The sequence below is a fragment of the Epinephelus moara genome, chromosome 2, assembly GCF_006386435.1.
Source record: "Epinephelus moara isolate mb chromosome 2, YSFRI_EMoa_1.0, whole genome shotgun sequence".
Classification (NCBI taxonomy): domain Eukaryota; kingdom Metazoa; phylum Chordata; class Actinopteri; order Perciformes; family Serranidae; genus Epinephelus; species Epinephelus moara.
The window spans coordinates 18,574,414-18,635,361 of record NC_065507.1 but is presented as its reverse complement, the minus strand read 5'-3'; the positions used below and the strand labels follow the sequence as shown (position 1 = coordinate 18,635,361).

Sequence of the window (60,948 nt, the reverse complement as noted above, 5' to 3'; positions counted from 1 at the left end):
GATCTCTAAATTTCTTAATCAGAAGTTGCCGCACCACAGATCTGTGATATCTGTGATACTCAGATCCAGGATAGAAGCAAGATTCTGCAGTTGCCACACAGCAACACTGACCTAGGGTTTTATTAGCTTGCTCAATTATGAAACAAATACAGTGCTATTTCTTGGATGGGCGTGGTGACTGTTCTTATCTAACTCTCTGCAAGAAATGAATGAGCACACGTCCCAAAATGACTTCTTTAATCTTGAGTTTTCACCTACAATGCTAAACATATACTCCAATAACCTGCCTTTTACAGTTTTGTCTGCAACTGCTAAAACATTCCTTACATATGCTGAATTCACTTATTAAATATTGTTTAGACCATTCTCTTACCGCCATGCAACTCAGCAGATCAGTTAATCTCTCATCCAAAATGCACTACAGCAAATGAAACACTGCTCAGAATCAACTCTTGTACCTGAACAGACAACAGCTGGCTCCCAAAAGCAACACTTTGTCCCCTGTTACACAATGACCCTAAAACATTAACAACAGACAGAGCTTTAGACAGTGTCATGATTGTCTTATTTATTTAGCATAAACCAAGATTCAATTACAACAAAAAGATCTTTGCTGTTATTATTGCATGGATTGTACTAGCCTACAGTATATGTCATGGAAATGAATCAGAAATGTTGCACTGTGCTTCAGTAGGCTTGATTTTTTTTTTTGCCATCATTGCAAAGAGTAACTTCAAGTGCACAAAATAAAACTTAAGTATTCCAGTAATTCAATTCAAAACCAGAGGGGCACTCAGAGAGCACAGACCTTGGCCAAGGCCAAATACCCTATCTTGCACTGTTAACGAAAGTAAAAAATAATTTGTGTGTCCGCCCTGCAATTCTGATCCTCTCCAAAATTTAATGGGCTCCTTCTTGGCCTGTGCTTCACCCCTCCACCAAGTTTCATGTAAATCTGGCCAGTAGTTTTTCTGTAATACTGCTGGCAAACAAACAGACTGGACTGGAAACATAACCTCCTTAGTGGAGCTAATTATGCATATTTACTATACATGTATAGGATGCTACAGATACAGAAATACAACAGTGGTAGTCAACACTGCCTTCTGTGTCCTCATCCACATCACACCTTTTTGCAATCTTCTGCAGATAGGTTCAGACATCCAGCAGTCATTCGTCCAAGATGGACATCTGAGCATGTGGCAGGTGGGCCTAAACTTTTGACCTCCATTAGGGAAAGTAAAGTGACACTGTCCTGGGAAGGCCTATATACCGCTCTGTCACTGGAAGAGAACGGTGACACGCCACATCATTCCATATGACTACAAAACGTTCTCGATTACACCTCATTTGCTCCCATTCCTCACCTGGCTCAAGTCATCAAGGACTGAAGAGAGCTAATGTGTTTAATATCCAGATTTTTCCGTGTTTCGTTTTAGATGTAGATGTAGCAGAATGGTGCAAACTGCGGTTTGATTTACAGTAATTTTGTGTTATTTATGTTGTGAACATACACTCACCGGCCACTTTATTAGGTACACGTAATCAGCCAATCACGTGGCAGCAACTCAATGCATTTATGCATGTAGACATGGTCAAGACAACCTGCTGAAGTTCAAACTGAGCATCAGAATGAGGAAGAAAGGTGATTTAAATGACTTTGACCGTGGCATGGTTCTTGGTGCCAGACGGGCTGGTCTGAGTACTTCAGAAACTGCTGATCTACTGGGATTTTCACACATAACCATCTCTAGGGTTTACAGAGGCTGGTCCCAAAAAGAGAAAATATCCAGTGAGCAGCAGTTCTCTGGGTGAAAATGCCTTGTTGATGCCAGAGGTCAGAGGAGAATGGCCAGACTGGTTCAAGATGATAGAAAGGCAACAGTAACTGTGTGATGCTATCATGTCGATACGGAGCAAAATCTCTGAGGAATGCTTTCTGCACCTTGTTGAATCTATGCCTCAAAGAATTAAGGCAGTTCTGAAGGTAAGAGGGGTCCAACCGTGTACCAGCAAGATGTACAGCAGTTTAGTTCACATTGACCTCTGTTGCGCTGACCAGGGCTGGGTATCCGTAACAAATATTTTTTAAGTTAATGCCCGAAATAACTCCGGTACCATGTAGCATTGAAACATCTCCAGCCAAACGATACCTGCATTCGATCCTTTTTGCACCCAGATCTGGTAAAAAAAAGACCATTTGTATGGTTTTGCTTGCAACCAATTCCCGCAGGCATTCTTCAGTTTAAATATATGTATGATTGGCCCACTACCACAGCAGCTACAGCACATACAGTCTGTGGTGAAGTGAAGTTGAGCGTGGTGCATTTGACTGTCAAACTCAGCAAGCCGAGATGCCACCATGAAAGTATGGGAGCATTTTACGCAACTGAATGATTCCATTCACATAATGGTCATCGAATGAAGTGGGAAAGAAAAGATATCAAATGAAGGACTGTAGTAGTATCTGTATCACTTTAAGGGTCATGGTTTTGTAATATTTCAAATGATCCCCAGCCTTAGTGCTGACTGTGAAGAGCTGTGAAAAAGTTAAGTCAAGTTAAGACATGCACGCTACCATTTCTAGAAAAAAATAATTAATAATGTGAGCCTCAGTGGAAAAGAGTAGCAGAACAATGTGTCTGTTTATAAGTGAATGTGCCCACAGTGTGCACACGCGTGTATTACAAGCTGAACTGTATCCAAAAAAGAGCCAATGTTTGCTGTTCCTCTCCAAGTGCTAATAAGCAACAGTAGCTTGGAAATCCTAGACGGCCCTGCGCTCACCAGCCTCCCTCTGCCTCTCTCTCTCTTACAAGGGATTAAGTTGTCAGGTTACATTGAACTGTGAGCGCCCTCCACCCAGACAAAACCGTCTTAAGGTGCAGGCCGTCCAGTTATTTTTAACTCTGTTGGGTAAGCCTCCACTCTCCACAGCCCACTCCAGCGCATAGACATGTATGGGCCTCTGTGTTCTGCTTTATTATGTGGACTCAAGGAGAAGTCATCACAGTGGGTGTGTTTATATCCACACTGTATTGTGAATTGGTTTGATACTGTATCTACATGTTGCACTCTGTGTGTGTGTGTGTGTGTGTGTGGCCATCACAGCCATTTAACAAGACTGTCTGGCTACTACTGGTCAGATTTTCTGAAGAATTACATAATGGACCTTCACTGAAGAGCACCAGACTGACAAGATCACCTTTACTGACGTCACCACACACACAGACACTCAGACACACACGCACACACACAAAAAACGTGAATTAGGAGCGCAGGGTGCAGGCAGCAGATTGCAGACACACAATACCGTTCCTCTTTCCTTTTGTTACACTACCCTGCGTCCCACTCTCTCTGCCTTTCCCACTTTCTCTCTCTTTCGCCTCACATCCCACCTATCTGGAACTACCGTCTATTTTGGGAGCTCTGTGCCGGCCAAGTATCGGCTGCAATGTGTAGAACACATCACGGGTAGGGGCCCCTTTGAGACACGAAGTGTTCTGGCTTAAGCACTGTGGTAAGTGGGTGTATAGGCTACTTTGTATAATCTCCCAATCCCTGGTCTTTATTTGTTTCAGATCAGATTTTAAACCTTTTTGTGACACAATGAATGAAAATTTCAACTTTTATTTAGCAGTAGAATACTATATTAAATGTGTAGGGTTAAAAAACAGATTTTCGGTGCAAAACTCAGTCTAGTTGCTGATTGGATCTTCACCTGGATTTCCACACTTAAAACATTCATGAAAAATAGAAAATTTTGGCTTAAGTTTATAAAAAGGCTGAGTATTTTTTGAGGAGATGGAGGCCTGTAACGTGCTGCTCATACCATAGGTCCTCATATGATTTATGGTCATGTCCATTATGCGGTAAATATGACAAAAAGCCCAGACAGTTATTGACTGTTTCAATATATTGCTTTATTCCTTGTTCATTTATCAAAGCCAGGGAGCCCCCCATAAATCAGCTGAATGAGACAAAACAGAAGACCACGGTGACAGATTCCCTACGTTTAAACTACGACTGTACAACCCTGAAGAAAGCCAGCATGAGAAAAACCAGACCTCACCACATTTCAGCTGCTGACATTTCTACAATTACTCTTCAGTTCTCATGAGTGAGCTGCTGACATTTTTGTGCAGTTCACAAATTTTGCTATATCATCAAGTGAATACTCGCATTAAATCAATACGGTTATTTGTACTTTTTTTTTTCTCTTACAGAAAACAGGAAACCCTCTGGAGTGTGTCTATTTATAGTGAATAGAATTTCTAGTAATATAACTTCATATATCATGTGAACACCAGCTGAGATGAGTGCTCATGTGGTTTCACACAGTTTCTCATTCATGCCACTAACATTGTTTTCTATAATAATTATCTGAGTGATTATCACTGTGGATTTGTAAGTTTTATGGGTGCCTGTATTTTGGATTCCCAGCAGGTTTACACTTCATTAAATTGACAAAATGATGACTCAGACTTACAGCTGAGTATAGCTGAGTTTGTGGTGAAAAAAGGATGCAGAGTTAGGACCATAGACTGTATAAAAGGTAATGGATGTAGCCTCCATGACATCACCCATTGGCTTGTGGACTCCCGTTTTGAAGCCTTGAGTCATCTTGGACTTTTGGAGCCAGAAGTGACCATATTCAGATGGGAGGGTGGAGCTGTGGAGCACAGAGGTGTGGATCTTGCTCATAGACTGTAGCGCAGCCCCTGTGAGGGGGTGGGGACCCGCAGTCCTGTCAACAACAAACAAGAATTGAGCATAGCGTTAGTTCAGGCAGGGCACAATGTCAAGCTCAGCTCACATCTCAGCTACATCAGCTGATCCCAAACAGAACAGTCAACTGATGGAGCATCTGATAGATGAAGGGAGTCAGCTGATAGATCACATGATTCTTCTCTATGCAACCAATTGGCGAATCTCATTCAGGGCACCCTATTTAAACTGCTCTGGCCTGCCTACTGTTGCTGCTTCCTCTGCAAGCTGCTTTGCTCTTTGAGACTCCAGCTCCTCCTCTTCATGCTGTGTCTGACTTATCAATGTCATTTCTGTTTGTCATTGATGCTGGCTGTGTTCTGTTCCTGGGGGGTCTTTGCTGCTGCTCTCCCTGACTTAGGCTTCCCACGTAGATGCATGGAAGGGGAGAGCGGTGTGCTCTCTCTGCTTTAAGGTCTTCCACAAAAGCACAAGGAAGGGCAGGGAGGTTTGCTCTGTCTGCCTTAATCTTTGCATGTTGGCGCATGGAAGGGCGGAGAGGTGTGCTCTCTCTGCTTTAGGCTTTTCATGTAAGTGCATGGAAGGGCAGAGAGGTGTGCTCTCTCCACCTTAGGCTTTCCACAGAAGCTCTCTGCATAGACCCGAGGAAAGGCAGAGAGGCCCCAGAACACAGCCATACTGCAAAATATAATACTGCAAATGGAAATAAAGTTTTCTTTGACTAAAGTGGTCCTGACTGAAGTAAAAACAAAAAGTTTTTATAATTTCTAAAAATTATAATTACATAGGATGCGCATCATGTTGAAATGCATTTTCAAACCAATATTGGTATGAAATAAAATAAATATTAAAAAGAATCTTTGCTGGTCCAAAGTCTTCTTTGTTATATATGTCAGAGCCAATCAGGAAGATTTAGAAAGCAATAGCGAGGTCAACGAGGATGAAACAGGCCTACCTGATTGCAAAGACCTTGATTGACAGGAAAAGTCATATAGATAGAATGTCATTCTATTTTCATGTAAAGAATACATCATAAATGTTGGAGACAGCCCAACAGTGAGTCCACCATGCGCCCTGCAGCTTCAACATTATTGCCTCCGACAGCTTGACAGCGGTTGTAACACTTTATAGTTTCTAATGTTAAAAAAAGCTTCAACAGTTAGTCAGTACAATAAATTGTGTCCAGTGTCCTCAAGTGCTCAGTCAATTCTGTTGTGCATTTAAAATGCTAAGTATTCTCACTATTTCATTTGCATGCTCTGTGGTGTAGGAAGGGGCCTTGCATTGTGGTGCTGCAGACTGTAGACATTCTTCTCAGTTTATTTCTGCTGTAAATTTGGGCATTTTACACGGGGGTCTATGGGAATCGCTTCGCTTTTGGAGCCAACCTCAAGTGGCCATCTGAGGAACTGCAGTTTTTCGGCACTTCCTTTTTTTTTAGCCCCAGAGAAATGAACCTGGCCTCTATAAGTTTAGCATTTTATCTGGCAGCCATTTATTTCTCTTCTTTTGCGTACTCACCTCCTCAAAGTCTATAGCTGTTGTCTAGACAGTGCTTTTAGTGTATTTAGCTTTAGTAGGTTGCATAACGGCCCCTGAAATTGTAGTTTTTCAAGAATGGAGAGTATTCCAACAGCTCCCAGCGCCATAGTTTACCTCTGCATCAGCTGAGGAAAAAAACGCATACCTCACTTTAGCAAACTATTGCTGTGACGCTGATATTTCTTTCCGCTCCTCTTACCTGGCAAAAGCTCCCATGCGAAGCATTCATTTTTAATAAAACTTGCCTCAGTGGCTGAGTGTGATAGGACATGTATTTTATTAGAGCATTGTGTTTTCATGAGGTGACAGTGCACTTGGGATCTCATTAAAATACACTTGGAAGGAGGCCGTTCTTCTACTTATGTCTGGACCTAATTTAGAAAAATGACACTTTCCATCTACGTGTAAATTGTCAGCGTCTGACAAATGTGAGCACACATGGGCAAAATTCACTTCCCCAGATTTTAAATGGCCTAAAGCAGCTGCCACAAATGAACTGAGCCTTTTGATATCTTCTTACAGTCTATATTACACACAAAATACAGAGTAGGTGGCTAAGCATACGTTAATATTCTTATATACCTGGAAGCTGGTGGAGAGCTGCAGCGACAAGATAGTATTCCCTTTGTAGAATTTACCTTCTCCGTCATTGATATTTGCATCATTAAGTTTTGTCACAACTGTATTTTGTAATATAATTCAATTTTTCAGGTATTGTTGATACTTTTTAAAAGGATTTTATTGATTTCTTTGTTCAGATTTTGTAGTATATCTTATTGTCAGACACTGAATGCCTGTCTCCAGACTGTATAAACACAGTGGACAATGATGGAAATAACCATCATCCTATCCCTGACAGTATATGTGCAATCTCCTGATTCAGTCCTGCTTGCTTTGGGCCACAAGACGCACTTTTTCCTCTGGGGGCTAAAGGTCATGGAAGATTGTGGGAGCACGCTGCGCCACAGGCTGCGGTTGCGTCACCAACAGTATTGAGTCAGGTGCACTCCCGAAGATCTCAATGCCAGCTGCCGTCGAGGCAGGGATAATCTGCCTAAGCAGCTTTCACATGATTTCACCCACAGGGAAGAATTTAGGAGAGGTTTGTAAACCTCTTCAGACCTGGCCTTGGAGCTTCTTCCTGCTTTGACTTAAGAGGTGAACAAGGGCTGTACAGCAGACACTACACCAGAGAATACTGTGTAAAAAAAACAACCTGTCTCTACTCATTTGGAATTTATTAATTCCTGCACACTCACACAAATGCTTGTAACTTATCTAAAAATCAAGCACATGTGCATCTTGTCCATTAGTGCTTTGTTCCCAGACTTTCTACGTATCACTCCGTTAGTCATTAAATTGAAAGCACCACAATGAGACGAGAAGTGATAAGAAACATTGATCAGATCTTACTTAGATGTCCTGAGGGAGAGTATCTCTACAGTGGACAGAGAGCAGCATTAGATTTATCTTCTTGAAAAGACAGCAGGAAGTCTCTGTGACCTTCTCTGTGAGGGTCAAATGAACTTGAACAGATGAAGTTAATCTACTAACAGCTAGGGGTCAGAGTCAATGGCCTGATGACTATACATGCTGTGCAAAGATGTGACTGGTGTTACATATTCCAAAGGGCACTGGCAACCCTATCCCTGGAGGGAAAACTGTCTGGGTTGGTCTTAGGCGTCCATGCAAAGCTCAGACTTTTGGCATTTGATGGCACTGCAGATCATCATTCCAATTTTTTTTGTTTTGAGACATAAGGACCAAAGTAACTGAAATATAAGTAGTTTCTCATGCTACAATGCTGTCATTACCATTTGAAATGAACACCAATCTATTGAGAGAAACACTGATGCTCCTCCAGTTGGCTACCCTTTTTTAAATGATTTACTTTTGTCTTTACAGATGTGGAAAAAAAACATTATCTGCTTTTTCCTCAGCCTGTCTCAGACTTTATCTCTCACTGAGCTCAAACAGCTAAGACAGATTATAGCCTGCTGAGCTGTTTGTGCGCTAACTAACCCTCAGCAGATGCCTGCCTGATGTTGATTAAAAGACTGCGATGGGGAAAAGTTCACTAATTGTAAAAATGATTGACTAACCGACAGCCATCTTAAGTTTCAGCGCAGCAGACCTTTTGCAGTTACCATGTCATAGCATGGAAAACACAGGTGTAATCAATAACATGTATTATGGCTGCAGTCCATGAATGGCTCATTAGCACTATAGCCTGCGGTGTCACCTAAATGAGCCACTGTTAATGCTGTTAATTTCACCTATGCTCCTCTATATTCTAAGTCAGTTTGCACCATTGAATGTTTTTTCTGGTATTTAATATGAATTGAGAACACTGCTGCATTCACATGCTCCTCAGTTGGTCCCATTTCCCAAGTTCGGAAGTCGCTCTTTCGACTTTGGTGAGCTCGTAAGCTCTATGTCGTAATGTGGAAACAACATGAATGCTATAAAGAAGAAGTGCTGTTTTTTTTATTGCAAATCATTTAAAAACAATAACATTTTGAAGCTTTATATTAAACAGTAATTTTGTCCCAGACCTTCTGCTACACCAGCACATCCTCTAAAACTACTCAAATATTGCTTTATCTGACTAATGCTAAGAAATAACTTTTCTAACGAAATTAGGTCACTCTATGTGCACAGCAACTAACAATTACAAGCTAATACCATATTATAAATTACATATGAGCAAGAAATTGCATGCAGTATGTGAATTAATAAGTTTGTTAACATCAACTCAACATTTACTTTCATCTTTTATCTCAACTCATGTATGAAAATTTTCCACAACTTTCTGAGTTGTTCTGACTTGACAGGGCGTTAACGTAAATTCTCCCAGTCAGGAACTAATTTTTCAAATTATTCCGACCCCACGTGAATGCAGGGTTAGTATGGTATCCGTGCAGGTAGACAGAAATTAATCTTAACCAAAGTCAACAAAATATCGTGATAATTGTAGTCCATGTTAAGTGCCAATTGATTGAGCAAAAGCACTACAATCCCCCCCATTACTAGTCGCAATGTCATCTTTAGATACAGTAAATTGCTTTATCCTAAGGGCTTGCTATTACCGCTCACAGAGCTCACACCTTAAGTAGATTATTGTTTATGTTCCGCCTGGCTGTATAATGTACGTCTCCAACAGGAAGTGTGTTTGCTAAGTCCATAAGCCTGGAGCCTGGAACACTAATGTACTGGAGTTCAGCCCCAGACAACTGAACTCCTCGTCAAAGGCAAGATGAGCACATATACAGTATTCAAATTTACTGTTTGCCAGTGTACTGTTTGTAGACTTTTGCCTTCTCTTACTTTAATGTAGAGTTTTAGAAAGGTGATCCAGGACTCTTAATGTTGTGTTAAAGGATCATGATTAGTTGTTTTATTGATCAAAAATTAAGCTAAAATCAGGAGTCACAAAAGCTGAAAATGGATAAAGACAAAACACAATTTCAGTAGCTGTAAGACAAATCTTCAGCGTATGACTGCAGAACAAATTACACAGCCTCAATTCCAAATTTAAATGCTCGCGACGTGATAATAAGCTGCAAAATAACCGAGCTAATAAATATATTATGATTGATGGCATGTAGGTTGACTCGGCGCTCCTTTGATGCTGCTCCTCCGTCTCTCCGTCTGCAGCAGCTGTCTGTTCGTCTCTTTCTGTGATGCTGTTCTGCTTGCTCACCCTGCACAGCTGGCACAGCAGCTGGCGCAGGCACAGGTACAGGCCACCCAGGTCTAGTGGCACAGGCGTGGCACATCTGGGTGGGAAAACGGGAGGAAGACACACACACAAGTGAATTCAAATATATGCTGTCATAGAGCAAAATGGTTCTGTTCTGTAGCGTCAGGTAGATTCTTCTTACTGCAGGTGCATCCCCCCCTTTTACAATCTCTTAATGCCCTCACAGGCTGATTCCCCAGGAGCGGCTCAGGCACGCGAGGCACTGGCCTAAAACTAACCTACAACACACAAGGTCAAGGTGTGACCCTTCTACGCATTGGTGTGGCGCATTAATGCAGGTACTGGCAGTTCTCCCTGAAGAGGATGTACAGGAGAGAGAGTGGAATAATCCCGTGTTGGTGTTTCCCCTGTGTGTGTGTGTGTGTGTGTGTGTGTGTGTGTGTGTGTGTGTGTGTGTGTCACTGGAGTGAGGGAGGATTGTGGGGGTGTAGTGGGTGGGGTGAGGAAAAGGTCTGCCAAGCATAAGGACAGAAAGGTAAAGAGGAGCAGACAAGACGATAAGGAGATTGGGACACAGACGGCGAGCTGGGAGCAAGTCGGCGCTAAAGGTAGTTGATAGAGAAGACGATGTACTTCAGGCAGGCTGAGGAGGGAGTCTGCTCAGTTCTTGCTTCCATCTGCGGTGTTAAGTAAGAGCTCGAGGAGTGAGAGAAGGCAACAGAGAGCATGTGTGCAAGGGAGAGTAAGCCGGGGCATCTGGTTTTGTTAAGGCCTCAGAACATTCCTTCCCTCTGTTCGACTCTGGCTGGCAGCTTTTAAAGGGACACTTTCGCTCTCATATCCTGCTCCGGGCATTGCCCTCTCTCTTGAAGTTCGATTTATGACCGCTGAGGGTCACAGACAAGATGTCTGTCTGTCTGTTATTATGCATGCTCTTCTGCGTGACACTCAGAGGTTGTTAGAGAGGAGAAATGTTGTGTCTTTTATGACTCAGAGAATACTGATGGCAGCAGATTTCACCTGTCTATCAGTTCATTTCTTATTTAAGGGCTCTTAGTTTTAGTTTTTTCTCAATATTCATTAAACGCAAGTGTTGTCATGATGATACTGGAATTTTTAACTTTAATCCAATGACTTGAAAAATATCTATTGAATACTATTTTCGATATTAATAGGAAAAGTTGACACAACATTGAGAGCTTAAAATTGTCAATTTTTATTAAAAGATAAATATGACAAGGCTATAACATGAAAACGACAACTTTTATTGTCTTTGCTAGAAGCAAAGAACAGCAGAATTACTGCAATAAACAATGATTAAAAAATTTAATTAATTTAAATAAAAATTAATGAAAACTATTTGTTTTGAGGTAGTGCACAGCCACTGAGTTTGTTCACATTCAAAAGGCAAAAAAGAGCAAGAAAAAAACAAAAACCTTTTTTTCAGTTACCAGTGAGTAAAAAAAATCAGATAGAGCTAATTACTATTCTTTTAGGCTATAACGAAGCCCGCAAATTATTATATTCAACTGAAGCGTAAGATGAGTGACAAGAACACGGCACTGTGAGGGAGTGAGAGGACGCAGGGCTTTGTAGGGACTGAAGTGTATGTGTGAACTCGCTGTTGGAGAGAAGGGAGAGCAGGGAATTACAGCTGACATCGATATCCATATCCATCGATAAATCAATATTTATGACAAAACTATAAGCACACAAATACAGAGCATGACTTCTATCCACTGTCACCACCATCACTTAGGATTTATCTAAAAATGTATTAGCATCATTATTAGTATAGACATAAAATGGAGCCACTTTGTCAGTGCTGTTTAGCTTTCAACTTTATTAGCTTTGGCTGTAATTACAAATCTATTGAGCTCTCAGCATTAGCGGACAGCCTCTAAACTTTGGGAGGGTTGTGTTGTATTAATTTCCTCCAAGAGAAATTTCCCAAATAAATTTTGAGTATCAAGAAATCTATTTCAGATGTTTGTTTTTCCTTTAAATTTTAACGAGGAGTCGTACTCCAAGCCTGAAATGAGAGGGAGAGAAGGCCTGAATGTGACTGCTGATGCTCGACTAAAATGTGTTATTTTGGGGGTGATGCAAGCCAGGTGAAACTTAAAATTGTGCCAACACTGTACCAACAACATTATCATAACATATCATTAAAAACAAACACCAAACTGCACAGCAATTGTGAAAACTAACCCAAAATGACAGAAATGAGTGTGCTGTCCCATGATGCAATGCTTTTGTTACATGATACGGCAGGTGTCATGGTAAGAATCTCAACACACGAACGTGCCGCATAAGTAACAGGGTGACGGACGATGCTTATTATTTCACACGACTGCGAGAGGGCTGGGTTTGATTGGGTCATTACCCTCATGTCACTCCTGGGGATGGACGGGTCTTCACTGCAGGAAAGGGCCGACCACAACAGTTCTTCAGCTGGCAGCTTTAGCTGGTACATGAGGACATAAAGCTTGCCAGTGAAGAACTGCTGTAGGTCAGCCAACGAGCACATTATACCCAACATGCACTTCTAAACACCTGAAGGAAAATATGGGCATAATATCAGTGAAGTCAACCACAGTGACATGTCGAAGCTTTGCTTTCAATTTGCTGCCATCTGGGACTGTAACTGAGGCTAACAGGATGAGACACCTGTCAATAAATCAAACACACTCCTGTTAAAGTCCTTATGTCTCCTTATTGATACAGTAATTCTCAAAATCAGCATCAAGGAACAAAACAGAGAGTTTAAAAGTTGTTGAGGGGATAACTTTTTCTGAGAAAAAAAAATTAATGACTTTGTATTTCCAGAGAAAATTTGGGACCTTTTCAATTGAATTCTATGCAGTTGGAGATTTTTTTGGAGCCAGCATCTAGCAACCATTACTTGTGCTCCATCTTAAGGCTCTTCCACATTGGCTTCAGCTTTTGGCGATAGCGGTTGCCGCTTGGCACACAAACACTCACACTCCTTCTCTCTGGGCTGGCTTTAAAGGGAACTTGTTGTGGGAGAGAGGTGAGGAGGTAGAGAGAAAGATAGCAGAGAGGAAAACTTTATAACATTCTTTTGTCCTTATTTGTGAATACTGCGGTTTACGGCGGTTTTTAAATGTGCGTGCACCCTTAAAACAAACAAAGCTGCGTGTGCGTACCGGCATGGAGCTAGCCTGCATCAGACATGCCAGCCTACTGTTTTAGCATTCTCTCTGCTTTTTTTTTTCTATAATTGAATACAGAAGTCTTTTGCTAGCTAGATAGCTTGGCCTCTGGTTACAGCCTGGAACTCCTGATAGAAAACAGCTCTTGTCCTGTGGGGCAGTTCAGTTTACAGCAGCCAAACAGGGCCGAATGAAGGAATTTTCCTTGCAGTTTAGACACTTCCACTCCTTTTGGGTGTGTGACTGCTTCACCAACATGTCAAGTATTTTGTTATTTCACCTTGAGAAAACCCCACAAATTTCCACCCAGATGAATGTCAGTTTAAGAAATTTTGGTAGAAGGGTGAAGCCCTTCAGAGGAACTTCTCAGGGCCAGTTTGATCCATCATCTTCTTTGCTATGAAATAGTTTTGAAAGTTTAACCATGGCCTAATCAAGTGTCCGAAATTAAAAGTGACAAGAAAACCCTTTATGTGATGTTCTACTTAAGCATCCCCTTTCCGCTGGCCACTGTGTAATACTTGCAAGTAGCCCAGGATTTGTCTCGCCTGGCTTCCAGTCAGCTGGCCTGACTTCAACTATTGCAGTCACTCAGTCTGAAAAGCCTTTCCCTAGCAGCATATTCTTACACAGTTCAAGGACAGGACTTTGGGCGAACTAGCTCTCAGCAGCACCGCGAACCCAGCAACCCCTGGAAACTCAATGAACCCCACGCTGCTCTGAGCAACAGTGGAAAGCTCTGGACTGCAGAGAGTGAAACACACACACACACAAACACGCGCTCTCAATGTGACCGAATGGTCCTCTTCCACAGAAAATTCTGAATGAGCTACGGGCCTTGATCTTGTACTGAATCTAGAGGGATCCATTGTGGGTGTGTAATATTAGAGATGAGATCCAGGGCAAAGGTGTCCCCTTTGTACTCATTGAGTAAATTTGTAAAGAGGCACCTGATATCCATTAGCCTTTGTCAGCAGTGAGGAGATAAGCTTCTTTTGGTGCTTGACAGAATGTGTTTAAACTGAGGAAGATTGCAGGTTTACAGGGAAGTAAATGGACAAAAAGGAGTAAGAAGGAACAGAGAAAGAGTTGATGAAAAGAGAACAGCAAACACTAACAAGGTCAGAGATGAGCACTGCCACAATAAAACAAAGTGGTGACCATGTAATAGCCCTAATGTGACAAAAGATGAAACGACAAGGCTTCCTCTGGCCAAATAGCACAATCTGGCAACTTCTCTGTTCAGCTCCAAAACAGGGTAGCAACAAAAGAAGCACTTACTATTTAGATGCAAAGTGCTTGCTTACCAAGCTTGCAGAAATATCTGCTGTACGATAAACATGCAGAGGTGGGACCAAGTCAGTCAAGTCTTTGCACTCAAGTCCCAAGTCAAGCACCAAGTTTTAAACCAAAACAAGTCTGTTTAATGTAATGCCATTTTAACAACAGAGCAATTAAATTTACGAAATTCCCAAATGCTTTTTAAAGTGCGTTCTTGTTGGAAGTTGTTGCGTCTCTGTCTGTAATTTCCGACCCGCACCTTTTGCATACTGGAATTCATTTTTTGTTGACCACCACATAGTTTTTGTACATGAACAATTTGATATAATTTTATCCAAGTGGCACCCAGTAATATAATGTTAATTCTTTATGGTTCTCTCCTGCAACTTCACCAGATTGGTTCAAACAAAGTGGATCTGGGGACTTAAGTGTTGACTTGCTGGGAATGAATGGTGTTTATTTCCCTTCATTTGCGATTCAGCAAATGAAGGGAAATAAATTGTCCGGAGGCACACCTTTTACATACTTTTTAAACTTGTCGGAAGGTATCAAGGATTTTCAAAAGGATCAAGTCCAAGTGAAGTCACGAGTCATTGGTGTTAAAGTCCAAGTCAAGTTGCAAGTCTTTTTTAAATTTCGTCAAGGCTGAAGTCATTAAATTTGTGACTTGAGTCCGAACCACTGCAAATGTGTGGCACTTTTTCAGCTGAGAAACACACAACACACACACTGCCCCATTCCTTCCTGGAGCAGTAGGAAGTAGAACATTTTGACACCTTTTGTTGTTATCAGGTTATCATCTTATCCCTACTTTGCATATAATGTGATAATTGTGGTACAACTAGTTAGCCTGCAATCTGCAATCATTTTTATGCCGTTACTGTAGCTTCCTTAGAAACATCAAATGCCTATGTGTTAAAATAAGAGTCAGACAACCTGTTTTCTGTACTGTCTGAACATGCAAAGGCTGTAGGGGAAATGGAAGGAAACACAAGAGAGAACATCACAAGGTGCAAAAGAATAAAAGGACTATATGAAATTAATTTACAACCTCATTATACACCACTGCATGCAATGGTTGTTTTATTTTATTTTTTTTACAAAGCATAAAAAATGAAGTTGAGCTTCTTGTTGAGCTGCAGCTTTTTCCCCTCCCTAATGTAATTTTCAACCCCTATTATTCCTTAACTATGTTCTTTCTCTGCTCACGATATGTTAAGCATGCACACTACACACACACAGAGGCCATCCCACAGTGAAGAACACAGTGTACCAGAGGAGTGATTTATTACACAGAGCTGACGATTCCCAGGACAATTACAGCCAGCCTAAGCAACAGGCTGAAAATGGCTCCTCGGTGTGTGTGTACGCACAAATACGCAAACACACAAGAAGTACACGGTGCATGAGTGTGTGAGTGATTCAAGCACAGTTGGCAGTGTGCGAGCGATAACTTAAGTCGAGGAGAATAAGGCCCACTGTCCCCATATTGAGTCATTGTGCTCTGGTAAACATGCACAGAGAAACCCCTTATATGTTTATGTTTTGAGGTGTTTTGAGTTTTTCCCGAGGCAGCTGCTTAGGAGACAGATGGACTAAATATCTGTTAAGCTCCAAAAGCAAAGACAAAGCTCTGAAACACACACTTATAATTGGATAAAAACTGGGCCAAAAGGTGTGTTTAGTGGTGATGGGGATGAGGTGGCGGTTAACTTGGGGTAAGGCTGAGGGCAAACGTTTAAACAGTCGTGAGCTTTAACTGAAGTAACACTTTAACCAAAAGGCTTCTAAAATGCAAAGTCACTATGAGAGTTTAAAAAAGCAAATTACAACCTACTGACGCTTTGCAAAACAGCCAAGTATCAACATAGCCTTTACAGAAAGTGATTTGACTTCAAACAGAGAGCGCTCCCTCTGGGGGATGGGAAACACCCTCACTTTTGTTTCCAGTGTAATCTAACTTCTTTGAGGGGCAGCTGTCAGTTCAGTTGGAGCTGTAAATTTGACTGATGTCTAATAGCTGAAGTATGATTAAAAAAACACACAGGGGATGGAGAATGGATTAAATCTATGGGAACGTTTGCCAAGAACAACATATCCCAGAGGGCCGTGCAGGGAATGACTTGGCAAACACAAAAGAATGGGAAGCCCCATGAATCATTCGAGGAATTTCATTTCTTATCCAAGATCAATTCAAGAAAAAACTCCATCCAGTCTGAACTGTGACATTTGCACAATCCCAGTGTCACAGTGAGCTAAATGTTTCTCCTGCATGTTAGCAAAAGAGCCAACATGTGGATACCACCACATGCAGACTTAAGCCAGATTGCATGCTGTATGTAAATGCAGGGCTAATACAGTTGAGTATACCATAGTTGTTTTCTATACGGGCAGGATAATCTTACATATGTGCTCGCTGTGCTTTGAGGATCAGAGCAGCTTTGCAACAGATTCTGGCAAGACTCTTATCTGTCCTCCAAAAAGGTATCAACAATATCCATTTCACAAGCAGCATCGCCCTGCCCTCGTCTTTTTGGTATCGCAGTAATCTAAAATATTTTCCCTTGAAAGCCACAAGCTTGGCAGAACAGCTAATGTTAGCTTCATTACAGCAACCTTATGGCACACCCCAGAGTAATTAGTTCAGTACGTGTAGAACAGTTGCACGTATTCAAGTCCACTTTGTCCTGTATCAAACTGATCTCCGTTATAACAGAAAAAAAAATAATACAGAGAATGCATTTGTTTTGTCTGTAGGGATTCAGTCTTCTGGCATTAGGTTCTCACACCTATAATGTGCATAGGAGTTGTGATATTAGTAAAACACTCCTAAAGCACTTTGTTGCTTGGAGCTATAAAGTTACAATTTATGGCCCAGCAAACATTATCAATAACAATTTCGGGTACAGAATCCAAGAAATGTGTTCACTGGCATTTGTTTTAGAGTGAGCCTCTAATCTTAGTCTGCACCAGTAACATATTATCTACGGAATATGGCCATCTTGGTTCTGATAACCAGTCCATGTACGCTTAAGTCAGAGTTATTCTTCACTAGAAAACCATGCAGCAATTGTTTAATCAACTGTGTCATTTGCACAGGAGTGCATGGTCAGAAGAGGTAAACCAGGAGAAGGTTTGCCACCCCCTTCACTCCCCTCATAAAAAAATGTGATGGCATGATATTAGCACGAATTGCAATGACGATAAACGCTCGCTGTAGTCAGTGTTGCTGCTTTTACATGGCGTTCGACCGAAACATTAATTGTCCACCACCCTCACTGTTGTTTCGCTTTTTTTAAATCAATGCTTATACGACAGTTGCAGCAATCACAAACTGAAAGTCTCTGATCTGTACAGCAGCAGAGAAAAGCAGGAGTCGGATTTAATTAATCACTTGAAAGTAAGGAGAGTTGAACAGCAAAACGATGACGCAGACTTTGGTGTCAAAGCGAAAAGCAGGGGGCTTTGATAGACCCCCCACAGTCTAGGATCGCCTCTGCGTTTACATTTAGTTTTACAGACTGTCATCAAAGGTCAATGTTTGTAATTATGCCTGGTCTGAGATTCTATAAAACCTACAACAATCAGTCACATTAAATGTTAAAATGATCCGTCTTTCAACTTGTGCAAAATGATCAGAACAAATCTGATTATTAAAATTCAATACTTTGCAAATCCTAATGTGCACTTCAGTACATGGGCTATCATGTTTACACTGATAGTGCAGTGTGCAACTGTCCCAATGTCAGCTAGCCTAGATCATACGTGCACACCCAACCCCCATAACCCTTTACCCAAGGCGATGATGACAAATAGCTTTCAAGTTAAGAGTGGATCGATATATTTGCCAGTGCTCTCCTCCTACGGCCTTGAAAGGATTAGTGAAAAGAAAAGGAATACATTTCAAGAGATGTATACGTACACATAAAACACACACGCAAACATTGCTGAAGTGTGTTTCTGCTGGAGAGGCATGCTAACACTGGCACTCTGTCAGAGTGGGTTCATCATTCGGACTGCTTGCTTCTCAAAATGACCAAGATAGGGGAGGAAGCTGGAAGTGGCTGGAACTGATCATTGTGAGTGTGTGTGTGTGTGTGTGTGTGTGTGTGTGTGTGTGTGTGTATGTGTGTGTGAGCGGGATAATGTATATGCATGAGGTATGTGAGCGAGCAAATGTATGCATGCATGGGGAGATGGGGGGGAAAAAAAGTCCACGCCCTGTTTTATAGAAGCACGACTAGCTTGTTCTCGCACACTCACGCCATGTGAATTAAGAAATGCCATTTGACGCTGCTGACAGAAAATGAGGGAGTACAGGTTTTCCACTGCACATGCATGTGCATGAGCCATGTGCATCTATATTGTATAATCTCTATCTTTCCCCCCGGCTGCTGTTTATCTGGATATAAATTAATGATTCACAATGAAACCAGTTAGAAGTGGCAGAGCAACTTCCAGAGTAAGAAGATAGGAACGTGCATGAAGCATTCTTTAAGCATGGACTGAAGCCCCTTAAAAGGCTAATGTGTTCCTAATAAGAGGCTTTGGCGAGTACAGCCGTTCCCCTGGTAGGAAACATATAGTAATGTCCCAAAATGCTGTAATAGGAGGTTTTCCTCTAATCCGGGGGAGAAGCTGGAGGGCTGGGGGTGAAGGAGAAGGATGCAGAGAAAGACAGCAGTAAGGGTGGGGCCCTGAACACGGCATAAACAAGTGACTCAGCCACACACACACACACACACACACACACACACACCATTGTACTAACTCAATATGGCATTTTTGCTCTAAAAATACACATTCAACGCAACAACCTGACATCAATTATCTACACACGTGTGATATTTTGCAGCCCCCTTTGATCCGCAGCTTGTTAATTGACTGATTTCCTTCAAGTGTGTGATGGTATTTACTTAAGGAAGAGGTGATGTCAACTGGCAGGAAGTCAGCAGGTGGGAAAGAGGAAGCAGGAATGGCCCTTCCAGTAAAGTCTCACAGAGCGACCAACAGGATTTTATAGTGAGCATCTGGAGCCAGGAATGCATGGGAACAGTATGGTGTGTTTGTGTAGGAAGAAAGGAAGGCGGGTGGTATCTGCTTCAGTGATGTCATGAAGTGCGAATCAGACAACCTGGTCCTGGTGTTCCCACCATGCACAGATGAGACAATGACGCAGCATGACTCTCAAGCTGCAGATGTGTGCGTACGTGTGTGTGTTTGTCTGGTGCAGGCTCCCTGTGAAGGACACCAAGTGTCAAATTTTCGACACACATGCACACACACACACACACACACACACACACACACACAGATCAAATCATCCTTTGGAAAATATAAGTGAACGAGAGGGGGAGAGAAAGCTCCTGAGACAGTGAGATACAGACAGAGAGGGGTGGAAGTAGGGGTGTGAACGTTGGGTAAAGAGGCCCAACATAAAGAAAAGATTTGTGTGCTTCCTCTGGCTGTCATCTCCCTTCCTACCACTGGGAAGAAGTGTGTCAAAGAGTACATTGTTTCTATGTAACTGTTTGTGTCCATCCCTTGCTCTGGATAAATGCCCCTGTAGTCCCTGCGAATCCATCCTCCCTCTCTCGCTCTTTCTGTATATGTATCCTTTGTCACCCTCCCCCTCTAACTAGCAGTTTAGTTAGGGTGCTGAGAGACAGGAAATGCCTGTAGGGCAAATGAATAAGAAGTGGCAGCTGCCCATGCGTGGTACGAATCCCGAGAATCTCCTCAGTATCATCCCTTCACCCCACTCATCCTTCCTCCAGAGAAGGAGAAAAAGACATGGAGGGCTAAAAACACGCCACAGACCAGTTCCTGACTGACCAATGTCATTTTTAACATGCAAACCACTGGTTGAAAGCTAGCCTGAGTGTCAAGTTGAATGGTCAGATTTAGAGACAGAAATGATGCCCAATCTTACCCACTTTTGATTTTATGAACGGGTGAAACAGGCTGGTGTCACCTTTCATTTTCTGTCTTTCAATCGATTTTTTTAACCACTGCACTTGGCATTACAAGGCATTTATGGTACACAAAGTTTTCAGAAGCAGAATAGACACACAGAAGAAGGAAGTAATGCGACACTGAACTGTAAGCGATCAACCATAAAACCTAAAGACGGTGAGAAATGTTTGGTCCTCCACTTCATCCTGTCTGTCTTTTCATGTGGTTTTCAGGGTTTCCCCAGAATTTCAGCCCAGGTGCAATGCCACCTCAGTCCTGGGACGTTTTATTTTCAGACATTAGCTAGTAAATGATGGCTGAAACAGTCAACCTAATTGCATAAAGGGTATTTGCTTTGGTAAGTAGCGCCTCTGTTCTTTGCTCTTTTCCAGTTAAACCTGCGGCCATAGATCAAAATGCCTCTGGACACAATCGATTAGACCTATAACCAATCAGAGCAGCCAAACATGATGTATTGCTGAGTGACGGACAAATGTTAACAGACCACAGCATGCAGAGATGAGCTGTGATGGTGTGGCATCAATATCTGGATGGGTGTTACCGCTTTTGCCATCAGAATGTTGAAATAGTACACAATGTTCCACATCAGCTGCAGCCATCTTGGTTGATACTGAAAATGCCTCAACAGTGCTCCTCTTTCCTAGAGGAGGCTACACGAGCCAAAAGTGACGTCATCACATATTTTATGTAAAGCACAAAAGCTCCGCAAGTTGTCAGTCAAAGTATCAAACGCGCCCAGTATTAGAGAAATGGTTGTGATCCAGGTAGAAATATGTCTGAATGGGAGGGGGACCAGATGCATCAGCCAGAGCAAACAGTTCCAGATTTGTCTGGTTCCAAGGCTATTGATAAGGCAAACTTGTTAGCAAACAGTTGCCAAGTAACACATCCATTTGATACAAAGCAAAATGGTTGTTCATTTGGAGTCGTGTTTCTGACCATCCAATGATTGTAAAGACCAAGACGCACCAAACCTACGTCAAGGAACTAGTGGCAACAAAGACTGATTGTGGGGTGCCATGTCACCTATGTCTCGGCCAAAAAGTTGCACTTGAGCACACCGCAAAGACTACAGCTAACAGCCAACTAGCACGTAGGTTCTGCCCTTGCTTGAGAGGAAATTACTCTTCATACCAGCAGGTGGCAGTAGTCAGTATTCGTCATTCAAAAAGGGAAACTCCAAGACTGACGGAACGGCTTGAAGATGGATGCTAGTACCGTGGGGTACTGCACAATTACGCAATTACAATCCATTCCTGTTAAAGAACTCACTGGCTAACAAAAATAATCTTACCTCATACACCAAGTTTGTTTCCATCTCATACCTCATTGACTTCAGCCATTTGTTAGCTTTAGCCCACCGAAAGGCTCCACTGTCTCTGACGCCAATTCAACATGCTATAACGTCCGGAAAAAAGTAGACAAAGGCCAACTAGTGCAAACAATGTAGGACACACTGCCAAAACTAGGACGACAGAGGTTTAACGATGGCCCAACATTAACTGAAAGTCACCCATCAGCTTGGTGTGTCGGGGCCTGAAGTCTAATATTCACTCTCCTTTTAGCTCCATTTTTGGTTTCCTCCAACTCTACAACTCGTCATTTCTACATCTGTAGATAAAAATCTGTCTTTGTGATGAATGACTCTACACTGGACAGTTTAACTTTTAATTTACTCAACCAACCATACTAAGTTGATTTGCCCTTTGATTTCCACCATTCACATCTGTGTGGAGACAAACATTTACTTCACGCAGTCCAAACCCAACTGCCTTCAGCCTGTCGTCTCCAGCTGCAGATCAGCACCCGTAAAGGGTTACCATGCTAATGTGGGCGGGTCCCTACACAGCGTAGAGATCGTAATTTAGTTTATTGGTTCCTGGTTTTATGAGCTAAATTTTTTAATTAGATTGAAGAGGATTAAGAACCTCTCGTCTACCGCACTGACACAAGATGAAATGATAAGCTGATGACAGTTTGGTTGGTCAATGAAAAACTGTGGCAAACGGAGGTCAGCTGCCATTCAACCACAGGCTCATCACACACCACCGAGCAGAGTGTGAATTCGTGTGTGTGTGTGTGTGTGTGTGTGTGTAGGGGACATGGCCGGGGTATGTTAGACTCAAAAGAAATGTTTGTATAAGTGTGTGTCTCTGTGAGTGAGTGTGTTTCCTGCCGTTCTGGCCCCAGCTGTACCCAGATGGCCTGAGAGCACAGTGTACTAAGCTAACAGAGACGAGACAGAGACATTCACCCCGAGTTAGTGAGCTGGAAGAACACTGCGGTCTGACACACATAACACAGATCCACATTTCATCCACAGAGGCCACGCCCTAATAAATATCCTCCATTACACTGTACAGGTGTTTACTGAATACATTAGAGATGTGACGTTAGCATCCAGCAGCTTTAATTATTGAATAAAGGGAGGTTACAACATGACTGGATTGAGATAATCACTGACGCATTTACTCCAGTAAAATCAACAAGCTTGGGTGAAAATGATCTTCATTTTAACTTACTCATGCGCTGACATTTTAAGGCTTTGATAAACTAATTTGTCTCGCATTTTTAGTTCTCCCTAATTCGACATGTCATGTCATTAAGAGTAATGGTCAAAATTAAAAGCTGTGTCACTAAAGCACACCAGATAGTTATTATCTTTTATCCTTGTGTGTTTATTTTCTTTGGTCAGAATATATAAGACATCACAAACCACAATTACCGAGATAAAAGCAAATGCATCAGCTGTTTTTCTGATTAATCTGTCACATATTTTCCAATTCTTTAAATCTTTTAGTCTGTGAAATGCTAAACTTCTTTAAATTTAACTTCTTTAAATTGCTTGTTTTGTCCAGTCTAAAACTAAGACATTAAATTTAAAATCATATTAAAACAGAGAAACAGAAAATCCTCTCACTTGAGAAGCTGACACCAGCAAATGTTTGGCTTTTTTGCTTAGTTAAATAACTGATTATCTGAGAAGCTGCATATTATTTTCTGTCGATCGACTAATTGTTGCATCTCTAGCTGAAGCTTATTCTTCTACTGCAATCGAAAAGACATCATGGCGAATATAACAACAGTACGAGACGGCGCTGCATGAGATTAGTTAGTATACTGAACACCAGTAGTCCACACTAAAGACGCCATCTTACACCACAATCTTTCAGCCTGCAGTATCCTGACGAAGGCGACTTGGTCAAGTAAACTTCAGCCTAATAAATTATTTGCACCAGAGTTTTTGGAGTATGCGTAACCTGTCTTTCGTTAGGACTTTCTCTCCTTTTAGTCCATCCATTTCCCCTTTCTATCACTCTTCTCCCATCTTCCCTAAACTCATCTCCCATGCGCTACGCCAACCTCTCTTCTTCTGCCTTCCTCGCTTTCATTTTCCTCCATCCCCCCCTTTCCCCCTCCGTGATCTATTCCATCCTTTAATATCATCTTCCTTGCGCTCCCTTCATTCTAGCCCTTTCTCCCCTCCTTATCCTGCTCAGCTCTCTCTGTGTCTTTAGGTTGGTCAGTTCAGCAAGGCCGAGTTACATTCCTGGGATGCCTGCTACATATGGTCCACATTCCAGCCGGTCTGCCGAGAGGCCCACCGCTTCTCACCGCTGGCCCTGCAGAGACCAGCCCAAAGCTGAGCGCGCTACGGCATTGCTTCAGCCTAAAATAATCTTTACACAGCTTTAGTTTAGCTCAGCCTGTGCCTGCATGAAGCGGCTAGAACTAAATACCCATGCTATAGGTCCAACTTGAGCCTACCGTGACGCTTTAGTCAGGTCTCTTTCCTCGCATACAGGCTGCTGTACTTTCTCTGTATATCTGTTCCCTTGGGCTACTATGTCTGGCTGCATGTGTGTTTTACATTTTTGTTGCAGGAGAGAACTTTTCCAGTGGGCAGGGACACAAAAAGCAACATATGTTGTACATATGTGTATGGGGTTGGGCTGGTAAACCACACACAGCCCTGCTGAGGAGTGGTGACAGTCTCTATTCATATGAGGCAGTTACAGTACAGTCTGGGACGCAGTTGGAGTACTGTTGGCGCTGCATTACCAACTACTGCATCTCAGACTTTGTCATGCCGCACACACCCACACATCCTTGTCCTGTGCATGAGTGTACATCTGTCTCTCCATCACATGATAACCATACACACACCTACAGTACGTACTGCACGGCAACACCTGCCAAGGAGCTCTGGGTGTCTTAACCAGACGCAGACACACACCCTTTTAACCCGCTTACAATTTCTATACTCGTTAACCTCTCACAGCTGTATACGGACAATTGAAGCACTATTTAGATATCCAACAAACAATGCTGTATTCATCCTAAAGCGTGTAAAAAAATAAAAATAAAAAAATAGCCTAAGCTAGTCAAAGCTAGCTCTCTGAGGCTGTCTGGGTGTGGCCATAAAAATGTGCAACCTCACTGCAGCTACCGCATTTTCACCGCAGATCCTCCCTTCTTTGATTGGCCATCAATAACAGTCAATGTTCAGTCCTGCTCACTTACACCAAGTCGCTGGACGGATTGGTCATTCATAAGCGCAAGTTAGCAGAGGAGGAGTGACTCATCAAATGACACATTTTTACATGGTATGGTTCTGATCAATGTCAGCCACTCTGACGGGGTAGATCGCTTCCAGATCTTTCTGTGGGTATTTTGGAAAGTTAAGTAAAAGGCCTGTTTGTCAGACTGAACCCTTCCCAATTTGCCGACCCACACATATTCACATATTTGCATAAAATATGGCAAATACTCAAACACACACTCACACACACACACGGAAAAAGATAAATGCATTCATATGCACTCAAAATAACGACTTTCAGGATGACTTGACATTTGACTCTAGATTATAGGGCACGGGGAAACAAAATTGCTGGCACAAACACCAGATTCCAATCTTTCTCCCCTCTTACGTGCCCTTTCTGTGTGTCTCTCTGTCTGGGGAGTGGCGCAATGGACGTCACTGTTGGACGGCTGTATTAATCACATCTAGCCACGCAGAGATAATGACTGTGCCAGTTTACCACGAACACACACACACACACACACACACACACACACACACACACACACACACACACGTACATACATAGGTCAATTCAATGTGGCTAAACAATCAGAGCCCAGACAAAGCAAACACTTAAACAAGATGGCAAAGGGGAGAAGGAGAGAAAGAAGGTGGAAAGGAGCTCATGAGGGAGTAACTTCTTAATGGCACAGAGTGGTACACTAAACTGGACAGTACCAAGCAGCAGAATGTCTAGCGGTGAATGAGGATGTCATCTGAACAGCAACTGACTTTATAAAGTTATTAAAATGTGAATACAAATCAACAGGAATTACCCTTGAATTGCAAGAAAACAGCTACTGAGGCTGCACATTCAGTTCCTTTTTTTATCTAACGTGACATGGATGTGAACGTCTAGTCTGGACCTCATTTCATTTCACTCTGACTCGTCAAACAATAACAACAATTTCACATCCTTTTTGCATACTGGTTGTTTCACACCCTTAACACGTCATTGTAACCAAAGCCAAGGAGGCCTCGTAAATACATTATCTCACATCCTATACGTGAAACCAGTCCCAGCACAGCACTTCCTGCACGGAGCGTGGGTGGGACGTGTGCTGAGACTCCGACATTATTTCAACAGAGGTTAATTCTCTTAAAGACATCCCAGGGCCTGGGCGTTCAAATGGCGGCATCCTGATAATCCAGATGTGTCCAGTGGCCTGGACTCTGACCGGTCTGCAGCATCATGTATAATTCACTATTCATACCAAAAGAGGGGATAATTACAGCAGGCCGGGCCCTCTTGAGGAAAGAGAAGGCAGTGGGGGGAGGCCAAAGTGAACCCTGTGCAACTAACAAGCATTTCTAGAGCATCTCCAGCCAGAAAAGTGCATTTTAGTTTGAGACATCATGTAAAAATTGGAGGAGGAAAGCAGGAGGGGGAAAAAAGGACATTGTTACTTGTGCAATTTAACCAGGAAAGCTTGTCAGGGCTGGGCAGGCCCTTGGAAAATAAGCAGCAATGGGAACCTCTTATAAATCCGTCAGAACTACAATCTACAAGGGGGAGAAAAAAAGGCGAGTAATCGGCCAACAGAAATGGCCGTGATTTGCACAAGGTCAAGTTATCCATCGGGAGCTTTTGTGCCAAAGATCAGAGACGACAAGGCCTGAGCTGTCATTTGGCTGACGTAGATGGGATGCAAGTGGAAAAAGCCACTGGTTGCTAAACAGAATGCGAAGTCGGGGAGTTGCAGCTCAGCAGCAGACAGTCCTTTCTGAATCATAACCAAAGAATATCAGCTTAGATAAGTTTTTATATTTCAACGCATTGTCTTTCTTAATGTTGAAATCTTTAAACTGAGATTGCATAAGCAAAGGTTCAGGGGCCCGAACACTGCCTGTAAGATTACATAATCCCTGTCTCTAGAATTCATAGAAAATGTGGGGCAGAGTACATCGACTGTCGAAACTTGCAACAGGTTGATAAGCAAAGCGCAATGTTAAAAAAAAGGCAATGAAAACCAAAAAAGGCAAAATGAAAAACTGCAATATGTCACACAATACACTTCTTGACTGCAAAGTAGACAAATAGGCCTACCTTTTAGCTGTATAGGGTTACAATAGAGCTGTAAGCATTCCACAGGTTGACTCAAATACAACCACACCTTACCTCCACCAATTAACACCTCCTGTAGATTTCCTGGAAGTAGATCCCGATGCCATGATCTAAAGTTGGTTAAAAGACAAGCAGATCTACTGAAGGCACCTGGAGACAGTGAGGGGGGAAAAACAGCATAAGACAAGCTTGAAAGGGGAAATGAATGACGCGGAGGGAGAGACAGAGAGGAGGAGGAGGAGGAGGAGGAGGAGAAGGTGGGGGCAACTCTCCACATCCATGTTGCGCTACAAAGGGTGGGGCCTTGAGGAATTCACTCTATCTGCGCTCCTCTCGACTTAAAGCTTATCTTAATGAGAATATACAGGGTCAGTGTGCCCGTGCACTCAATTATGACTGAGTTATTGTGGCGCAAACGCATCCGCGAGAGTGAGGAATGACTTCTCGGTATTCTTTGACAAGTCGAGCAGACTTACAGTAATATAGACCCAACTCCTTCCCCTGCTGGATTTACATTAACGCCCAAACGTTTGCTTCGGTAAAGACACACCCGCCCCATCCCCTTTACAGTCACACCATCGCGCTGTATCATGCACAAATGGAAGAAATAAAGATTTTATACAGGCCTCAGCCGAGCGATCTGCACCCCCTGTGCCAAATCACTCCCTTCCTCCTGCTCAGACTGACTCTACATGTTAATAAAATTATAATAAAACATGTTAAAGCGCCTTGGAGATACCGCCGTAGCACGCCCTCTCCTGTGGCCTTTAAATGTCACCTCCGCTAAAAAGTTTGCAAAACGTATTTGACAGTCGCACTTACTTTGCTTCAGGTAAATCCACCGGCTCCAACCGAGGCGCTCGTCAGTGCGGCTGTGATATGTCAAATATGCGCAATTTGTGCCGTGCCTGGATGAGATTTGAGGATTATTAGGGCTCTGTTCGGACTGTTTCCCCCCACGCCCAGTTTGCCTGTGGCATTCAGCAGGGCAGGCTACTGTAAAGTTGCCACGTCCGTTACATTTCCCACACTTATGAAACCAAAACGAGCTGTAAAAAGAAAAGACTCGACTTACTTCTCAACTGCGTAACAGTCCAATTAATCTAGGCTACCGCGATGGGACTTGAGCCAAAAGGTGCGCACATCAAGATGGCAATACATTTGTTATGTAATATCTTCCTAGATGAAAATGACTGAACAGGATCTGTGGAGCGGTTGGTAGATATGAGTCTCAGCCCTGGCTCGGACACTCTCGAGTCGGCTTTTGTGATATTTTTCAGTGCAGGAGCGTCACAGAAAAACCTTCAGCCACACCTTAACTCTCAATCAATTTTTTTTTTCTGACAGTTCCAGAGGTTTCGACGAGACGCGAAGCAGCGCAAGTTCACCCTGACCACACTGTCGCTCTGTGTGTCTCGTGCAGTCCGGTGTTAACGTTTAAAACACTAGAAAAAAAAAATAAAAAAAGCAGAAATGTAAAAACGGTCCAGTGTGAGTATCCGGTTGGCCGGTCCCACCCCGTGCAGCTCGCTGCTCGTCGGGGCTCCCTCCCCGGTCTCTCTCTCCGGTCCAACTCCTCTCTTCAAACCGGCTTCTCACTCCGATCAGCTGGCAGGGCCGTGACGTCAACAGCCACAACCGGCCAATCAGGCGCGAACCGGAAAAAGCACTGCTGACGCCCACTGTATACGCACGATGACGATCAGGTGTGTCAGCCAATGACAACGCGACTGTCTGTGAGAAATAAGGCGGGCGCTAGAAATAGTGACCAATGGGATTACATCCGCCCATGGAGGCGTTTTATCCTCTGACCTATTAGGTGTTGGGAAGTATTATGTGTGAATTGTTGGGAACTTTTCTACACCAGCAGGCTACAGATGAAACTCAATATATTGGAACTGATATTAAATAGTTTAAGCAACAAAACGTCTTCACTGTATTAATGTGATGAGGTCACCTGTCAACACTTCACAAGGTCACCTGGTTATTCCTCTTATGTTAATCTCCTGTGTCACACCAAATGTCAATGTCAAATATTGTCTCTTCTATTCTAGTAAAGTCAACTTAATTTATATACTGTAGCCCAAAATCACAATCTTTCTTTAGAGCAGGGGTGTCAAACATCTGGTCCGAGGGCCAGACCTGGCCCACCAAAGGGTCCAATCCGGCCCACTAGATGACTTTACACACACAATTTTTAAAGCAGTTTTAAAGACTAGTGCTCAAACGAGGGAGTTCAAGTATCTCAAGGTCTTGTTCACGAGCGTGAGATGGATCGGCAGTTTGGTGCGGCTTCTGCAGTGATGCAGGCGCTGCGCCGGTCCATCACGGCGAAGAAGGAGCTGAGCAGGAAGGCGAAGCTTTTGATTTACTGGTCCATCTACGTCCCAACCCTCACCTGTGGTCATGAGCTCTGGGTAGTGACCGAAAAAATGAGATCGCGGATACAAGCAGCCAAAAGGAATTTCCTCCGTGGGGTGTCTGGGGTCAGCCTTAAGTAGCGTTCACACCGGGTGCGAGTGAAGCGAATTACTCGCTCGTAACGCGCCGCCCGTAACGCGTGAGTTTAGACGCCTGACCATTTTGTTAATTCGCGTTATCACGTCATTCGCGCGAGTAGCGGGGAAGCCGGCTGTGCTAACTGGAGCAAAGCTAGTGCTAACGTTCATAGTACAACCATTCTGCAAACTAATTAAAGACACATATTTACAGAACTTACCAAGTAGACCAGTCTCCTCGGCGTCTTTCACCCAAGCCTGCTCCTTTTTGTTGCGGTCTCTGTAGAGTAGACACGTAGTATCATATAGCTCCGGGTAGCCACTGACGACCATGGCTGAGATAACCACCATCGCTGCTTTGTACCTGCTCTGGAAGTCCCAGATGCGTCGGAGGGCCAAACGCCGTCGTTTTTGGGTTCACCCTATCCTGCATTAGCGCATCCAGCTCGGCGAGTTTCACCACCTCCTCCAGGAACTCCGTCTGGATGATAGCCGATTTCAGCGGTACTTCAGGCTGACTGGGGCCCAGTTTGAGGACCTGTTGGCGAGGGTTGGCGCCAGGATCTCCCGGCAGGAGCGTCTGTCCATCTGTCTCCGGTGAGTAGCAGTTTATTGTTGTGTCAACAACTGGACGTTGTTGACACACGCCGGTGACGTCGGGAGAATCTCAACGCTGATTGGCTTTCGCGGCACAGCGTCACGCTAATTCGCTTCAAAAGTTCAATATTTTCAACTCGAGCGATGAGGCGTTGGACGTGAATTTCGCGTCTATCGCACCGCGCTAGACGCGTCCATCGCGTCCATCGCGTCCATCGCGTCGCGCTAGACGCATCCATCGCGCCACCCGACGCGAATTTGCGTCTAATCGCGTCTTTGCATTGACTGTGTATGTAATCTCGACGCGCGAATATGCGAATTCGCGTTTGGTGTGAACACCCCATAAGAGATAGGGTAAGGAGCTTGGACATCCAGAGGGAGCTCGGAGTAGAGCCGCTGCTGCTACGCGTCGAAAGGGGTCAGTTGAGGTGGTTCGGGCACGTCCCACTGGTAGGAGGCCCCGGGGCAGACTCAGAGCACACTGGAGGGACTACATATTTCATCTGGCCTGGGAACACCTTAGGGTCCCTCAAGGAGCTGAAAAGCGTTGCTGAGGAGAGGGACGTCTGCCCCCACGACCCGGCCTGGGATAAGTGGATGAAAATGGATGGATGGATGGATGGATGGATGGTGAAGGCTAAGAGGTGCAGCTTTCAGGAGCAAGCTAAATGAGCATCCTACTTTATGTAAAATGTTGCTTTGGAGGCTTTTCCACCCTGACCAGAATACAGTTCTCTGAAAAAAACAACAAATACTTACTGTGGTCATATTTAAAGATATTGAACATTGTGCAAAATATTGTTAACCAGCAGCTTCAGTACAAAATAATCTGTATCAGACTTATATTTTAAAACATTTTTGGTGGAACTCTACAGCTAAGGTATGGCCAGAACTTTAGCTATATAAATGGTTTGTTAGGCGCAGATAACTTAACCTGCTTCCGCAATAGCTTTCACTTTAGCATTACTGCAAAAGAGTGGAAGTGTTTCAAAAAATGAAATGACAGCGAGCAGTAGACTGAACTCAGGCTGTTCATGATCTGTAATTAAATGGATAAATGTTTTAACCTTAACGCGCTCAGGAACGTGTGTGCGCCGCTCTTGCATCGCTCTGGCATTTGAGCTCGCCTGCTGCATGTCTACATTGAAAACAATGAATTTAATGGCGCATATAACAAGGCATGTGTACAGCCCTTAAGCCTGTCCTGTTTTTTTGTTTTGTTTTTCTCATGAGTCACGTTTGATGTCACAAACACATTAGAAAACTGGTTAGTAAACGGTGGAAAGCAGTATGGAGCTCAGTGAAAATGTGACAGTGGTCTTTATATCTTTTACTTATTCCGTGTCTCTCTTTAACTTGTGCTGACTACATTTTCAACAATGTTCCAGTGCTGCTTGGATGGAGACAAACGATACTTTGTGATGGCCAGTCACTGCATCGCACTGGCAAATGTCGGCTAAAATTATCCGCCTTTCATTACTGTTGATCAAAGCGATCAAGCGAGACCCGAGCCCTCCCTTTTAGCACGAGGTTGGCTAACACTATGGTTCCCAACTGGTGGGTCATGGTCCAGAGGGGGGTCGCGGGTCCATTCTGAATGACTGAGTGACTCGTGAACATGTCAAGTTTGTAAAAAGCACACTTCATTTTGTAGTACAGTGATTTCTGGTGCATAGTTATTATTTTTAAGTGCCATTTCCTGCTGGAGAGTGAATGACTAATGGACTAATGGACTTGACAGAGACAGTAAACTAGCTCGATGACATGGCCAAACGCAAGTATGACGCTGAATATATTAAACTGTGTGGACCTTGAACTAATGACGGAGGAGAAATCTGGACCCCATGGCTGGACCAACACTGTCTCAGCTGTTAAGCCTCATCTTAAAACCCAATATCTAGCTTATTCAGCTGTTGTGATGCTGCTTATGTCCAGTCGTTGTCTTTTTTTTTAATCACTCTATTAAGCACTTCCTGCTTGAAAAGCCCTCCATAAATAGACTATTATATTATTACTTTAAGTTCAATAGATTTCGGAGGCACATTACAAAATCACTTTGCAGTTATAGTGCTTACTGCAACTGGAAGCAAATGCAAACGTTTACCATTATGGATGAAAAAATGGCATTAGATTTAGGGTGTTATTATACAGTGTGCTACTTTTATTCATTCTCCCAAGGCACCACAACTACCAGTTGGACTTATTAGCCTTTACCCTCGACAGTTATTGCGGTGCTGATACAATGTCTCCCGAGTAAACGAGGCACTGAGATGGTGCTTTCCCCCCAAAATATATTCAATTTAAAGCTCAGGTGCAAGAGGCTTTTTTGATCTTTAATGATGGCCTACATCAGAGAGACACAGCAGGGGTGCAAGTTGTGTCAAACGCATGACAGATGCCCCTCCGCCCACCTCTTCTTCATTATATACTACATTCCCCATCCGTGGTCTCCTGAGAAGTCTCAGTGTGGAGCCCAAAATGTGCAGCACTGAACCAAAACTCCATAGCATTTTAAACTGTTTTTTAGCGGGTTTTGCATCTTTTTTTAAGCAAACACAGAATTCCTGTGGCTTGGAGTGGAGTAAGAATGGGGTTCTACTACCAAATAAGTGATTGCACTTCTCATGGATGGAAACCTCAATTGGAGGCTTGCTTGTTGAAGTCACTACAGTTCCACATTTGGAAAAGAGAATGGCGCGTGCTGTATTTTCCCATCGAACTGGAGGAAAAAGTGAAACATTTGTGTGCCAGCTGTGGAAGTAAACTCTCTGTTGAAGCATCAAGGTGAAATGAAAACGCTCATGATGTAATTTACATGATGAGAATAGCCATGTGACTGTTCAGATAGAGCAGCAGCAGAGTTTGGGGACTGAATGTGACACGAAGACATGAAGAGCAGAGAATATAGTCTTTGATACTGACAAGCAGTGCCCGGTGCTGCATAATTGAAGATACCTGAAGTCTTCTCAAGCCACTGCATTGCATGCATGAGAAGAACCAAATCTTGAGTGAATTTTCTCATGATTTTTTAATGTAGTGGATATGTGTGTGCATGTGGCACACGCATTTTGTCGCATATTAGCACGGATTTTGAGAAGATCATTAGATAGGTCTTCTTACCTGTGCACATGCAGTATAAACACACACATTGCATGCATTTTTATCTGCATGACCATGCACGTATCCATATCCACTGTAAACGTGTGTGTTCACGTCAGCGGAGGATCAAAACAGTGTAGCTTATACGGCACCGTATCAGCCAATCTTTTGGCTGAGGCTCAGAGCAGAGAAGTTACGCAGATCAAAGGCAACAACCTGTCAACCCTTTTGTTGTAACATATTTTAAACAGGCAGTAACACAATGCCGCCTCAGCACAGTGACACAGCTTTTATTCCTCGCCTCAATTTATGTTGATGCATTCACAAAGCTGGGCAGGAATGCGCCACAGGCACACATCGTTCAAGAAACCAATCCTTCCTCCTCTCAGCGTTCTCGCATGGCTCTAACCACACTGTGAGGTGGCTGCGACTGTTTTTCCACCCCCCCTTTTCTTTTTGTCTGTTGACTTAAACCCATCAGGGCAGGGTGCACCATTCAGTTCATATCTCAGGGATGATGCATTCTCACACACACGTCTTTGCTGCAGAACTAATAAAACTGTTCCAGGAGTCTTAAGTAAACACACATCAAGGGAACTGCAAGCTAGTTTGGTTTGCTATGGGTGACCCTCATGTTTAAATACTAGCCACATCACAGGTGTTTATACAAGTTTGCCAGGGCTGAGTGATCTTTAGAGAGGAGAATGTGTTTTTTTCTTTGTCTGTCATCACTTGAAAATGAAGAAATAGTTTGATTTTGGGGTATTTAGTCAACATCTTCACTCATTGGTGCTTTTCTTATGTCCTTTAATGTAGCCTAAACATTTGTGAAGTTAGCTTATCTCCACACAATAATGACATTTGCAGTATTTATAATAATGAAACCTTTTGTTTGGCAAGTAGTAGAAGTAGAAGTGTTAATATAGAGATTAAATTCCTCAGTATAAGTATTAAACCTGGTGCACTGAGCTAAGCGATGTTCATGCTCTCTGCTCAAACCAAGATTATGATTGAACTCTTTCATAATTGTAAACTTATTTTTATTTACCTGCACAGTGCAGAGAACAACTTCTTTGAAGGCTGCTAAAATACACTCAGGTTAAAGGATGGAGATGGGACATCTTTAAACCTCAGTGATGACGGCAATGATTTTATCTCCATCTAATACAGGTCGTCGTGCACCACTGGAAATGATAAGACCGTACAGTATTTCCTGCAAACACTGAGAACACAACCAGCCACAAAATGTCTCTGTGGCCTCAGATGAGGAGTAATTTGAGCAGTCATTGAGACTGGATAAGTCGAATCAAACCAGTAATGACTCTGAATGCTCGGATTTTAAGGTGTGACATCACAAATGGAGCACAAGCATTATACTGACATGCAGTTACATGAAATTTTTGTGATGCTCTCAGTCAGTGTTAGGTCAAAGAAAATGGTTTGCATGGAGTGCTCATATTTAACTTGCTTTTAATTTTACTTAACTTATTTATCCTCTATGTCAAGCGACAAACAGAAAGGTTGATTTAAACTCATTGACCAGCAAAACTGAAACCTGTATAATGTAATTCAACACCAAAGTTCTGCAGTACATTTGTGAAACATACTTTTTCTTTTTCTGACACTAAGGCACAGAGGATTTGTCTTGACTCTATGGTAATATTTGAGACCTAAGCTTGCATTCCTGTATTGGATTGGATTGCATTACAGCCTATTTAAAGGTGGTTTGGTTCCTTCACAGGAGACGACATTTCGATGAAATTGCCTCCTAAATCCTCTGAATGTTGGTGTTTTGGACGCACATTGGAATTTTTTAGCTCGATGGCAATTGGCCATAAAAATACTTAAGTCCCTTTTAACATCTAAAACTTTAAAAAGTTTTATTGTTCTCGTCTTAAACAGCGGTGCCTGCGAGAGAATTTAAGTAAGGAATCAGAAGGACAGTGCACAAAATGTACTTTTACTGATACAGCTGCAACATGAGTCAAAGCTTGAAGACTAGTTTTCTTTGTTTAGTAACCTGAATCAGCAGCCTTTGAACTGCATCACATCTGCAACACATGTAGTGGCTGCTCTTGATAAATGTGACTTCAAATTAGGTCAACAGTTAGTTATGACTGAACCGTGATGGGTTTTGGTTTAAAGGTAGGTTCTCAGACAAAAAATTTGAATACTAACAATCATATAACAAGGGCTGCCATACCTGTATGTATTAATATTTCGATTATTGTTTAGACACAGAAAGTTTTTTATTCTTAGGTCCTTGACACGCCAAGCTGATGGTCGCCTGATGGTCAGTGTCGGGCCTCGCTGAGGTTTGTCACCCTAGTTTTTGTGGTGTATCCCGCACTGTTGGCACTTGTTTGCCATTGTTTGCCATAGTCACTCGGCGCTGGTGACAGTGGAGCCCATCACTGAATGAAATCACTCTTATTTGCAGTTCAGCTCAATGCAAGAGAGGATAAATTGAAGTGAGGTAAGCAACCAAATAGCTACAGTCAAGAGGGCGTGAGGCCCATAAAAAGTTTGTTATATTAGGTAAGATAATTTTTTTTAGCCATTGAGCTCTTTAGCAGAAATGGTTTGTAATTGTTTGTGTTGTTGTTAGCTGTCTTTCAGTCAAATCCGTCCTGTCGGTCTTCCAGTTTCCCTTTTTAAATAACGAATATGGACGACCGTACTGCTGCTGGTATGGAGATTTATCTCCTTTCACGCAGGCGCAGAACGTACATGCTAGTTGGCCTTTGCGATGTGTTCAGTGCAAATCTTTGTTGTGGTTTGGTTTGTCTGTGCCTTTAAATGCAAACTTAGCACTTCAAGTACTCAGAGTGCCTCCCTTCACCTCTGAGTTGCTAAAGGACTTCTCACATGATGAATTTTGTCTATGCAAACAAGTTTTGTCTCAACTTCCCCCTCCAGCTCAGATCACCCAAGCAGAATTGCAAAACATCTGACTTACAATACAGAATTTACAATACTTAGGGAATGGTAATTACAAGGAACAGTGCTGGCCCTAAAACATTCTTCAACTTGTTTGTATCATCATCATCATTACAACATAACTGGGTGCAGAGTGCATGCAAATAATAAGACTGTGTGCATTAGTGAAAATAATCAACACTATAGGTGAATTAGAGGACAGTCAACTTCTTTAGATCTTCTGATGCATGCAAGGTAAAGTGAATGGTTATTTCTCGTGGTCGAGGTGGCATACTTTTACTGTTCTCTAGAAAGCCTGAGTGAATCAGCGTTATTAGCAACAATGAAGAGAGCTGCATTCTTCCTTAGAAAAGACGCATCACGCATCACAGAGTAAGCGAGCCTTTACACTTTGCCTCCGGTGTGACGTGTTTAAGTGTATCAGTGGAAACATAATGCTGCCACTTCCTGTGTCTCTCGTAACCACACAGCACAGACTCAGAAACAAAGCTGTGATTTAAGTGCAGCAGTACGGCTTGCTAGTTAGAGCTACACATTTTCCATCCATGTGTCTCACTTCGATACATGCTCCTCTTTTCTGTCTCTTAGTTTCTCCCCCACCTTCAATTGCGATCCTGCTCGCCGAGTACATAAATCCCTCTCTTAAATAGATTCCAAGAAGCAATCGGCACCTCTGCCAGGCAAGGAGCAATCTGGAAACTATTCAAGCCAGGTAATGGCTCTCCAAAGCCGAACAGAGAGAACACATTGCACGGTCACACACGACAACAGGTGGGGGACTTTCTGCTTCAAGTGAGCGAGACTGACTCTCGCAGATGAAATTGAGAGCCTGAAGCCATGAGTCAGAGGGTTCAACACTGACAGACTGCAGAGGATATTACCAAAACCATCCTGGCCATTCAGGATCAAAGTATTATGGACCATAAAAGTGCAGCTCAATCATAAAGAGGTTTTTAGAAGTTTTACTGAGGTAGCATCACTTCTTTTCTGAGTGTAGTAACGTGAGACGCAGCAGGTAGCTATAACATGGTAATATTCATTTCTATTTCGTTGATTTTTAATTTATTTAATTATTGAACGTATTAGCATTTAATAATCAATTTTCATCCGTGAGTGGTAAAAGTCAGTACATCTGTGAATTGAAACCAAGCCCTCAGGAACAGCACTGGGTTCCAAAGCCAATTTTACATAGTGGCCAAATGCAGAATTACAACATTAGGCCCATTTCCACCACAGGAACTTCGGGGTAATTTTACGGCCGTTGGTGCGTGTCTCCACCGCATGAACCACCCCCGAAGGACAGAGTTCCGGAACTTTTACAGGGGCTAAACAAGTCCCTGCCTCGGAGTAGGTACTCACAACGCCCCCGAGAAACTCCTGGCTGGGGCTTCGGGATTACCGTTAGCTGTTAGCGGTGTCTGTAATAACTGATTATCTGGTCCGTCTCATGATGCCATGGGGCCCAAAAAGACTTTTCCCCATAGACTTACATTGTGAAAAAAAACATCTGAGAAGTGACTCGTTTCACTACTGGGATTTGATCCATTCAGTCCGATAAAACATTTTGAAAGTCTAGAGGAGCTGTACGATTAATCATTTTCACCCACAGTCAAGTCAGCGGAGTGCTAAAGCGGATATTATCAGTGCGGCTGGTGAAAGTTAGCTGCTAGGCTGCTGTAAGTCTCTAATGCCCTTGCTCAATTGGCCTCACGATATAGAAGATTTAAGTCATTTTGTAACGTGCAAATAGAGCTTTTTTGGCTTCATGCATAACTGTGCAACTTTCATAGGAAGAAATGAGGGCTTGCCTCCAACCCTGTTTCCAGTTCTCTTTATACATCCATGATTGAAACAAGACTGAGAGCCAGCCACGCTAACAACACTGTGAGGCTGTACTCAGTCACCGCAGTGCTTTTAGCTGAATGCTAACACCAGCATGCTAACATGCACACAATGACAATGCTAACACGCTGATGTTTGTAGGTATATTGTTTAACATATTCGACATCAGAGGTAAGCTAATCATTTAGCATGCTGACATTTGCTAATTAGGACAAACAGTTGAGCACAGCTAAGGCTGATGGGATGTCATTAGTATTGGATAGATTGTAATTTTGACCAGATGATGACACACAAAAAGTCAAGGCATTGCCAAATTTCATGGGAATTGATCTGGTCGTTGTTAGGACCACAGTCAACAGAGCATCTGACAGGCTGACATTAACATCGTTTAAGTCACACTGCTAGTGTGGCTAAAAATCTGCATCTATAAATGTTTGTGCACCACATGCGTCTTTTCACAGCTACTTAGTGTACTGACAATGAGATGCAATATTCTGATAAGGTTAATGAGAATTTTAGATTGACAAGTCATGATGATGTGGTAACTGCACCTTTTAGCTCTTAGCATTAAAGTTTCAAGACTCTCCTTTGTATTATTGTTCACATAGTTGGACTGTCAGATACACCTTTGAACAGGGTGTTTTTTTCCTTCTTCAGGTTCATATACTGACTTAGTAAAACAGCTTTGAATTGCTGACATCCAGTAACCTCCTTCACAGCCTGTTCGATGTCAGAGGTCTCACATACACCTATTCTTCTGTCACTGTCTGTACTCCAGAAAGCTGACTCTTCCTCAGTCTCTGATTTAACCAACTCGAGTGTCCATCTGCAACACCACCCATCCTGTTTCTCTCTTTACACTTGTCTTCCACACAGCTTTTCTCTCTCCACAATCCCCACAATTAAACTCCTTTGGGCTTCTTGGGTCTGGTCCTCTCAGACTGTCAGTTAGACATCAGTCACAGGGGAGTAAGGGGAGCACCTCTGTCACTTTAAGAAATGCCTCTGGCGAAAAGAAACTGATTAGTAGTGCTGGCAGCCAACCACGTGGAGTGCTGTGTGGAGACCAAAGCCAATAAGAAGCCCTGCTGGGTGGAGGTTACAAAAGCAGTCTGAACCCAATGACTCAGCAAAGTTGGGTGCGTGTGAGATGACACTTTGCAGCGATTTAAAGGGCCAGCATGCCGGCTTGCAGCCCTCCCAAGGAAGCTGAAAAATGCAATTTTAAAAATCAGGCCAAGTGTTCACTCCCTCCTTCTTGTGCAGATCACGAAGGTATGTGGCCCAGGTTGTTCTGCAGGGTTGTTGGTTAATGCAGTTCAGAGTCCATTAGAGAGATACACCCATCTCTTTTCACTCAAGGGACGCTGTCTAACTAGGTGTTGGTCAGTGGAATATACAGTGGTATGTTTGTTGTAGAATGATCCAGTACAACCTTGGGTAGCATCTCAGGGCATTAAACTGTAATGCTTAAATAAGTGTCCCATCTGATTTGGCCAAAGGATTATATGTGGGCACTTGGGGACACTGGTGACCCCTTGAAGTTGTGTCAGCCTGACAGTTTGCATGTTGAGTGCAGGTATGAATTATAGGAATGGTATAAGTTTGGTTGAGTCTGTTGACTAAGAGGTCATAGTATATTTAAATAATTTCTCAACTCAGTTAGTATTGAGCATAGCAGCTGAGTGTTAAGTAGTTTTGGTATCATACAGGTTTGTCCTTCAGCTAATATTTTAAGATTATTTCAAAACAAAATATCATCTATTAATGGCTTCATAACTGATGCATACCTCTACAAACCAGCAATGGTGCTGTGTCATTGAACCAACGGCCCATTATTCTGAAACCCAAATAGTCAAGTAAATGTCCCCTTGGACCAAAAGACCATTTGTCCGACAGCCTGTTATCCCAAAACCAATTGGCCACTGCTCCTAAGGCCCATTGCTCTGAAAATACATACTCTTCCTGTAGTTAAAAAGATTCAAGACCTGTTAATAGTTAGGCCCTGCTTTGATATTTTTTATGTATGATGGCGAAGGCATGAACCGTCCTTCTCTGCCTTTGATTGGCTTACTCTTATGTTCTTACTCTAACCCAACCAATCTGACACCTCATGCATAAACCTAACCAACCCAACCAACGAAGGCAATGAGTACTAGCCAGTCAGAGGCAGTGTAGGGCAGGTCGCGCCTTTGCCGTAGTTTTGGAGAGTGTGTATTTTCGGAGCAACAGGCTTTGAGGCAATGGCTGAGCTTTCGGTCCACTGGGAAATTTTCCAGACCATTGGTGTTTTGGAATAATGAGCCATTAGAACACTGAGCAGTCCTCCGAGCAACACCAAACTGCACTTCCAGTCAGAGGTCACTGTGCGACAACCATCAATGTACAACCAAAACTCAGTTCATCTTAAGGAAAAGAAACCCAATCCAAGGCCTAAATCGTTACCTATTTTCCACCTATGCGTATGTTTACCTGACGCCATTTCCTTTCATAACAGAAAGGATTGTAATACACTGAATGGTGCACTGGGACTTAATGGGCCTCGTGCAGGAATTGATATACAAACAATCCTCTTGCTTTTCATAGTATCCTCGATTTTTTCTTTTTTGTTAGTACCCATTGATTTCCAGGCTTGACCAGTGTTTTGTTATTTTTGCTCTTTTCTTAGATAAGATTAAATTTATACGTGTGGTCGAGAGCACTCTTACCAAAATAAGAGAAAATCATCTCGTCTTTACAGTCCATAAATTCTTTGTCAAATGCAAGGAAACGTAAGTTTTAAATTTGAGGAACGTAAAAAATGCTGCAGAAATCCCTCTTCTTCTTACAGCCTTTTTTTGGTGGCATTTCTTCAGTTTTTTGGTATGTGCCAGAGCATTAGCATGCAGCACAGTACCTGCTCTCATATAGTGTTTAGGAGGCTGTTACCTATGCTAACAATCAGCCACGCGCCTCCAATTGATGATCAAGTGTGATTCGTCATTCAGCACACCTGGGTAAGAGCAGATTTGGATGGTTAGGAGTATCTGGCACACCTGGAGTTGACTTCCCTTATTTTTTGCCTTAACCAAACTTAGGTGAAAATATAAGAGAAATTCAAGAGGATATTGCTGTTTGAGGCCCATTGTCATTTATGTTACCTGGGGTGACTGGGTATTTTAGGTCTGTCATCAACAGGCACTCTCGATCAAGCAACCCACTGAGGGTTGCTTAATCACCTTTGTTAGATGTACTATAAGTTGCCATTGTGTGACACTGCAGTCACAATTGTGCAAAACTAAAGGTGATTCATATGTGTCTGAAACCTAATTTACTTACAATAGTGTATGTATGTAGGGAGGCTTCAGCTCAAGGGCTCAGTCTTCAGTTGAATGATTACTATGAATGGACTCTATGTCATGAAGTTTGTTAATTTAGTTTTGACCTGGTTTGTATTTTAAGTTCCTCTCTGGAGGATATCACTCTAAAGATGTTTTTCATCTCTCACAATAAGGATCTATTCCATCCTGCCCTTCCCATAATCTGTTTCCTCCAATATGACTGGCCGAGTCATCGCTCAAAGATTTGCCATTGATAATGAGTTGGCCCTTTCAGCTCTGTTATAGTTTGAATGACCCACATTATGATCTGGTCAGGCATCGTTCCCTCTTCCTCTCTGTACTGTAACACTGAGCAGTATTGTGAGGAAGTCGGGTGTGTGAGCAGAGTGGAAACTTCCATTAGGCCACAGGAGAAGTATACTCCTGAGTATTGTTCTGGTCAGGCCTGCAACAGTCAGCATAGCACAGCACGCCTCTGTGACAAGACAGTGGGCTATATATACTGTGGCTAGCAGTAATTCAGCAACTGCAGCCATCTCCAGCATCCCAGCTACCACTGCAAGAGTAGAAGGGACCTCTTAAAGGCATAGTTCACAACTTTATGTTATTAAAAAGACATTTTGGGAAATAAATCTAATCGCCCTCTTGCCGAGGGTTAGATAAAAATATCAGTCTATTTATTGATGTATCGATCTGTCTGTTCCATATGAAGCTGGAGCCAAGAGATAGTTAGCTTGGCTTAGCTTAAAGACTGGAATCAGTCTTTGCAAAGAACCAGGCTAAAGCTAAGGCTAAGATAAGTCAACCTGTGCAGTGCAACTGTTATTGCTAGTTTCAGACTGACGCAACCAGCGCTGACATTGTGTAAGTAGAAAATGTACATATCCACCTGTGCGCTGATGGGTGTGTAGGTCTCAAAATGAGGTGTTTTCAGGCACATTGTTGGCGTTTTGCTATTTTGAGGCAGCAAAAAGCGATTGCGCCATTGACCAATAAAAACCTGGTCTAAAGTCAGAATGGTGCAGTATTTTCCTGCTATTTAAATGGAACATTATTCAGATATTTGGATGCGTCTACATAGGCAGCTTCACAACACATGTACACCCCGTTTGTTACACACACACACACACAGATACACAGATGGGTTGTGGGTTTGTGAAATAATACATCAATAATGAGCAAAATATTAATTACATTCTCTGAAATGTGAACGTAGCAGAGAGCAGAGCAGAGCTGCTGTCCAACTCCCCATTAAGAGACACGCTGTGCCAATTTACGCAGAAGGAGAAGCGTTCAGTGATTATTTCAGAAGCTAAAGTATAGCTCTGTTTCCTCTGTCAAGTTTGTAACTACAGTTTTTAGTCTTGCTGCTTAAACGTACCACGATACCTGCTGCAGTGACATTACTGCTCTTACTGCATCACTCTGAGCAGAAACCTGCCTGCTTCTCCAATTTGATAGAATGTGCAATGTAAATAGTGTGCCAGATGCACCTGACTTTTAAAAGGAATGGGAGCTGACACTCAAATTGGTTGAATTCATGATATGCCCTGAGCATACCTATGATTAATTAAGTAACTAAATACATTCCTTTGCACCTTGCACTTTACTTGTGCCCAGATTATGTGCTGTTTAACTTGCTAAATAGAGTTGGACGTGCCCTTAATGCATTTGTGCCATGGACTTTAGACCAGTGGTTCCCAACTGGTGGGTCCTGGTCCAAAAGTGGGTTCTGAGTCCATTCCGAATGGACCGCAAGTGACTCGCGAAGGTGTCAAGTTTGTAGAAAAAAAGAAAGAAAAGAACAATGAATCTACAATGAATTTCCGGCACAGAGCTTTTACTTTGAAGAGCTGTTCTCTACTGTAGAGTGAGTGACTAACGGACAACAACATGACCGAGACAGCAAAGTAGCTCAATGACATGGCCAAATGCAAGTATGACGCCAAACACATTGAACTGTCTGGACCTTGAACAAATCACCAAAGCAAAATCTGGACCCTGTGGCTGGACCAGTTGGGAGTCACTGCTTCAGACCATGTGCTATAGCATATTTAAACAGGGCTCATAGGCATATTTATTATCATTATTTAGTATGTCAAACTGTTGCTTTAAAACTTGAGAGGTAAGGGTCACCTGACATTTAAAAGCATCTGCTGCATCTGCAGAAACTGCTGTAACCAATGAGACACTTTTATCAAACTGCATTCTTTGAGTTTTTGTCAACCAGACGGCTGCCATGACACAATCCTGCTATCCTGATAATGGATACAAAACAAAATGATATCACATTTTCCAGTGTTACAGACCCACTGGCCTTTTTGGAATGTTAATTCTGTTATTCATGCTAACAGTTCAAATGCTGAAATCCACGTAATACTCAACCAGGGCAGGTTAAAATTTGTTACTTTGTGAAACATACTTTACAATTGTTCAGTACACTCTGTTCACAATTGCCAGCTGTGCAAGTTCACAAACAGTTGCAGTTGCAGATAAAAGAATAATTATTTTCCCAGTGGATTACACATTGGTCCAAAGGGCTGTCCTCCTCGTGCTCTCCTTTCTGTGCTCGTTGTACTCTCCTGCAGTCAGTGAACTGTAACCACTGCCCTCGGTCTCCGTCACCTCTCCACGTCGCTGAGTTTGTTTGTTCCAGGAAATGTTCTCACTTGAACCCTGAACCCTTTAAGAAATACTTTCTTCACAGCTTGAGCCAGAAAAGGGTGTTTCCTCACTGATTCATGTGATCAGCATCCAGCTGTTTCATAAGCTTGTTGTGACTGTGATGTCAACCACACTCATTCATGTAACAGTAACCTCAGAGAAGGTATTTTTGTGCATAGTCACGGCTGACATTAACCTCTGAACTGCTGGTGTAGCACAGTTTTTAGGTTTAAAGGGTTACTATGGTCTGTTATATCATTCTTCTACTCATTACCCACTTTAACAGACAGGGAACTATGATCCCTTTGCATGTGAGGACGAGAAGGCCACGGCAATGTGAACTCATGCCCGAATTCCAGGAGAACAGCATTTCCATAAGGTTTATCTTGGTTGCCACATGCACGGCCAAGGCCTACTTACTGATATGATTAGCCTTGCTGGTGGAAAAGGAACACATTATCCTCAGACAGTCTGATCCATTCTTTCCAAACACCCTTATTTGTCTGATGCCTGGAAAGACTAATGATGATAGTAACTGAAATGCACCTCCCATAGCAAGAGAAAAAAAACAAAAACGATGTGGCTGTTGAAGCTAATAGATGGAGACAGGCTGGCAGAACTGTGGCCGGTGAAAGTGATGACATCACTGCGATAGAGAGACTTTGAGAGAAGACGTGTTAGTGACAAGTGGTAGCTATTAGAGCTGACAGGCCACTCTCAGGCACTTTCTTTTTCTCAGTATCAAAGTGCCAGGGCTTGCTTTTTCACACCAGCAGGTTAAATATTAATATCTTCCAAATCTTTTGTTTAATTTCACCTCAAAATCTCATCCTCATTGGATCAGTGTGTGCCAGTCGGTAAGCACCTCCAGCAATACTCTGACATGTCTGCTTTCCATGCTGTGACACCATGTGACAGTATTGCGGCAGACACACCAGCAAGATGCTTCAGCCCCAACTGGCACTCTGTTTTCCGACATGCACTCTCACGGATCAATAACCTCTTACATAACATTCTGGTTTGGACTGGAGGCCAGATTCCAGCTGACTGGAACATGTGACAGGGCTTTGACTGTGTTGACCCACATTTTCCCTTCCTCCCGAGATCCCCCGCCTCCCCTCCCCTCCCCTCCCCTTCCTCCCTCCCTCCCTCCGTCTCCTCTTCCCACCATGTCCCTCCATTAGCCCAAGCCCCTCTCTACCCCTTCACACCCGTCAGGAAAGCAGTCATGTAGGCAGTCAGATCCAGACTTGGGTGGGTCAGCCCTTTCTGCAACGTGCCCAGACATGCACCCAGACAGAGCGAATGACACACACAGGGAATAGCTGGTGGCTGAGCAGTAGCTTTTACTCGGACAAATGACATAACAGGGGTGGTCATGGAAAATGCTTGACTTATATGGTATTCCAGACAGATACAGTGTGATGGCCTAATGCTTTGGCTGAATATTTTTTTGTGTTTTCTCCTCTAACTGCTAACCAATAATGTCGGGCAGCAACACACTAATTTGCGATGTGTTCCAGAGATTGCCTTTTTAAATAACAAGTAGCCTACTGTGTAGTAGAGATTACAATTTGAAAATTGGCATTAAGGTTAGTAATTCCAGTAATGCTCCGGTAATTTTAGCGTCGATTTGTTTGCTGTTTTATCTGGAGTTTGATGGGAGATTGATGTCAAACCCCAGGAAACAGCGCTGAGCTTTGAAGCCAGTTTACATAGTGGCCAACTGTGGAATTACAACTTCTATCAGTCCATCATGTGACGCCATGGGGCCCAAAAAGACTTCCTCCCATAGACTTGTGTTGTGAAGGAGACCGTAACCTATGCCGTAGCCTGACGTGCACCTCCCCAGAAATGTAACTACACGTCCCGGCTACGCAGACCTCCTGTCTATTTTTGTAAGCTGAAACCATTTCCCTCAGTGGAAACAAAGCTTTTATTTACATTAATTTCACAGATAAGAAACAATAAATTGTGAAGACAGTAAAGCCTCCACAAAAATAGTATCTTAAGTCTTGCGTGTAATATATCCTTCCTTTATCCTGGCTTATGACACTTTGGCTTATGAGCAGAGGAAATCTCCACTCATTGCTAGGCTAATTTATACAATGTAAAATGCCACAAGTTTGTGCTAATAACGTTAGCATGTTACATTTGATTGGAAAACGTGTTTAGTATAAGACGGTTGTTTTGTCAGTGAACCTTGTGAGTTGTAATAGAGCCAAATTTTATAACGTTACCTTTGTTAAGTGTTGCTGTTGTTCCTGGCTTCATATGAAAGTCTGTTAGCCGCTAGGCTACTTTATACGACGTAAAATGCCATGGGCTTGTGCTAATAACGTTAGCATGTTATATTTGTGGGGAAAATGTGTCCAGCAAAAGACAAGTACTTTGTCTGTGAATGCTGCGAGTTATAGTAGAGTTGATTTGTGTACTTGTGTTTGAAATTGTCTCTATCAAGCCATGTTTAATGTGTTTTGGGTGTGTTTTGAATCAACTACACTTTACAGCACTTCACAAAAACCCCGCCGCTGACTAGTGTTTTGGAGGTGTAACAGCAGAGTGTCACGGACACACCACTGCACAATTAATGCTCACAACGTTGTAGGCAACATGCGTAGTCTATGGCGTACAGTCTACCACACAAGTATAAATCCCCCTTTAGCGGTGGGCTATACTGGAAGTTACCCACCCAGCCCTTGATAGTTAGTCGCTCAGCCACCATAAGTCTCTAGTGGGCTCTCATGGCCCCACAGTGCAGAAGATATGGGTAATTTCATACTGTGAAAAACAAAATTTTTAGGCTTCTTGCACCTCTGAGCAACTTTCATAGAAATGAAAAAGGGCCCACCTTCAATGTTGTATCCAGTTCTCTTTATACATCCATGTCTGATTTGTCCTCTGTGTGTTCAGAGGAGAGACTGCTGCCAGATGTGTTAGCTTGTTGCAGGAGTATGACGTGAGGAGTCTATATTGTTCTCCTAAATAAGGATGACAAACTTCCTGCTCTTCTGACTTGGGAATAATTTTGTGTTATTCATCTGGAGCAGTTTGTTAACAAGTTGAGCAGGTACAAACTCTGTAAAAGTCCTGTTAAATAACTAAATTGATTGAGTCAGTTTTATTTGGCTAGATGTAAAAGCTAGCAATAGTGGCAGCCATTTTGGTCCAGTCTTCAGTGTTGTTTTCACCAATTGGAGGATATTGTAGTAGTCACTAGTCAGTAGTAGTTTTGGACTTGGCTGTTTGTAATGAATGATATAACATGATTGCAGAGACATCTTATGCCAAAGCATGAGCAATGTGCCTCCTGATGTCTTACTTTCATGTTGTGTCTTATTAGTTGAGGACAGGACTTCTTTGGGGTGCCACCATCGCTGGGTTTAAGTTAATATTAGCTGTTTATGGTCAACAAATACCCCCTAACCATAGGCTGGCTGTTTGTTAAACCACAATGTCTTGCTTTGTATTTCTACAGGTGTTAAATGCTGAAATTTAAAAGGTGTGGGTGTGAAAAGTTTTTGTTTGAGTTGTTTAAAGGCACCTTTGACAGAGCTGCACTGAGTAATCACAATAAATAAACAGTAATGTAGCTAAATACTTTTTTTTTTTTTTTTTTTTTTTTTTACGAAGTAATTGATGCAGTAATGTAATATTTTTCAGTGAGTAATTCATTACACTTTTGGAGTTACTTCCTCAACAATAATGATAGTAATGTATCAATGAATGTGTTGTTTCTGTGACTGTTGTTTTTCCAGTTTTCTGAGGTTTTGTAGAAGGTGTTGGTGCTTGGGTAACTAACTGGTGTTTCCATACACAACATAACCTTGTTGTGCCTTCAGGAGAGAAAGGGGACGACACAGACAAACAATAGATGCGGCACGTTGCAAGCTGCATTGTCTCTGCAAAGTTCTGTGATGTTCTTCCAGCGAGCAATCAGACAGTATTACAGTATGAGACTGAGCTCGAGCGAGGTGAACCCCATCCTGGTTTCCTGCCACATTAACCTGTCTGACTTCGCATTACAGTAAGCTGATTAAGTCGCCACAGGTGTCCTATTTAAGTGTTTGTTTCACTAAAACTTCCTCCACACAAGTGCCTCTGAATCTCGTGAATTTTTCCGACTGATCAGTTTACCCTCAGCAGCTGAGTGACGAGCGGGCTCTGCTGAAGTTATATCTTTCCTGCAACTTTGATCAATCTGAGCAGAGAGGGCAACCAAACAAGCCAGTCAAGGCTCTTCACTGCCTTATCATGATCACTGCTGTCCGGAAATGAACGAACAATTGACCTTTCGCTAAGCCCCGCCACTTTGTGATGGTCCGACAAGCTGTTAGCATAAAAGTGGAGCCCACACTGTAACTAACTGCACTCCCTGAAGAAATATTCATATTTTTGGAAAAATGAACCAGTGATTCCAGAGTGAAGCAGACAGAGGGGTCTACAGTCTGTGTTTGAAGGATATATCCAGGATGTCAAACTGACTCAGCAGCAACAACAGGTTAAAAAGACAAAGATAGTTAGAAGCTAAAGCCGAACTATAGGCTACAGATCACAGTGTAAAAGTGAACCACCACATCACTGCTGATCGCCACACAAGACAATGAATATAAAGGGAAACTTTGTTGATATTGAACCAGCTGTGTGGCATCACAGTGTGTGCAGATGAACAGTGTTTGGCTTCATCCCCGTGCTGCTGCCAACACCTGGACCTCCACTGCCGGACGGGCAGGGATCTCCGGGGGAAGTCAAACAACGTTCATCTGCGTACACTGCGATGAGACACAGCTGGTTGAATATCAGCAAAGTTTCCCTGCTTCCCTTCACTGGTTCCTGTACAGCAGGGTCGGTCTTTGTTTCACTGATATAATCATTTAAGAAGCAAAAGCAGCATGTGTATACATTCAGTAGGCTATATCTTCAGTAGCTAGCTAGCTAACCCTACACTTTTCAGGGTTTGATTTTGGTTTTGGAACAGAGAAGAAACGTATATCTTTTTCCAACCTCTCCAGGTAATGAGTATCATTAATACACGACGTGCCCCAGGCACAACATTTAGCTCCAAATCCACAGAACCAGCCTGAAAATGAAGGAAAACTGAAACGGAGCACAGCTGTGTTGTTGTCGGACCCTGGTCTGAGCCGGCCTGATGCTATGTTATGCTCGGCCAGTCTGTGTCCTGGGATGGGACTTAGCAATGGGCCATTTGTTTTGTACTAATATTTTTGCGAGTTAGATACCGGGTCTACACTGGTATATACTGCCTCCAGGAAATAGCCATATGCTTACATCAACAAAATTGGCACAGGCATAAGCCTCTGTCTGTATCTGTCTATTTGTAGGTAATCTTGAACTAACTAACTACTGGACCAATCAGCCTCATGTGTGCATATTTGTGAATCTCGTGGTTGCAGTGATTCATAATGGTTGAAAAACCTGTTTTATTGTCTATTTTACATCGTCATGAACTGGCATGTAGGGGCTGCAAGTTTTCCTGAAATTGGATCATTTAAAAACAGCAAGCCTTACCGTCTGTTGCAGGCGACATTTTGGCCTTCATTGTGGCTCAAAAACTGACATCCAGAGAAAAGTTTCATCCTGATGGAAAATTTTACTTGAGTTTTCTACATAACTTGACATACGAAGACGTACGATAACTTTGATTCTGTCCTTGATAAATTATGTATTTCTTTTGTGTCTCAGTTGTCTGCCCGGGTACTGTATGTGGGTAATTAGACTGTGAATTGCACTGAGCCTGCAGTTAGTTCTTTAGGAAGTAGCAGTGACTCATCAGAAGCTCACTTCCTTGCTTCTATAAATAGCCAGTTATTCACTAGCTTGTACAACAGGTACCAATCAGACTACAGAACCATCTCCTTTATTCTTGTTTTCTACGAACCCAAATATCCCACTATGGCTTGTTTTTCTTTTGGTAAACAGAAAAGAGTTTTGGTTTGGTTTTTGGTTTGTCAATCAGATCTTTTTACCATCCATGTTAAGGTTGAATGTAAAGTTTGAAAAGGTTGTATGGATATTTTCTACAGTCTGAAGCCTGGGTTGTTGTTTTTATTTCCAAGCCTTCTATAGACCAAAGTTTTGTCTTGTCTATATAGCTCAAGTATTCTTGTGTCAGTGTTTCTGCTCTCAAAAGTTCCCAATTCGAACTTTCTTTAAAGGCTCAGGTACAGCCCGTTTAATTCTCAAATACACTAATAGCTCCCAGTTAAAGCCAATGAATGCAAATCAAGCACAGTGACATCTTGAGGCCGCGCTACTTTCTTATTTCACTCTAATGGCTGCAGCGTGAAAGAAAAGTGGGGACCTGGAGGGAGAAGAAGAATGAGAGGAATGAAAGACCCGGGGCAGAGGAGAAGCACCAGAGTGGGTGGTGCTGCTGGTGGGTGGGGTGTGCAGCGGAACATCCAAATGAACTGTGATGAGATACACAGATCAGTGAAGGAAGAGAGAAAGAAGAAGGCTGGTATTTTTCCAGGGAAGCTTGCTCTGCACGTGCATGCACACACAAATGCTGCCAACACACACACACACACACACACACACACACACACACACACACACACGGTCCATCTCTCTTGTCTGTCTCTGTGTCTACCCTTATTTTTACTTTCCTCCCATCCATCTTCTTACAGTGTCTTTATGCTTGTGCGTCTCTACTGCTTTTTCCTCGTTCCTCCATTTTTTTTTCTCTTTGCCTTTCCTCTGTACTCTTTACACTTTTAATTCCCTCGTCTTCTCTTACATTCCCCTCTCCCTTTCTCCCTCACTCCCCATCTCTGTCTGTCCTCCCCACCTCCCCCTCTCAGTCCCCATCTGGGGCCCTCGTCAGAGCCGTCTAGCCCAGACAGGCACCAAGGGCAAGGAAACATCCTCCGGTGACGCCTTGCTATTGCACACGCTGATATGACAGCATTAGACTGCAAAAATATCCAAAGAAGAAACATAAGTTGTTGTGTGTGCGGTGTATGAGCATCTTGAGACAGATGCGATATCTGCGTGCCATCATGTATGTATGTGCTTGCATGTGGAAGAGAACGCATCCTGGAGTCCATTTTGAAAGCAGCTGCTCATGGGCTGTTTGCTTATGTAAGCCTGTACTGTAAAACACAGCAGAACAAGAACAAACTGGCTGCTCGGGACAAAGGCCCTGCCCTCACTGCTGCACTGTCAGACGTGTGTTTTTCTGTCTGTCTGCATCTCGGAGACACAAAATGAGGGAAACAGAAAAATTAAAAAGAGAGACGGAGAAAGACGGAGCCCTCCGGAGATTAAGATACTGTAGGGTCGTGCTGCACAGGACTGGTGTGCTGAAGATGAGGGGAAAGATGAGCCCTGCTGTGCTCCAGTAGCCCACCTGCTGCTCTCTGGCCCTCATCTACTGCGGCTCTGTCATACAGCACGCTGCCTTGCACAAGACTCCATGGGTTGCACAAGGAGAGAGAAAGAGACAGAGAAAGAGCAAAAACAAGATTGCATTACAGGCAGAGAGAATGAGTGTGAGAATACAAATGAGAGAAAATCAGAGCCCTTTTAAACTCTGGTCCAACTGCAGCTGCTGCTTGGTTTCTTTTTTTGCTTTTTGGAACTATGTATCTCGATCTCCATGCAGTCCCAGTCTCATCCCATTACTGAGTAATTGTCTTTTGCATTTATAACGAGTAACTGGAGGGGGGCTGATCTGCAGCTGGGTCGCAAGTACAGTGGTCTTAGTTTTGCTTAGTTAACCTCAGTTCAGCTCCTTTAGAGAAAAAGCAAAAAGAGCTCACCACAATATAAGTGACTGCATACAACAGATATTTCAGAGAGCGAACATGTCACAAAAGCCACTTTGTTTTATTTCCCAGAATTGTTTAAACTGGGTTAAAATAAATTAGGGTTGACCTCGCTTGCAGGTGACTCTTGTCCTGTGCCCTCGTCCTGAGAGATGCTTTGGTTTTAGTTGCCAGGGCTGTTTGGACTCTGTGCAGAGACAGTTGGGCAGACCAGGCTAACTGTCATGTTGCATTAGCTCTTCCAGTGTTAGCTGACTCCAATTTAGCCTGAAGGAGAGGTGGTTACCTACCAGCAGCCTCATCGTACAGAGAAAAGGACATGCATACACATGCAACATGTGCAGGCTGAAATGCACACACTCACACAGCAGTGCACGCTGACGAGCAACATGACTGCCTTTGTCCACCCGCCACCCCTCCCCTTTCTCACCCTTATTTCCCTCGTGTGTCTCTATTGTCCCTTCTCTTGTCCTTCTCATGCGCAACAAGAATGAAACTAGCGCACATTAGCTGGTGGATAAGCTAAGCTAAACAGCTCCTCGCCAGCAGAGGATGGCCACACCCTGTATAACCCATGTAACGTGACAATTAAGGAATTTGCTGCAGGCTAGCCACAAATACTTGCAGCCTGAGTCTGAGATACTTGTACGTCACTTGTGGTGTAATTTGTGGAGCGGGAGTCTGGCCTTCTGAAAACAGTTTTCAGCATGTTGGTTCCTTTTTTGGCTTTTGCAGGTGCTTAAATAAATGTTTGGCATTGTTGAAATACTTGTGTTGTAGCTGAGGGGAAAACCTCTTGAAACTCAGTATTTGCATAATTACACTGTGAGATTCCACACCAAAGCCCCTGAGTTTTCCCTGATATAGATAGTGATTTCTGGTTCAGGGCTGGTTTTCATGTGACTACATTTAGAGCAGAGGTTACTGCTGCATGTTTATGGTCATTGGTATCAGGAAGTATTTGAGCTTTTATGCAGTTTGCACTTTAAACACCTTGTTTGCTTCACAAGTGATTAGAAACATATATATCATAATCATTAGCTATACCTTAACTTGTCAGCTCCACTTTGGACACAACACCCACTGAGTCACATGACCGGTGGAGTCCTCAAACATCACAAAATACAAATATGCTGTGCAGGTTCAAGAGTTTGGAAATGGTTGACTTTGCTCTCCAATGAGCGGTACACACCGTGGTAACACTCCTTTCTCTTATCTCCCTTTAGGCCTCAAATTTAGAAACATGAGCTTTTCAGTCCAGTGCACTGACACACTGTACCACAAGTCAAGAGAAAACAGCAACAAGAATGCAGATGGTATCGCATTTTCAGTATGAAACAGCACAATAATTGTATCCAGTTTAGAGTTATTCAGTTACCAAAAGAACTGGGACATTTGCTTTGTGATATCGCAACATTGGCGGAGAGCATGTTTCCTCATACTTTCTGATGACCTTGGAATTAACCAGTTGATCAGCTCAGATTTACACTAACATTTAATCTACTAAATCTACTAAAGCTGAAAGCTTAGCAACCTGCCCGGTGTTGAAGCCTGGTGCACATAGAAGAGAAAAGACATTTTTGAATGCACAACCACAGCACATGTATGTATCACTGTGTAACAGTGCAAATGTGGTACACTTCTCACAGTTTCTGAGTAACAGTACTTGTTGAGATGCTGTTGCAGGGTTAAAAAACTGATTCTTGTATTATGTTATTGTTTATTAGATTTTATTCCTTCCTGCAAAAGCATGACTTTTGTTTTTGTTTTATGGAGTTTTTTAGGTTCCTCTTGACCCACACTCAGTTTTGCATATTCAGACTCTGCAGAATGTCAGTCCGACATGCTCGGACATGCCACATGTCACTCATTGTCAGCAAACAGACCATCAGTTAACAATTGATTTATGGACCAAAAGCAGACGCAAAATGAGTTCACAGGGTCATAGTTTTATCATTGTAGATATTTACCACTGTATTCGTTCACTGCACGAACACTGTTTAACACAAGATTCTATTTTGGGGTTATATAATTGGATTTCGTTGCTAATAAGTTGCGACATTAAATAAACATTAAGCAGCGTATAATGCCACTATCAGACGGGCCGCAATCCAAGGTGAGCACCCACACAGAGGCTCAGACTCCGACCACATGGTACTCTAACATGCCAATGAGCACCAAGGTACACCGTTCACGTGAGCTGATGTTAAACCAATGCTAACACATGGTGAACACATGTTCGACTACCATCCAAGTATGCAGAGACAATGATGGCTTATATTTTGGTATTTATTCAGCAGCACGCCAGTTCTGCAAATGAAAGAGTTACAAAACATAGGAACAAAAAACAAAAGATCCACCAAAATAGAAAAATAAATAGGAATGAGGAAGACCTCGGTGTGTTACTGGAAGTTATTTCAAAGCTTCGGAGTTCATGAGCTTGTTTTTCTCTTTGCATTCTCGTGCACATTACAGCACAGGTGCTGCTGTCCTCTCTGCTTTCTGTATTGTTTCCTGCTGTGGCAAGTTCGCTCTGTTTCCCTCTGTGCAGTGAAGAGAATAACAGTGGAGTCATGTATCAGCAGCAGGCATGTAAAGTATATCTGTCTACAATCAATTTAATTATACGGCTTGTCTCAGTGCAAGTAGTGACAACTAATCAGTACGCCATGAACACTCAGTTCGTTCACATCTCCTCACTGTGAAGTCATGTGACATAAAGTAACCTTTGTATCACATTTCACAATTTCTCTGGAAGATGATCTGTCATTTCCTGAAAAGAACAAAAGAGGATTATTATTGAATGTGCAAAAAATTCAAAACTTGGTCAACTGATTTCATTTTCAGCTCCCCAGGAAAGTTTATTACATTACATCTGCGCAGTATTTATGGACATATGTGTGCTCAGTCCAATTTATGTGACTCGGCAGATATCTATTTAAACTGCCAGCTTAATTTATTCCCCATGTGCTGAGCTCTAATTTTAAACAAGGTGCTAAATATACAGACAGTTTCCAAGCCAAAAGCAGAGATAGCTGCGTCATTGTGTCTGTCAGAGCAGAGTCAACCCCTGGAGAAGTCACAGCGAGGAACATTTCAGACAGGAAAAGCCGTGTTGATACCGCCATCTGCTGGTCGCTGCGGCAGCACAGGAGGAGGTCTCCATGGCGACGTCAGATGACATGGTTGGATAATTTGGATGGGCAAGTAGGTCGAATGATCTTGATAAAGGCATGGTTGTGAAACCAGGTCACAGGGAAGCAGACAGTGTTTAAAGGGTTACGAATGTAAAGCTGCACTGAATAATGATGTGATCAGAACACTGCAGTGATTGCATGTCCTCTCATCTATAACAGACTGTGTTTGCTTCCCTTAGTGTGCTTTATCTTATGTTCCCAAAGCCACTTTATACATTTGGAAGCAAAATATAATTTCTCTATTTTTTAAAAATCTTTTTTAATCAGGTTTTAGGGATTAAATAATACAAATACAGTCACCTTTTATAGTGTAGGAGCAAAGACATGTAAATTTATATAGAAGTGGATACCAGCCCTGCTAGACCCAGAACAATAAGATATGAAAACATATCATTCTTGATATGCGTGAGAAAAGGAGGCCAGATCTTGACAAATGCATCGGCCCATCCTTTGAGAGACAGTCTTATTTTCTCCAACTCAAATTATAGCACGTCCTGAATGCAGTGAGTGTGAGACAGAGGTATAGGGAACATCCACTTCGTCAGGATCAGTCTTCGAGCCAGTAAAGTGCTGAAGGCGATAACATTCTTTTGGGATAAAGAGAAAGAGCAAAATGTATTTTCTGACTCAGAATTTTTCCTGAGTTAAAGGTCCAGCGTGAAGGGTTTAGGGGGATATATTGGCAGAAATGGAACATAATAAAAAATGTTTTATTCAGTATTGAATCACCTGAAAAGAAGAATCCTCATGCTTTCGTAACCTTAGAATGAGCCGTTTATACCTAAACTGGAAGCAATTCTTGTCTACGGAGAAACTGCACTACCATGTTTCTACAGTAGCCCAGAATGGACAAACCAAACACTGACTTAGATAGGGTCATTGGCTTTCTTGCATAGATGGCAGCACCTCCGTAATGAAGGCCTTGGAAAAACTAAAAGTGAAACTGCTCCCTTCAGTGTTTTTACCAGTTTAAATCACCAGGTTCATTTGTCTTGGAGAGGAAGAGACCTCTGCCGATAATTCGGCTCCCGGTAAAGTTCTCCTAAATATCTGGATCAGACATTTAGCACAGTAGAAACACTTTTTATTCAGTGAACACTGAAGGAATTCTAACCAGAAGAAGTTTCAGCTTGTTGCAGTCCTTACTGTTAGATACCAAGAAATCCACCTAAATCCTACATGCTGGACCTTTAACTCTTTTAATTAACATTTGCTGTCATACGAATGTCTTAATAAAATAATTATGAATGCCATTTTTAAATTAGAATGTTACTGTAATCCCAATAAATGTATTAGTTTCTGCTGGACCTACCACGCCACAATCTTATACTTTTTGTAATACACTGTACCCTCAACTAAAATAACTAAAACTATATATTGAATTAATGCCAAATTCGGACAAATACATAGACACTGATCAGTATCTAGGCAACTATTTTAAATAAGGATTACAGTGTAATTGTGAATTTAACAGTACTTGAAACTTCTGCAAGAGAGATCTATCCTTTCCCCACAACATCCACAAGATGGTGCCCCTGATCAGAGCATTTTTCTGTGGTATATCTCCATTTACGTTGGCTGTGGAGTTTTTCATAGCTGCACAGGTGTAGATTTTTGGTGGGACGCAGGGGACATGTCCCCCTCAGTATTTAGAACATGTGCATTTGCCCCCAAGTAATACAGAAAAGGTGTACATCGATGCATAAAAATTCACCTGTTTGTGGGAAATTCAGTAATTGATGCTTAAAATCTTCTGGCGGAGGACCTCTGAACACGCTGTTTCATATGTGTATCCACCAATACTGAAATGAAACCTGCACCCATAGCTGCACTTTAAAAATGCTTTAACAGGAAAAAAAGGAAAATATGAAATAAATAATAGGTCCTAAAGATATCTAAAATTAATGCCTGACCAAAACTCAAATATGAATCCAGACAGGAGGAAATGTCATATATGAATCTTACGTTAAATGGATATTACATGCACTTTTACTCCTACAATAAAAGATAGTAAAGCTGATTTTTCTCTTATATAAGTGAAGGACAATTTCAGGCCTGGGTCAGCAGTCTCAGGCTTTGCAACCTAACTCAATGAAACATGATGGAACACGCTCACTCGATAACCCCACTGAACTGTGTTGTGGTTAATACTGCATCAGAAATACAGCAGGTGTATTGTAAATATTTTACAACCTCACATTTCATAAAAGATTGATAATGCGAACGACTTGTTTCTGGTATGTAGTAAAAGAGTAAATATCCCCTGAATCGTGAAAGGCGGTGAGGGTTTAAAAGTGAAACGCAGCACTATTTGTGGTCCAGTTATTCCGGTTTTCTCATGTGTAAGTTGATGTCAACCCATCCTGAATGTCAAGGGTCATTGTGAAGTTTTTGTGCTGAGCTCTAAATCCAAGAGCAACATCTGACAGAATTATCAACAGGCATAATGTCCGTACAGTAGTAGATCAAATTTCTTTATTGCTTCTTGGCACACCAACTTCAGATCCTGAGATACAATAAACAGAACACTGAGAGTCATATAACACCCATAAAAAATACAGTAAAAGCTTCAGAGACAAAAAAAAACAGGAAGGACTTCTGTTTATCTCTCTGCCTTGACTGTCCAAAAACTATCTTGGTGTTTTATTGAAGATGTACACATATGTAAACACCAGGGAGACAAGAAATCTTCTACTGTAATCATAGCCTGTGTACAGTATAACTCTTTCTGGACACGGAGAGCGCCAACAAAGAAACGCCAAAAACCTCTTATTCCTCACTTGCTGTTCTCCATCCAAACCAAGTACAATTAGAGTGTCAGTGACCCAAACCTTAACATCTGTTTTGTATTTTGGTTGGCCTGCTGTTCGCCCAGCTTTCTCTCTGATCATATTTAGTTGTCTTGGCTCTGAAGAGACTCTGATAACGTCATGCTTTTAGCTAAAATGTCTCTAAAGTGACTGTACAACATCTCAGGCATTCCTGCTATTTTCTTTGTAACTGACGGGAAAAAGCTTCGACCACACAAGCTATTAGATCATATTTAGTAGTGGAGGAAAGAAAAGAATGCTGAAAATATTTGTATACACAGCGAACGTCCTCATGATTAATTGTTTTGCTGTTCCTTCTTGACCTTAAACTGATTTCATGTTGATTTTGGGAAGAGTGGTTCAGTTTGTTAGTTTTAATCATAGACTTTGTAAAAACATTCAGTGGAGACACTGATCCACTGGTCCGTTCTGCAAAAATAGACTCTGTGACATTACTGCACCCTACTAAAAACCACACATAACCCCCTTCAAGGAATACCTCACCCCCCAATGATCATTTGTTTATCAATTACTAACCCCGTGTTACACTGAACTTTTTCGGAAAAGTTTGCTTTTCTCGATTGCCTCCAGTGAACGAAAATTTAAAAACAGAGAAAATTCTTGACAAATTAAAGTCATAGGGGTCCGTCTTTAACAATAACGGAACTATATCAAACCAACCATTTACAAACTCTCACGTAACTTAGGCAAGTTCATCCAAGTCTCATTTATCCAGTGTGCTCAGTACTTCCTAAACAAATGCATTTCTGCGAAAACCGTACTTAAAGGGATAGTGCACCCAAAAATGAAAATTCAGCCATTATCTACTCACCCATATGCCGACGGAGGCTCAGGTGAAGTTTTAGAGTCCTCACATCCCTTGCGGAGATCGACGGGGGGAGCGGCTAGCACATCTAATGGCTGACAGCGCCCCAGACTAATGTCCAAGAACACAAAATTGAAACCACAAAGTATCTCCATACTGCTCATCCGTAGTGATCCAAGTGTCCTGAAGCCCCAACATAAAAAGTTGTTTTGAAAAACGTCATATGAACTCTGTTTTTAGCCTCACTGTAGCCTGTAGCTCTGACTGCTTCGCTGCAGACCAGCGAAAGCATGAGCTTTGCTTACCCGTGTTTACATCACGTGACACGTGCAACACACAGACAACGTAACCACAGAGCTAAAAGATAATTTGCACTACGGTCTTTTAGCAAAGGACAGCCCAACATGTCTGAAGACTTTGAAATTGAGGAGGAACAGCATTTCTTTGTTGAGCCGTATTTGTTTGAGCCCGAGTATACGGACGGAACTCAGGCTACTGGACGAAGCAGCCGCCGCAGCTCATGAGCCTAACCCTCAGCCAGCCGCAGAATACCGGAGTCGAGCACTGGAAACCTGGTGGTGTAGTTGTTTCAAATGCAAAGCAATGCCAACGGATGAGGAAAGTCTTTGCTGCTCAGACTGGGAATTGGCGATGCCTGCACTTGAGAATCTGGACATCAGTACTGACGAGACTGCTGCTCTTCAGAGACCGTGCATCACCGATCACCCTGAGCGCACACACGTGAGCGCGGAGCACAGAGAAGCAGTCAGAGCTACAGGTTACAGTGAGGCTAAAAACATTTGGGATGATTGGGATATATGCCGCTAACATAATCCGGTTGAAACTGATTTTTAAACGTTTGAAGATCCACTCATTACTAAACGTGTATGGTCAAAGTTGTTAGTGATATTTAAGTTGTGCTGATTGATTCACGTTGTCAACTCATGCATTGAGTAACATTACAAGTAAACGTTCCACCTTAAAAGTCGCTGGCGGTCAGCCCGGTGAATTGAATTTTTTTTTTCTCTCAGACTCCAGCTGCTGCAAGGGGCAGCAAAACATCCTTTCATTTTACAGTTACAGTTTACTAATGTATGTAAAACTCTCCACGGTATGAACAGTGGTTACATGAGCTTCAAAACCAGCCACAACTCAGCCCTGAGCAGAGTGACCGTCCTCTACTGACCAATCAACAGACTGCAGTGTTCACAGTGCCACCTTTTAGTACCAGATCTGTGTGCTAGGTACCCCTACAGAGGGGGGACCAAAAATGGGGACGGTACGGAACAGTTCCATTGGTACCATCCACAACTTTTCACAGTGGAAACAGGAAAAAAAGCGCACCGAAGTGAGCTGTACCGTACTGCTTAGTGGAAACAGGGCTTATTTAAAACCAAACTAAAGGTGAAACTTACCTATGCTCCCTTCAAAGCCAGACTCCATTGACAAAAACGGTAATTTAACCTTGCTGAACACAGTAGCTACTGGTCTACTGCTGCCTCGATCAGTTAGTTGTGTTATTGGTTGACTTTGGTGAATCAGAACTAACCCTTTAAAGCAGAAATAAAGCAGTAACCACTGTATATTTTATAAAATAATACAAATATATTTCCGTCTTGTTGTCCCACTTCAACAAACGCCTAACAGAGCCTGAGCCTCAATTTAGGGACCCTATGATTTAGTGTAATCAAAGTGATGGGAATGTCAAGCTCTTTCTTAATTAAATATCAATCATTTTAATTAAATCAGTCTCTGATCACTGAGGCAGACTATTGGGTCTGAATTGAATAAGCAAAGTGGGAAAGGGCAATTCAATCTTAATGGCTTAATTTGCTAGAGGCCAATGAAAGCCAGCGTTTATTGCGAAGGAAACAGTGTCTGCTTTTTGGTCATAAATTATGAGGTTTAATGTCAACAGTAGCACAACAGGACAGGTTATATAAAGCCTTTTCTTTTCGCATGGCACCCCTGCTGTCAGGTGTGTGCTCTTTTGCACGTGCTGGCAAGATTTATCGCCAGTAATAAAGAACCACAGACTTGCCTTTCTCATAGGTAGAAGATTACTGTTTGTTCTGGTAATTACAAAATAATATTGAAATAATGTGCATCAATGACCAAATCATGAAGCTATTAATACTTAAAAGGCATAAAAAGAGACTGTGATTATATTCACTGTATATTGAATAGACATATTAGTGTGTCTGTTATTAATGGAAAGCACACAAATTGTAACAGCAGTGATAAGATCTACTGGCAATGCAAAATAAGCACGGGCTTTTCTTCAGCAGTATGCAGTATATGAGCCT

General features: G+C 42.5%; 1 long non-coding RNA gene across 1 annotated transcript; it reads right to left on the bottom strand.

Annotated features, from left to right (window-relative positions):
• Positions 1-9,641: 9,641 nt before the first annotated feature.
• Positions 9,642-28,630, bottom strand: LOC126382642 (uncharacterized). The gene is made up of 3 exons (XR_007569077.1): positions 27,882-28,630; positions 27,114-27,209; positions 9,642-10,049 (listed from the first exon to the last, which is right to left on the bottom strand). It is a non-coding gene; the product is annotated as an uncharacterized LOC126382642 (long non-coding RNA).
• Positions 28,631-60,948: the final 32,318 nt, after the last annotated feature.